Source organism: Ziziphus jujuba, chromosome 1 (assembly GCF_031755915.1).
Source record: "Ziziphus jujuba cultivar Dongzao chromosome 1, ASM3175591v1".
Taxonomy (NCBI): Eukaryota; Viridiplantae; Streptophyta; class Magnoliopsida; order Rosales; family Rhamnaceae; genus Ziziphus; species Ziziphus jujuba.
The window spans coordinates 17,881,161-17,953,249 of record NC_083379.1 but is presented as its reverse complement, the minus strand read 5'-3'; the positions used below and the strand labels follow the sequence as shown (position 1 = coordinate 17,953,249).

At 32.9% G+C, this 72,089-nt stretch overlaps 5 protein-coding genes and 1 long non-coding RNA gene across 7 annotated transcripts; 4 read left to right on the top strand and 2 right to left on the bottom strand.

The window, feature by feature from the left end:
• Positions 1–9,880: 9,880 nt before the first annotated feature.
• Positions 9,881–11,572, bottom strand: LOC107421430 (probable transcription factor At1g61730). The gene has a single exon (XM_016030668.4). The coding sequence runs from the start codon at positions 11,352–11,354 to the stop codon at positions 10,101–10,103; it is 1,254 nt and encodes a 417-aa protein (XP_015886154.1). The 5' UTR covers positions 11,355–11,572; the 3' UTR covers positions 9,881–10,100.
• A 20,447-nt stretch (positions 11,573–32,019) lies between these two features.
• On the top strand, positions 32,020–33,290 carry LOC107421303 (uncharacterized). Its single transcript, XR_001581770.4, has 2 exons — positions 32,020–32,581; positions 32,677–33,290. It is a non-coding gene; the product is annotated as an uncharacterized LOC107421303 (long non-coding RNA).
• Positions 33,099–34,260, bottom strand: LOC107421293 (oxygen-evolving enhancer protein 3-2, chloroplastic). Its single transcript, XM_016030515.4, has 3 exons — positions 33,826–34,260; positions 33,436–33,731; positions 33,099–33,321 (listed from the first exon to the last, which is right to left on the bottom strand). Exons 1-3 carry the CDS (start codon positions 34,133–34,135, stop codon positions 33,223–33,225), a joined length of 705 nt encoding a protein of 234 aa, XP_015886001.1. The 5' UTR covers positions 34,136–34,260; the 3' UTR covers positions 33,099–33,222.
• Positions 34,261–43,581: 9,321 nt separating this feature from the next.
• Positions 43,582–56,158, top strand: LOC107421328 (kinesin-like protein KIN-14C). The gene is made up of 19 exons (XM_016030553.4): positions 43,582–44,007; positions 44,550–44,798; positions 44,948–45,095; positions 45,496–45,605; positions 45,715–45,834; positions 45,938–46,141; positions 46,234–46,443; positions 46,514–46,588; positions 46,704–46,850; positions 46,919–47,057; positions 47,192–47,301; positions 48,050–48,211; positions 48,286–48,506; positions 48,850–48,931; positions 49,040–49,144; positions 49,236–49,340; positions 50,080–51,253; positions 55,335–55,742; positions 55,998–56,158. The coding sequence occupies exons 1-17, from the start codon at positions 43,960–43,962 to the stop codon at positions 50,257–50,259; spliced, it is 2,415 nt and encodes an 804-aa protein (XP_015886039.3). The 5' UTR covers positions 43,582–43,959; the 3' UTR covers positions 50,260–51,253; positions 55,335–55,742; positions 55,998–56,158.
• LOC107421439 (uncharacterized) lies at positions 51,112–54,588 on the top strand. 2 transcript variants are annotated; one of them, XM_016030697.4, is made up of 2 exons: positions 51,112–51,253; positions 51,341–52,757. In XM_016030697.4, the coding sequence occupies exon 2, from the start codon at positions 51,378–51,380 to the stop codon at positions 52,470–52,472; it is 1,095 nt and encodes a 364-aa protein (XP_015886183.3). In that variant the 5' UTR covers positions 51,112–51,253; positions 51,341–51,377; the 3' UTR covers positions 52,473–52,757. The 2 variants fall into 2 exon arrangements, with proteins under 2 accessions (XP_015886183.3, XP_015886166.3); XM_016030680.4 differs by adding an exon at positions 53,203–54,588 and having other exon boundaries at positions 51,253–52,481.
• On the top strand, positions 55,604–58,087 carry LOC107421456 (thioredoxin-like protein CXXS1). Its single transcript, XM_025074985.2, has 3 exons — positions 55,604–55,742; positions 56,035–56,157; positions 57,781–58,087. The coding sequence occupies exons 1-3, from the start codon at positions 55,632–55,634 to the stop codon at positions 57,931–57,933; spliced, it is 387 nt and encodes a 128-aa protein (XP_024930753.1). The 5' UTR covers positions 55,604–55,631; the 3' UTR covers positions 57,934–58,087.
• The last annotated feature ends 14,002 nt before the right edge of the window (positions 58,088–72,089 follow it).

Here is a 72,089-nt window from a genome sequence, read left to right as displayed (position 1 = left end):
ATGTTAATCTTTTAAAAAAATATATTTTTTAATAATAAAAACTTAATATGTGCCAGATAAACATTTAAACTTTTACGAAATCATTAGGTCCCATCTTTAGTATACATGTAGAAGCACAATTATGCACCACTGTGATCCAACATCTTCTTCAATTAACCTCTGACTTCCCACAAAACAGAAGAAATGTGAAGGTCTTTAGGCCACTGGTATATGGTGTTGTCCAAAGACACTTTGATACTCAAGTGAGATAGTGTTTTTTGAATGTCTAATATTGCTAGGGCTTTTGTATGTATGCGTACCTTATGAACAAATTATAGAGCAGTATTTATAGGCTTTGAGTATCCTTGGTCCTGGCTCACCAAACCCAGTGAGCTTGGACCATAGGGTCATGTTTAAGGAAAGTAAGGTTTCTTCTAACATTCCTAACTTGGGCTAATTTCATGGGATTCAATAGCAAAGCTGACGTTGTTACTTAATTCAATCGTCCCCTGAGATTATCCAAAGTATGCGATTAAAATGATGCTACTAACAATCTTAAAAAAAATGCTCCTTCCCATATTGCCTTTGTCACAAATCAAACCATGTAGAACTTCATGGGCCTTACCTTTGTTAATTCTCCTTACCAATTGACTAATTCTGCTCCTATCAATCGATTCCCATTCTAAGCTATACGAGGCTTGGATATACCAAGATAAATAGGTTCCCGAAGGTTTTGACTTCAGTTAACAGCCCTTCCTTGCATTACTTTAACACCTCGGCTTTGCTTAACTCGAAGCTTGACCATGACTAAGACGACTAGCATGGTTGTGGTTAGTTCCAATTATTAATTGGCTTCAAGTATAAACACTAACCAACCTAGGATTCATGGATTAGCCATTAGTCTCAACTAGAGCATGAGATTTTTTTGGGTTAGGATAAATCCTATCTACACAATTTATCCCCCAATCCATCAAGTGAAAAATTCACTTGAACGAGTAATTAATTCCAAGATTAAAGTTATGTTATTCCCAATATTTATCAAGCTGTTGTAATATTAGCACATTTAAGACATTTCCACATACATGATGGACACATGACACATCCTTTCAACAATCGGGCGACTCAACATTCCTTTCACTTCAAGCGTCTCCTAATCTTGGCCATTGATTCAAATCTACAAATATAAATCTTGATTGTCCATTACTCATTATTTAAACCTTCAACTATTGTGTTTCTTCTTCATTTGCTCCCACAATTCAAAAAATACTTAAGTCTTCATAATTTATGCTCCTCCAACTACCAAACACTCAAGATTCCTTCAATAGTCCACTAGAAATATCCTTATGTCTACTACAAACACCTCAAACACTTTAGCATTGTTTTTGTTGACCTCATTTCCTATGAAGTTATCTCACCCTGAGCTATCTTAAAGTCTTCGTCACACATCCTTTGAGTTCTTATGTTCTACATTCTTCATGTTCATCATCTTCTTCAATTTCTTAGGTTAGTCCTATTCTCTTGGATCCAAAATCTCTTTTGAATTTTGTAGTTTCATGTTTTGCTAGATTTCACCTTAAATTAGCCTTTACAAGAAAAACTTGAAATATTCTCTAAAGATTTTTCCCTTTGACATACAGTATTTAACAATATGTCTTTAAAGGCTTCTGTCTAAACAATCATTGTATGAGTTCCTAATTGATCTTATGAGAGTACTCGATGATAGAGATCATTCTTTTGCATGTCTTCATAAGTTGTTTAAAGTGCTACAATTTGCTCTTCTAGAGTTGTTGAAAGGGATGGATTTGTGTTTGGCATTGCCATGTGGCAAAGCCGCTAAAAATTGAAACTAGTTAAGGTTCTTAGGTCTTTTTTATGGTATAATCATGTCAATTGTTGTGAAAGTACCCCTACTTGGCATGCCAAACTATAGAAGCACATTTTCATATCACAACAATCCACCACATTCTTGGTTAAGCCCTATTGAGTACTTATAAAAAAGGAAAAACATGAAGATCCTTGGGTCATCAGTATGATGTCGGCCAAAAACACTTTGATGCTCAAGTCAGTGAGAGTATTTTACATGCCAAAGAGGTGCTAGGGTAGTAATTTGACGTACCCATAAGGATAGATTATAATGGAGTAATTATCCTTTGGTATGAGGTTTCCTTGCAAAAATAAGGAAATCACCAAACCCTAATGGACTAGACCAGAGATCTTATACTAGAAAAGTAGGGTTACCTAGGCACTTTTCACCAAAGACAATGTCGTGTAATGATTTTCTAAAATAAAATGATAAATTACCTAAGCATCATTCTTGAATCATATAGAAAATTATCTCAAACATTAGGAAATAAGGTTAACCTTGAACATCTGTGTGACGATAATCTCCATAAGTAAATCTCTTGGAAACAGGGTAGATATTGATACGAACCTAGGACGACCTGCTCCTAAACCCGTATTATATTAGCCCGGATCTTAATTAAGTTCAAGTTCTAATGGAATTGACCTCAACCCCTAACCAACTTGTGATTAGAAACCTTGGTATAATGTAGACCCCACAATAGGGGATGGAAAACCTATTGATAAGTCAAGCTAAAACAACCAATTCTCTAATGGTGTTTTAGGTGTTCTCAAAGAACAAAGAGATAATTAATCTCACAAGTATTTTCTCAATCAAATCAAAGTTAATTCTTATTGATAACTAAGCCTTTAAATAGGCTTTGAAAAGACAACTTAAAAACCCTAGAACATAAAGGAAACCGGCCACCACACATAAAGAAACCTAGTTGGCTGAAACTATACTTCCTTTCCTAATCTAAGTTTGATTAATTAATTCCTTTATATTAAATTAGGAATTAATTAATTTACATTGGAAAGAATAAAATAAAAACCTTCCTAAAGTTATTTGTCCAGAAAATAAATAAATAAAAACTAAAAAGTAATGGTAATTTCCTAAAACAAAAAGTAGAATCAAATTAGGAAACTATAATACTAGCTTTTTGACTAAGTTGACTTTGACCAATCTTTGACTAAATTGAGCTCCAAATCAGCTTCAATATGCTTTGTAGGATGCCAAATAAGCTGAATATGAAGTCCCACACGTTGCCCATGCTTGGAAAAATAAGAAAAGGCTAATACAGTAAAATACAGTAAAGCCAGCAAACAATACAGCAAATTCGGCCAAATTGTTGATGCTGTCCGTACAAGCCCTTTTTGATTGCATTTGAGGCTGCTTTAACTTGATTCTATGACCTCTTAGGCATATGTATTGAACCCATAAAGCATTGGAACCATTTCATGCTTCTCGGACTCCAAAAATGTACCAAAACTGTCACACGGGTCCGTACCAGTCTCCAGTGCTTGTATCAGCAAAACAGGTCTTGGTTCTTTGGTCAAGATCATTCCTTCTTGATTATGATTTATCCTTTGAATAAGCACAGCAAGGTTATCCTTGAACTTCTTGGCTTGTGCTCTAATGATTGGTCCCACCTTCATCCGTAACGGATGGGCACCCCAGCGGGTTGTCGGTTGTACGGGTTCGGGCGGATTCACATCAGATATGATAGTATCAGACAAAAGGTCAAAGAATAACCCTCAAGCCGATGGATCCAACAAGTTATAAGCTTAGATAACCCAAAAATGGCTTACTTCAGCACTGCACTTGGTATTTATTATCCCTTAAGATACGTATGTATCCATAGTCCAAATTCATGCCTAAGCCCAACAAAATCAAAGCTCCAACTTGCAAAGCCACTATTAGCTCAGCTATAAACTAGTCAAGTCCTCGATATACTTTAAGTCAAAACTTAGCTTGGAATTGTAATTCTGTTGGCGGGTTGCTCATATATAACCATTACATGAATAACACTGATGTAACAAGTTATTCATGATCGAACACTTAACAACAATGCGTAGCTTGACAACCATCAAGCAAGTAGGGATTCCCTTGAAAACCTGACAAGCATTTATAGTGATATCCTCAGAGGTTGATTGTATTGACCCATTCGCTTTACCTTGCCTTGTATGCATATGTGTTGTAAGATTTTGTTTAGCTTTTTCACATGTTATCTGGTTTTCAACACCCAATCAAGCACCAAAGGCATTATGTCCCTAATATGAAAATTCATTAGATCTAAAGAGGAAAAGTAATAAGTACATCACGTGATGAAAGAATAACCACAAGGATTGAATTTGTGTGCAATAGTGTGGTTATTGACTATGCTTCCAAATAGTGGAAACATAATCCAATATACCATCTTGGATACGTATTTGACAAACATCCAGTGCCGTTGTAGGATCTGTTTTTCACTTATCTAATGTCACTAGCCATTGACATACATCCACTGCCATATAGTTAGTATCCATGCCTGAGATAACCCCTGGAGCATCACAGCCAATAGTAACGTATCCCTCATGCTTGACAATGGAAATCTCAAAACGTAAATATGCAGCAGCAATCTCGTTGTGGTTTATTATATTTCCATTCTTATTGTAGCAGTCAGGAGAAATGGTGTTTTTCCACTTGAAGTTCACTATCATTGAGTGATATGTTGATAATGGGAATGCTACTTTGGAGGAAAAAAAGCTTTGGAGGGTTGTTGAAGTTGTTACGGAAGAAAAGAAAGGACTCGTTGAAAAAACACCGGCTGGTGGTATCGAAGCTTTCTAAGCAACCTGTCTTGGCTATATTATATTCACTTGCTTTTGTTGCTGCTAAAACTATTATCCCAATTGTTACTACTACTAGGACCCGAATGATCGGTCGATGCAAATGTGTTTGTTTCAAAACCATTTTGGCAGGGGTAGAGCCAGGAAAATAGACTTAAGGGGACTGTATATATATAGGATCAAATTAAAGGTTCAAATCATAAGTTATAATTTTATTTTATTTTTTATTTAAAAGGTATATTATATAGCATCATTATTGATAATTAAATATTTACTAACAAAAAAATTTTGAAAATTTCTATAATATATCATTTAGATTAGCCTTTTTTTTTATTTTGGGAAATAAGATCAGTTTTTTTTTTTCATAAATTATTCAAATATAAGTCACAAAATTTATTTATTTAGCTAAATTGAATAAGACACCCACAAAAATAAACTATTAAACAAAATAGTATAATCAAATTAAAGAGTACATTAATAAAATAAATAATAATTAAGAACACTATAAATTGAAGAAATCCAATTAGAATACTAAAATTTCTATAAAATATTAACCAAATTAAATATTCATTAAATTATGTTATGGAAATATTAAGTAATAAATATAAAAATATGAAAACTTTTCACTAGTCACTTATTTTGAAAGTTATCACCAATTATTTAATATATAATTACACCAATATCTAATAATTAAATTAATTAAGTCTTAATTTTATTTGTAAAAATAAAGTCTGTAATTTAAATAATGCCTTATTTTAACTAATAGAGTTTATCATTTAGAATAATAAATTGTTACAAAAAGATTTTTTTTTTTTAAAGGATACAAAAGATAATATAGTGTACATATATAAGTTAATTCCTTAATTAGGCGGCCAAATATATATTTAAATGGATTTTTTTCTTTAATTATCTCTAAAAACTATATCTATTTCATAAAATAATAATAATAATTTTTACAAATAAAGAATAAAAAGTTGAAGGCCAATATGTTGCTGTCACTGCATTTTGGGATGAAAATACTGTGGGGATTCCAGGGAACTATTATCTGAAAATTGGTTAAAGTCCGAGTCCTGACAATTGTAGGAGGAATTTTGCTGCGTGCGTGACTATGTACCTAATTCAAAATAGCCAAAATGACAGAATATTAAACAATGATTTCTATTTTATTCATAGATCTCTTTGAAATAATCACTAAATTTTGAATTGAGAGTCGCAAGCCATCCATATAGCATGGGACTATAAGTTAGAGTTAATTTGACGTCAACAACAGCTTTTGCATTGCCGTATGTTGGCATGTCACTTGTCCACGCAAGATGAATTGCGATAGAATAATACATATATATATATATATATATTTTTAAATGACATGGTCAGCTAAATTTTAATATTTTAAAATTATAATCAGACTCGATTTTTTTTTGTATTTTTAAAAAAATAATCATAACTGACTTTTTTAATTTTTCCTTTTTGGTAAAAATAATCAGTCACTTGTCGTAACCATGAGCTGTAATCCAATATAAAGTCAGCAAAAAAATTATTAAAAAAAAAAAAACATATCATAATTAGCCACTTTTGGCCCAACATTGAAGGACAGGCAAACTCATGCACTAGAAGCTAGAAGAAGCTAGGATAAAATAATCTAATCCGTTTAACTTGTTTAATTTATTTAATTTAATTTATTTTTAATAATTTAGATTAGATTTTTATATCAATTAAATTGGATTGATTTTAAAATATTATAAATTATATGGATTTGATTGATTTTGTATTGGAAATATAAATCTAATCCAATCCAAATAATGTATTATATAATTAAAAATTATATATTTTTTATTTTTTTTTTATTTTTATATATTAATTTTTAATATATATATATATATATATATATATTTTTACATCCCCAAATCCCAAATCGATTCTTAAGTGAATGATTGTTCTAACAATTTTAATTTGATTTTATAGGAATAAGATGATGGCATTAATACTTGCTACTTGATAAGTGCAGTATCATTTGTTATATTTTCTTCTTTATTTTTCATTATAGATTATATTGTATTATTCTAATTGTATTTTATATTTGGATAATTATAATTTATTATTTATATTTTATATTTGAAAAATTTTTTATTTGTTTTATATATTTATAAATTAATAAATTTCAAACCGATAATAAATAGTTTAGTTTTGTTTGGATTTAACGTTTTAATAAATTAGTTTGGATTGCATATTAGAAAAATCAATAAATGTAGATTGGATTGTATTTTAATCCAAAATAGAATCAATCAAATCCATCAAATCCATGTACATCCCTACTAAAAGCTTTGCAAATTGTAATAATGCAATTTTCTAAATGCTTTATTTTTTATTTTTATTTTTTATTCAAAGGACATAATGTGCAAGCTTGGCACCACTCATATTATTTACACAAACCCTTTTTCTTCTCCAATAAAAAATAAGGTGGCCCAAACTTGATCTGGAACCACCATCTCTCCTCATCAACAATTTTACGAAAGGGGCTGGACACATAATCTTTCCCTTCCACGAAAAAGTGGAAGCAAGACCCATCCATTCAGCAACACCTGTTTGCCATATGTATGTATATGTTTTCTCCTTCCTTCGAGGATGTTTATGTATTTTATTAAAAAGAAACTCAATTTTCGAATTATTTATTTAACACAAGATCCAATATTAATTAGTTTAGGAGATTTTTAAACTTCAATTATTTTTACATTTTGGGTTGACCATTAAAAAAAAAAAAATTGTTTCATCTTAGACTTCTATTTTGCCTTTTTGCCGTTATTGAAGGAGGTTTGGTCCCTGAGTCAATGGTTTTTTTTTTTTTTTTTTTTGGGTGAAAAGAGAAAAAACGCATTGAAGAAATCTTGGTTGTTTATTTCTGATTTTGAGTATAGAAGGAATAGGCTTGAGAGAGAATACTGATAGTAGGATCTTTATGGCTTTTGGGTGTGGAAGAGAAAGAGGTTGTGTGAGTATTCTGATTTTTTTGGTTGTAGGAGAGTGCACCGTATTTGGAAGAGAAAGAGGCATATGATAGTGTTATCTGATGTAGAACTGTATCCAGCCGTACAGTACTCCGGAAGTGCTAGAAATTTTTCTTTCCTCCACCCCAACTTACCAAAAACAAAAACTAAATTGGAAAGAGTCAGAAGGCTCAGCCCATTAGTTTAAGTATAATAAAGAAAACCACACTGACTTTAGTTTTACTCTATACAATTTGAGAAGCTGCCTAAATGGTTCAAATAATTACCTACTTGGTCGTCAGCCAATTGCCAAACAAGATTCACACACACGAATAAACAAAACAAAAAAAAATAAAAAAATAAAAAATAGGGCCGGACCAAGAGTAGCTCCCCGATCGATAGAATTGCTACTCTCACTTTTTTTTCTTTTTTTGTTTTTGGGTCAATAATTGCAACTCTCGCTTCCTCCAAACTACCGTTCAAATTCCAGCGTCCCTTCTGCTCTCTTTTGATTTGAATAATTGCTTCTCTCACTTCCTTCAAACCACCGTACATTTTGAACTTTGTTCTCTGGATTATTATATAATTTTTATATCTATTTTAATCAAAACAATGACTAATTTTACATAGATTTTAATTTTGTTCCATTTATAATCGCTTCTTACGTTTAACGTATAGATTTTAATTTTGTTCCATTTATACTCGCTTCTTACGTTTAACGTATGCGCTTCTACTCTAACATAAGAAGCATTTTCTTTCAAAATAGCTTTCGTAAACTTCTCACAGCCAAACAGAAGAAACACACAACGCTTTGGTAAAAATGTTACCCTCTAACAACCACCAACTGTATTATACACTAGATTATATGGTAAATCAATCGAACAGTACTTGTAATGAATACAAAAACGCCAATGGCGAAACATGCTCCATAGCCTGCTGTGGTACTCATATACTTCTTAGACATCTTAAGCAAAAAAGAAATAATAAAAAAATACATATGTGTATATATATTAGCCATTAATAAATGAAGATATATAGTTGATTCTGGAGTTTATCTTTGCCAAACAAATATAATAAAATAAGTACCAAAAGAGAGCATTTTCAACCAGGCATGCATTTTAACTACGTAGTTTCAATTTTTCATAATCTAATATAGCAAAATTTGAGATTATCCATGGATCCTAATCATCCAACCATATACTTCTGAAAAACTAGAAAACATTATATGGATCCACACCAATTACTTGATTAATGTATAGTTAACAAAAAAATAACATACCACAACCGCAAGCAACACAGCATATTTAAATTTCAATAATTTGTAAGACAGCATATGAATCTACAATTGAAGCCCAAAAAAATAAATGTACAGAACACCATACAGAAATAACTGTTGAACCTCAATGACAATATGCTTAATCAAACAAGGCTATTCCCACTAAAAGAAACCAGCATTTGTAGAGATTACTATTTGGAATCAACGAATATTAAGAAAATGTTCAATAACCAACTATTCTCCATGAGACGTCCAAATCAATTATAAAACCAGAAAGGAATTATATAATCAAATAACATAAGTCTAACAGATACCAGAAGATGAAAAGTCTAACAGAACTCTACAAGGCAGGGAACCAACCCCAACCCCAGAATACCAGCCCATGTTAAGACATCCACATATCCCTTAAAACCATACCACCAAGAATCATAAGACTGTACAACAACCTTGCTCAATAAAGCCATCTATTCTAAAAGGCTTACTCAATTAAACTACTAGTCCAATACACTAGTAGCCCTGCCTCTTCCACCCAAAAAAACAATATAAGAACTTCGAACCCAGAGCACTAAAAATTTCCCCTTAATAACATGACAATTCAAAACTATTTTACTGGACAAATATACGATCTTTTTAGTCAACATATAAATAACAAAAACATCAAAGGCACCTAAGAAGAAACTACCAAAAGAACCGGGTAACAGGGAATGCTGATAAAAGTGGAACAGATCTCACAAATCAGAGAGATAAGAGCCAAACTAGGAATGAAACCTCATAATTTTCAAAACTTAGTATTCGGATGACTTACAAAGATAAGCACGTGAAAGCCTATACTGCAATAAAATTGCAGAATAATTTGAGATAGGAAGACCAACATAAAATTCACAGAAACCTCCTTTTAACATAACATCCCCTACATTCATTCAATACTAATCCAGCTATCGATAAAAGCAAGTAAACTCATACCAACATTCAGAAGTAAGATTGAAAATAATACTAATTAACAACATAAACAAAGAGAAGGACGATAGAGGTTTAAGCAACAAAGGCAAATTACTCTGTGCATGAAAAAAGAAAAAAAAAAAACTAAATAGTAAATAAAGCAGGTAAATACTACAAACTGCATAATAAGTAAACCCTACCATGAAAGAAACCAAAAAAAACCCTCTTAAACCCAAAATCCATAATAACTTTTGTACTTAATGGTCTGATGACCTCTTATATGCATCCAGAATCAACTTGGCTTGCTCACTGATCAACTGAGTCCGCTTAGCATAAAGCTCCAACTCGGCAACATGCAGCTTCTTCCACTTCTCCTCCAACTCTGCTTTCTTTGATCCAGAAATTAAATCGAGGCCCTTCTTCACAACATGCTCTGGCAAACCCACTACTGCCAAACTCTTACCAAACTCAACTACCTCATTCAAGCTTTCTGACACGCCGGGATTCCCATCGATCTCCATCTTCTCAGCCTCTTTGGGAGGTTCGGGTGTAGAAAGCAATTCTGCTTTCAGCAGAGCCAAGGACCTATTACTTTTCTGGTTACTCCTGACCTTGCCATTAGACTTGGGCTCATCCCCTCCTCCCCCACTAGGTCCTTCACCACCCCATATCTTTTTCGACAATTCGAATGCCTTCAGCTCGTGAGGCTTGGTGGGGTTATACTTCTTACCCTTACCAGCATTGTTCTCATACTTCTTCTTCAATCTTCGAACTTTATCCGCCAACTGAGCCTTGGTGACATTAATCTGAAGCGATTTCTTGATAAAATCGTGAAAGGCATTCATGTCCGCAGATGGGTCTGCCCCTTTCTTAGCAGTGTAGTCAATCATACCCCTCAATATCACAATCTCATCGTCCTCGCTCCATAGCCTCTGGAACAGCTTCTTCTCATCTCCAGGTTTTTTCTGTTCTTCCTCAGCCACTGAGGCTGTGCCAGGCTCGTCCTCGTCCTCGGGTTCCTGACCCTTCTTCTTAGCGCGCTTCGACTCTTTGGCCTCACTCTCGCCGCTTGGCCGCTTCGCCGGTAACCTCGCCGCCGGCGTTGCGTTGGACTTCGATCTAGGCTTCTTAGCAGTGGATGTCTCTTCCATGGGTTTCGAAGCGATGGGTTTGACATTAGGATCGGCTGCCCCGGTGGGCCGTCGGGTATTTTCCGGTTCAGTGTCCGAACCGGACTCTGTTTCGGATTCGGATCCGGTGGACGAGGAGTGTGGCTTTGAATTGGCAGCAGCAGGGTCAGCCTTTTTGGAAGGGGCTTTCTTATCAGCGGCATGATTAGAGGGTAAAACTGAGGTTTTTGGGTCTTCGGTTTCTTCTTCTTCTTCTTCGGATCCGGACTCAGATCCGGAAGCTTCTTCTTCTTCCTCCTCCTCTCCTGATGAAGCATCCTCCTCTTCTGATGAAGAAGCAGCCGGGGGCTCATCAAGAGGAGACGGTCGCTTAGGTGCCATGGAGAGAGAGAAAGAGAGAGAAATCTAGGGTTCTGAGAAATCAGAGGCTGGCTTTGTTGGGTAACCACAAGCGCAGAACGATAACGGGGGTTAGGTTAAGTTTGGCTTTGCGTTTTCTGTGTTAAAAAACTAATTTCTTGGGAATATATACGAAGTCAAATTTATGCATGCTCATTAGTTGTTGTCGTTGGATAGCTTGCTGCGACGCTTCGGCCTTCGGCCTTCGATTAAAGGGACTAGGAAAAGTCCGTCTCCCTATTTCAATAGGTAACCTATTGCATGTCTTCCATTTGGCTCTAACAAGGTCAAACGACGAAACTTGTATCGTCGCTGTGGTTTTATAATTCAATATGATTTCGCTTGCTCTCCGAAGAAGGGCATCTATAACATTTTCTTTATCCATTATAAATTTTTTATTTTAAAAAATCAATTTCTAAAAACAAGCTTTAATCTATTTTATATTTTGATTTTTTAAAATATAAACTGGATTTTGGAGAGTCAGAAACATTTTTTATATAGTATTATATTAATATTATTTAACAATTATCAAATTTCAAAACTATTATATTATATTAATATATTTTAATTACTATTTATTATTAAAAAACAAAAAAAAAGAAGACAATACAAATAACAATAAATATTTATTGAAAAAATAAAAATAAAGAATGTAATACAAAAAGTATTGTTGGAGAAATTTTAAAAGTTTTATTCTTTATGTTTAAAGATGCTTTTTATTATATGAAAGATGTTCTTTATTCTTAACGATTCCCTTGAGGATGCTCTAATTGTACTATTCATACCTTTAATAGTCAAAGTTTCACAGTTTAGGTTATAACCTTTAATTTTTTAATGTATCATAATTTGGATATTGTTGCGCTTTTAATTATAAATTATAAAGTTTAATTATCACATCATTAATATTAAAGTGTATGTAACATTCGAGAAAAAAATTAAAATTTAAATTTTTAATCAATTTTGATCGGAGTTGACTTAGCGAATCTCACAGTTGACTTTTTGGTATAGCTAAAGCCACGATTTGTCTAGGACACCATGCGAAGGACACGTCACAATGAGTCCATAAATAATGGCACACCTAATTCTAAAATAAGACTGAGAAGTTATAGTCAGAATAAAATTTGATCCAAATTGATAAATGAGGTTCAAAGTTGACTTTTTATTAGGTCAAGATTCGATGTTGACCAACATACCATTGCATAGTGCTTATTAATACAAGTGTATAAACTGATAGCACGCTTAATTAAAAGATACGATTAGAAAGTTATAACTCTATAAAATTTTATAATTGTTTTACTAGTATAGGTCTCCCGGATAATTTTATCGAAAAACATACAAGGCAATGTTTGAAAGTGTCTTTGATCGGTGCCACATGTCACCAATCGATAGGTGCCATGTGTCCACTTCTTTTTTCTTTTACTTTTTTTTCTTCTCTTTATCTCTCCTCTTCCCCGACGGCCTCACCTTCTCTTTCTCTCTCTCTCTGTTCGGGTCGAATTGACTATTTTCAGGCCATCCATAAGTCACACACACCACATCTAGACAAAGCCCATTGAATTTCTGACCATTGTTGAAAAATCACAGCGAGCCGTCACAAGATGCGCCCAGATTAGGCATTCAATGCTGGCGATGGCACAAATTAATTTTTTAGCAATTCAGTCATTTTCCGACCAACTTAGCCCTACTCATTCCTTTATCCCTTCTATTTTAAACCTCTTTGTTCCAAATATAACCTTCATTTTCCCTAATTCTAAGCCGCTTAAGAGTTACAATAAATTTGAAATTTGGACGAATTTTTTTGGCTATTTTTCCACCACTGGATGTGAGTTATGTTAAAATGAGTTAAGTATCCTTAATGTTTATCTTACAATCTTTTATTTAGTATATAGTTTGTCAATTATGGATGAATATTTAGAATTTTATCATTTTTGGGGTAATTTCTATTATACTGTAAAATTTGTAATTCGAAGTTTACTAAAGCAATTCCTAGTGCATTTAGGTTTTTAGAAATTAAGGGAAACTAAAAGAATGTTTAATTTCATTAATTGAGTATAGATAAAAAATGAAACAATAAATAAATAAATATATAACCCAACAACAACAACTAATTTAAAGGCAATAGGTCATTAGGCTTTGCTGCGTAGTTAGATTGGCGACTAATTTTAAAAGCTTGGTATGATAAGTTGAAAGGAGCTCTGTCACTAAAAGGTTTTCAAAACACTATCAGATTCATCTCTTTTCATTTTAAACATCAATTCTACATATACATTGGTTTTGGTATATGTTAATGATATTATTGTTATTGGTTCTAACAATAATGTTATTAAAAAGTTGATTGTTGATATTAATTATCAATTCTCCTTAAAGGACTTGCATGATTTAAAACTTTTTCTTGGCATTGAAATACGTAGAAGTTCCAAAGGCATGTTGTTGACTCAAACAAAGTACATTTGTGATATGTTGAATAAGACCAAAATGGATGGAGCTCAAGTCTCACCATCACCAATGGCGTTGAGTAAGTCACTATATCTTCAAGAAGGAGATATTATGCATAATCTTGAATTATATAGAAGTATTGTTAATGCCCTTCAGTACCTTACCATCAACGCCTGATATTTGTTTTGCTATACATAAATTCAGTCAATATGTTCAATCACCTACTTCTTTACATTGGAATGCTTGTAAGATATTACTTCGATATTTGAAAGGTATATTGGATCATGGTTTACAAATCAGATCATCTATGAAATTGGTTATCCATGGTTTATCAAATTTTGATTAGGCCAGCGATCGTGATGACAGGCATTCCACCAATGGATATAGAATTTTTGTTAGTTGTAATATGATTTCGTGCAGCTTAAAAAATAGAGTGTGGTAGCTAGTTCAAGACCAAGGCTAAGTATAGAGCTTTAGCTCATGTTACATTAGAGTTGTGTTGGTTACAAAATTTGCTCAAAGAGTTACAACTCAACTTACCAAAACAGATAGTCTTAGTGCTACAGCTTTAGTAGTGAATCCTATTCTTCATGAAAGGACAAGGCATATTGAGATCGATAAACGCTTTGTAAGATACAAGGCTTTGGAAAAAGCTATTGAAATTTGATATGTACTTATCAAGGAGAAAATAGCAGTTTTGTTCACAAAGATTTTGATACTTCTAGATTTTTATACTTAAAATCCAAGTTAAAAGTTGTTAATTTTGTTTGAAGTCTATACTGGTTATCTTTTATCAGGCTGGTTTACTTTCAAACTCTTATTTTTACTGATTAACATAATCACTCAAAAATGAGTTCGATGGGCACCACATCAACTTATTTTTATTTGCCTATTAACTAAGTTGGTGTAACTAAGTGTTTGATGTGGCATTATATAGTTAGCAGCTCTAACTAATTTTATTAGAAGTTAAAAAGAAATGAGGTGTGCAAACTTTTTAATATAAAAGCCTTTCCTTGTTTGTAATTGCTCTATACGAAAAAGCATTAATAATATATCATATTTTCTCTCTCCTTTTCTCATTGTTATCTCTCTAGATTTAAGTTTCATTCTTATTCTCTTGCTTTCCAAACACAATTTACAAACAAGAAAAGGAATAAAAGAATTTATTAATTGATGAATGAGAAAATTAGTCAAATTTCTTAAGTTTTACACTTTTTAGTAATCAATTTATGAATCAATTTAGGAATTTAACTAATGTGAAACAAATTGTAAATGGAAGGTTCAACATAAATCATATTAAATTTGCAAATTTTATGTGCAATCTGGCTAAAATACATATAGGAAAGTGCAATTTGCAATTAACCTCATCTTTTATGAATAATAATGTTGTACAAACTAGTATGAGGTATCATCTAGTAATGAGTCTCATTATATTATTAGCTTATATTTAGTAACATTTATTTTTCAAAGGAATCACTTATCAATGTTTAAGATATATTTAAACTTCAACTAATAAAAAAGAAACATGCCACATGTCGCGATAGACTAGTTGGTATATATCTTTAGCATTACTTTTGTTTTCAATTAGCAAAATATGATTTGCACTTTCATCACTTTCTCTACATTATTAGCTTATTTTAGTTACATTTATCTATTAAAGGATTCAATTATCTATATTTAGGGTATATTTAAACTTCAACTAATAAAAGAAAAGCATGTCACATATCTTGGTAGACTAGTTGGTATATATTGTGATGATCAATGTAGGCAGATACGGGGCACTAGCAGGCTACCTGGTGTCCAATCTCACATTATTTGGGTGTAGATCAGGCGATAATTCAAAATGTAATGATAGTTACTCTTATAACGCCGAGGCCTTTTTGGAGCAATTGGCTTCAGGATTCGAAAGAACTTTGAAGTTAAGCGTGTTTAGGCGAAAGTAGTCCAAAGATGAGTGACCTCCTATAAAGCTCCGAACAAAAAACTCCATATCGAGTGCAGTGGCTAAATTGAGGACAATATAGGTAGAAAGTGATAGATTCGCCTATGGAGGCGAGGTGTTACAAATAGTATCAAAGTCTATACTTGGCCGAAAGTGTGACGATAGCGTGGGCGGGTCGGGGCACTGGCAGGCTATTTGATGTCCAATCCCACATTGCCCTGAAGGTAGGGTATTACATATATTTTTAGAATTACTTTTCTTTTATTAGCAAAAATATGAATTGTGCTTTCTTCACTAAACTTGTATATTATGAGTGAAAATTTGATTTGATGAATTGGTATGACAAAAATAGATTTTATTTTATTTTTTTATTTTTTTTCCTTTTAAGAGAAGAAATATGAAATGTACTTTTGGTTATAATTTACATTTAAAATTTTATTCAAATAAATAAACAAAATATACACTGACATATATAATATGAAAATTGAGATTTTGACAAATTGCTATAAATAAGAAAAATAAGTTTGATATATTGTTAATTTTTTAAAACTTAAATTCATTTAATCATTTGTATGTTCTAAAATTTTCATTACTAACACTAAAAAAACAAATTTCCACAAAACAAATTATTAAAAAATTAATTTCAATTTTAACACTCCTCAAATAGGACCTTATTAAACATGTGTTTGATGTGTGAGTAAAGAGGTTAGTGTTAAAATAGGGAGTGGGGCTTTCCTTTATCAAAGGGCTAGATTTTAAGCTTATCAAGACATATCAAAATCTTAGGATGCATATATGAAGCCCACTTGGCATTTTTTTTTTTGGTGGTAAAATCATTCAAAAGTGATCCAGAAGTGACTAGAAAAAAATTGTAGCTAAAAAATTGTAGCTAGAGATCATGGGTATTAAAGCATGAGAAGACCAAAGCAAATTGTTCCCATTTTTTTGTTTAGCCAACTAGAAGCCCACTAAAATTGTCTCAATTTCAACACCAAAAGAAAATAACTTAAGTAACTAGTGATGGAGCATAAGCTTAATTTTAGATTGTATTTATTGCAGTTGGCTATATGCAGGCAAAATTATATGCAATTGGCTATATTTGATTTGATGAGTTCACATGGTAAATGGTGAATTTCTTTTTGTGCAAATAAAATATATATATATATATATATAACATACAAAATATGTGTTTCTATGCACAAATAGTCTAGTAACCATGTCCACATTCTTTCATTCATAAGATCTTTGGTTTAAATAATTGTAATGATAAAAATATTAAAAATAAAAACAAAAAAGAACAAAAAGAAAAATGTAGTAGATGCATTTTTTGTTCTTCCAATAAGTTCTGCCATGAATCTTGGCATATCAGAATATTTATTGCATATATCTTTCTAGATTAGGCTTGTAGATCAGCTTTTGTGATCACTTGATCTTTAATTTGGCTATAATTTTGATAAATCTGGCAACATATCGTATTGAATTGTGTTTGTGTCATGTCATATTAGTGTTAAATTTACTAAACTCAAATACGACCCATTAAACTTTCGTATGGAAATAGGTAAACTCAAATCTATTCTTTAAATTAGCATGTAACCTATTACCCAATCCACTAACCATTAAAAATATATACAAATTTGAAAATTCAAACTTAACTTAGGTTTCAAATAATAAAATGATTTTTATTTTTTAAATCTTTTAAAAATACTTGTTTGTTTTTTTATGTTTGAAAAATTAAATTAAAAAATAATAGATCAAAATATGTTTAAACAATAAATTAAGTATCTTTAATATAAAAAAAAATTGCATAATTATAAAAATACCCATTTTTAATAGGTCTAATGGGTTTATCATGTTTCACTAGTTAACTTACTAAATGTGACACTAATACAAACCCGACACAATATCGTCAATCTAAAACTACAAATTATCGTGCAGATTTATGTCGTATTATCATGTTGTATAAAATTTTAACAATTATATTTTTGGCCTTCGGCCTTAAATTCTTGCCTCCTAATCTGAATATCTTAGATTACATCTCGTACCAGTGAAACCAAAACATCTTTGGCTAGTGGAGCTAATGCAACAGGTTAGTCCATGACCTAAACCTCATGAGATTGTAAATCCTAAGCTTCATGATCATCTTCATGTTCAGTCTTGATATCATCACATTGATCACATCTATTTGGAAGTTCACGATGTTGTTCATGCTTAATAAGCAATTCACGTACATACCACCATTCTCGTTCATCATACCAGTGCTTATCATTACCTCAGCAATGTCCATCACTTTCATCAAGGCCATACATCAATCATGATCATCACACCAGCCATCATAACACTCATGACTATCACACCCATAGTTGTCAAACTTGCAATCACATCCATCATGTTCATGGCTATAACACTCGCAGGCATAACACGTTGTGTCATTCAAACCCGTAACAATAACACTCAGTGCCCATCAAACTAGTAGCAATAACACAAATGGCCAACACACTTGTGGTCCTCACACTAATTAGGTCCATAACACCTACAATCATAACATTCACACCCATAAGTTCGTTTATGTTCACGTCGATAAGTTCGTTTGTGTTCATCCTATTGATAAGATAATTGCCTCCAAACCTAAACATTCCATAATAGAGTAGAAACTTCCAAAAAATTTCTTAGCACCTTTCAAACCCCTAAATAAATTAAACCAATTGTTCTACTCTCTAATAAAAATTATTCATGGTTTATTTTATCAATGTCCCACTAGACATGCCAAAAAACATGTTGCTCAAAGAATTAACCAAGTAGGGTATAGACTCTACAGATGTGAGCATTGTCACCCTCAATTTGGAAGGAAGAAAATAAAACAAAATAAAAAGGTACCAAAAATCTAACTTCAATATCAAGCAATTGTACAATAATTGTACTTAAGAATAGAAAACAGAGATTCTTAATATGTGACTTATGAATAAAAGGCAATAAATTAAATAATTAGAACAATGAAAGTTAAAAAACTGAATAGAATCTGAAAGAAAAGAGTTATGTTATGTTGAAGTTGTGTGTGTTATCTTACCTTTTATATAGATCTCCATGGTAGTCCTTATTGAAATAAATTGTTCTATTAAACAAACTAGATAAATAATAAAACTCTAGATAATAACAAACCTTTTAATCAAGTAAATAAAAATAAAAATAAAACAAATAAATAATCTTAGATAAAACTAAAATATATTTCCATCTTAAAATAAATTAATCTTCACTTAAACTCTCTATTTCGACAAAAAATATGGTTTAAATATAATTATGTTATAGATTATATTAAATTTTGGTTAAAATGGAATAAAATACATATAGTGGTACAATATTGTCATGATCTGTATACCTTAGTGTCTAAAAAATTAGTTCTCCAATTGAAGTAAAAGACAGAGCTAGAGTAATTTTACAATTAGATAACATGGATTAAAATAAATGTGATATAAAAAAGCATGAATGAAAACACACAAATTCCTTATCAGGGAAGCTTTGCAAGAACATCATTCAAGGTAGTTACTTCTTTACTTCACGGGTTCTCGTGATCTTAGCTACATAGTCCAACTGTCCAAAAATACCATCGACAAAATTAACTGAAAAAAAATATAAATATCGAAGCTGCATTCCTTCAAATTTACCTAGTCAATCCTATTGTGATCCTTTGATCACCAAAAACACACAAAACTAATACAAAAAAAATACAGAGAGACAAAAGCATGATATTGAGAAGAAAAAGATGTATTATAACTATAAAATTTATACATAAAAAACTTCTCTCAGCCTCTCTCAAAAACCCTATATTGTCTATACTATGTGTTGTGTAATACAAGAATGAAAAAAAAAGCATCTATTTATAATGCTCTCTCTAGGGTTTCTAGGATTAAAACCCTAATGGGCTTGGGCTTTAGGAGATAAAAGGCTGGACCCCCACAATTCTCCCTCTCTAGCTGCATTTCAAAACCCTAATGGTCACCCACCATCTACACCAGCTATGTCTTTACACAACTTCAACTTCTCTTGTGTGACAATCTTTGTAAACATATCTGCTGGATTCTCCTTTGTGTAAATCTTCACCAACTTGAACAATTTATGTTCAGTCACATCGCATATCTAATGATAGGGAATATCAATATGCTTTGTCAGAGAATGATATATTGAGTTCTTGCTTAAATCCATAGAACTCTAGCTATCACAATATATCTTATAGTCGTTCTGCTTGATGCCGAGTTCATGGAGTAAATGTTTTAACCACATCATCTCCTTACCGGCTTCCACTGCGGCAATGTATTCTGCTTCTGTCATGGATAAAATTACACACTTTTGCAATCTTGACTACCATGACACAACTCCTCCAGTAAAAGCGTAAATATAACCTGAAGTAAATTTCCTACCATCAAGATCTCCAGTTGTATCTGCATCTATATAGCCATGTAAAACTGGAGCACCTCCCCCGTAACATAATCATACTTTGGATGTACCCTTAAGATACCTGAGAATCCACTTGACTGCGTCCCAGTGTTCTTTTCCAGGATTTGAAAGAAATCTACTCATAGTACCAACTACATGAGCAATGTCCGGTCTAGTACACACCATTGCATGCATTAGACTTCCCACCGCTGAAGAACAAGGCTCTGAAGCCATCTCCTCCATCTCTACTTTGGATAAAGGACACGATCTCTTGCTCAACTTGAAATGGTTTACTAATGGAATGCTGACTGGTTTGGCCTTCTCCATGCCAAATCTCTTTATCACTCGTTCGACTTCTCTTGAGATAGCCATAACGTGTGATTCTTCCTATCTCGAGCTATTTGTATTCCTAAAATCTATTGAGCAAGTTTTAAGTCCTTCATATCAAATGACTTGAAAAGTTCCTTCTTCAGCTGACCAATTTTCATTGCACCTTGTCGAACGATCAACATGTCATTGACATATAGCAAAAGTGCAATGAATTTTCCATCTGGAAATCTCTAAATATAAACACATTGGTCGGCATCGGTCTTTTTGTGTCTTTGACTCACCATAAAAGAGTCAAACTTCTTGTACCACTACCTAAGTGCTTGCCTGAGGCCATACAAGCTCTTCTTTAGCTTGCAAACGAGGTTCTCTTTTCTTGAAATCTCAAAACCTTCTGGCTGCTCCATATAAATCTCTTCATGCAAATCACCATGAAGGAATGCTATGTTCTCATCCATCTGTTCAAGCTCTAGGTCTAGACAGGCTACTTGACCAAGAATAACTCATATCGAAGTCATCTTCACTACTGGTGAGAAAATCTCATCAAAGTCAATTCCTTTCTTTTGAAGGAAACCTTTGACGACTAATCAAGCTTTATGCTTTATTACCTATCCATTGCATCTTTCTTGAGCTTAAATACCCATTTGTTCTTCAATGCCTTCTTTCCCTTTGGAAGCTCAACCAACTCATAAGTATGGTTCTTCTACAAAGACTTCATCTCATCTTGCATTACATGCAGCCAATTTGCTTTGTCTTGATGAGAATTAGCTTCCTAAAAATTCTGTGGCTCCCTTTCTTCAGTAAGCAGAATATATTGAGATTTTGGATATCTCTTTGAGGGAACACGGCCTCATTCAGATCTTTAGAGAGGTGTACCATCATTCAACTATTTTGATGGTCCTGCAGCTTCTGGTGTTCGAGCATCTCCCTGCTCAATATCCTCTTCTCTCTCCTGTTATACTTCTGGTAGTTTTCTATGCACCTTATCATCATCTGTGGCGGATTGTGCAAATGCTGGATCAGGAACAAAATCATGGGCACTGGTACTAGAAAACTCCATTGGCTTCTTAATGTCTTTTATAGTTTGGTTTTCATGGAATACTACATCCCTACTTTTAATAACCTTCTTTGCCTTTGGATCCCATAATCTGTATCTGAATTCTCCATCTTCATATCCAATAAAGATGTATGGAGTAGTCATTGTATCAAGCTTCTGTCTAAGCTCTTTAGATACATATGCAAAGGCTAAAAATCCAAATACTCTTAAATAAGAGTATGAGGGATTCTTACCAGACCACAATTTCTCCAGAATTTCAAAATTCAGTGGTACTGATGGCGATCTATTAATTAAATAGCAGGTGGCACGAATAGCTTCTCCTCAGAATGACTTTGTCAGCTTAGCCATACTGATCATACTTCTGACCTTCTCCATAATCGATCAGCTTAGCCATACTGATCATACTCTGACTTTCTCCATAATCATTTGATTCATTCTCTCGGCTACACCATTATGTTGTGGGGTATGAGAGACCGTCTTTTCATGTCGAATGCCTTGTCCTCTATAATAGGCATCAAACTTTCAGAAAGTATATTCACCTCTATTGTCTGAGTGAAGACACTTCAACTTCTTTACTGTCTCACGCTCTACCATGGCATGGAACTCTTTGAAATGATCTAAACCTTGATACTTCATCTTCAGAAAATAAACCCACACCTTCCGAGAAGCATCATCTATAAAGGTCAGGAAATATCTATTGCCACCTAGAGATTCCTATTCCAAAGGTCCACAAACATCAGAATGCACAAGACTAAGCAATTCTGATCTTCTCATTGAAGAAGATTTAAATGAGACTCTATGTTATTTACCATTCAAACAATGATTACAAGGATCTAACATACTATCCTTGGAAATAATGAAAGCTTCTTATTCATCAAGGTAGACAATCCTTTCTTACTCATATGACCGACTCTCTGGTGCCACAGATTTTAAGATATCCCTCCTTCTGTAATATCGAGGTTATCTACACAAATCTTCACATGAGTCTTATAAAGTGTTCCACAAATATGTCCTCGAGCGATAACCATAGCACCTTTTGTCATTTTCCATGCACTGTGGTAAAAGTGGTTGCCGAAGTCTTCCTTGTCAAAGGCTATTCCTGATAGCAGATTGAGCCGAAGGTCTGGAACATGTCAGACATCCTTTAAACTAATTATATGTCCAATGTTGGTTTTATCTGAATATCACTAGTTTTGATGATCTTAGCGAAGCTGTTATTTCCCATCTTCACTATGCCAAAGTCTCCTGCGTTATATGTTTTGAAAAACTATACATGTGGAGTAACGTGGTAGGATGCTGCAGTATCAACTACCCACTTGACTTCTTAGCTTGAAGTGTGAAGGTATGATTCTTTATGTGTGGAACAATATGTCATTTCTCCTCTGATAGTGATTAAAGTTTCAACATCCTTCTTTGGCTAATTGCTTTTCTGCCCCTGCTCTCGCAACATCTTCCTACAGTACTTCTTCAAGTGTCCTTCTGGGCCACAATAATGACACTTATATGTTGGTCTCTTTCCATCTGTGGATCTGCCTCTGGTCTGGTTCCTACCTCTCCCCCCGTCATGAGTACGTTCTTGCTGTCCCCCCCATTTCTCTGTGACAAGGGCATGTGTTTGATCATTGCCAATGTCCTTTCTCCAAGCCCCCTCATTAAATATGGCATCCATTACCATAGCCATGGTAAGTTTTCCATTCGGGGTCGAATTGCTGAGAGAGACGACTAGTGTCTCCCAGTTGTCTGGATGAGAGCGAAGAAGTAAAAGTGCATGTTCCTCATCCCCAAGTTGTAACTCCACTACAGACAATTGATTTACCAAGTTCTGAAATACGCTGGTGTGCTTAGCTACAGAAGTTCCATTCTTCAACTTCAAATTCACTAAATGCCTCATCAATAAGCTTTATTCCGAGTAGTCTTGGATTGGTACACGTCCTCCAGCTTCTTCTAGAGGGTGTATGCATCTGTCTCCTGTGCAACATGATGGAAGACACTGTGGTCGATCTATTGCAGATTTGATCGATCATTTTCCTGTTCATCTTCTTCCATTCTACTTCTTTGGTGGGATCGGGATTCCTTCCTTTGGCATCTAAGGTACAAACAAGTCCTTGCAATTTAGAAGATCTTCCATCCGAGGCCTCCAAAGTGCATAGTTGGTGACAGTAAGCTTAATCATAGATCTCGAATATTACTCATCTATTGACATCTAGTCTCGTAAAAAATTGGGGCTGAATTTGGCAAAATAGAGTTCACCAATGCATCCGAAACGGTTAAAAATATTAGGTTTGACTCTTCTCGGGTCAAAATTTGAATCTCCAAAATTTTAAGTCAAAGTGCAATTTTCAAAAGTTATAGGTCAAACTGCAAATATGAAAACTTCAGGAAAAAGTTGCAAATACAAAAAATATAGGGGTATTTTTGTAATTTTAGAAAGTCTGGACCATTACTAATGTGGCAGATCGGATGATGTGTTGATGACTTGTCATGGTGATGTGGCATGGTTGGGCTCCGAACTCGGGATGCAGCTCAGCTCAACTCCGGTCTCTAAAGGCGGCTCAGCTTGGTTGAAGACTCGGCTCGTGTGGCACGTGGCGCATGAAGACCTGCAAAAAGGGTTTGACTAGAGCTTGGAGCCCTTGTACGTTGACCGAAGCATGAGAAAACCTGCAGAAAAACTTGATCGGTGCATGGGGGCGCGTGTGGCAGCTGATGGAGGTCCAGTTGGGCTCGTTCTCTTTGTCTCGGTGAGATCTATCTCCTGGATCTTGACTTTGATACCACTTATTATGATCTTTTGATCACCAAAAACACACAAAACTAATACAGAAAAATAAAGAAAGATAGAAGCACTAAAATTGAGAAAAGAAAATATATTATAACTATAAAATTTATACACAAAAAACTTCTCTTAGCCTTTCTCAAAAAACATGTATTTTCTATACTATTATTGTGTAATACAAGAATGAAAAATAAACATCTATTTATAATGCTCTCTTTAGGGTTTCTAGAGTTGAAACCCTAATGGGCTTGGGCTTTAGGAAATAAAAGGCTTGACCCCCACAAATCCAGCATTAATATTCAAAATGGTGAAAATGCAACTTTGCTCTATAATCAATGGAAAGGGAAATAAAACTTTATTATTTATTTATTTATTTATTATTTTTATCATTGTTATTGTTGTTGTAAAGATCACATATGGTACCACATAGCAAAGAGTATTGATACAACTTGTTTTCTAATATTTTTTAATATTTGTCTAGCACCTAAATATTTGATAAACTTATAAAATTAAATAAACTATAGGCATTAGTATATAGTACGGCTAGGTTAAAAGGAGCCAAAAAAAAAAGTTGGAAATCGACGTCACCTCTTTCCCACAAATGGATGCCCAAAACATGCCAAAGACGAAGTAATACGAACCTAGGACGACCTACGCCTAAACCCATAATTATATTAGTCCGGATATAATTATGTTCAAGTTTTAATGGTCACTTTAACCCCTAACCAACCTGTGATCAGAAACCTTAGTATATAATAAAGACACCACAATAGGTATTGGAAGGTCTATTAATAAGTCAAACTAAAACACTCATTCACTAATGGTGTTTTAGGTGTTCAAAAGAACAAAGAAAATTCAATCTCACAAATAATTTTCTATATAAAATTCAAGCTTGATTTCTCATTCAAAATAAGCCTTTAAATAGGCTTTGAATGAACAAAATAAAACCCTAAAAGGGTTAGAAAATTTTGGCCAACATAGAATCCAATTAGGAAATTGTCTAATTTCACACCCTTTCCTAATCTAAGTTGGATTAATTAATTTTCTTATTTTGAATTAGGAATTATATAATTTACAGTGAAAATAATAAAATAATAACTTTCCTAAACTTATTATGATTTCCCAAAACAGAAAATAGAAATCAAATTAGGAAACTAAAATACTAGCTTTTTTACTAAGTTAACTTTGACCAATTTTTGACCAATTTGAGCTCCAAATCAGCTTCTATATGCTTTGAAGGATGCCATATAAGATTATTATGGAGTCCCACACGTTTCCCTTGCTGGAGGAAAGAGAAAGAGCCAACTCAACAAATTACAATAAAACCAGCGGAAAATACAGCAAAACCCGGCCAATTTCTCTCTCTCATGCGAACACCACTTAAATGACCACCTTAGCTTCGGCCTTGACCGGTTCCATGACTTCTTAGTGATATCAAGTGAATTCAAGAAGATTTGACCCCATTTCCTGCTGCCCAAAATCCATAAATGCACTAAAACTGCTACCCGGGTCCATATCAGGTTCCACCACTTGTATGCTCAAAATAAGCCTTGTATCTTCGGGTATGGACAAGCCCTTTTAAGAATGAGTTACTCCCTCGATAAAGGCAGCAATTTTTTCCTTAAATCTCTTACTTTGAGCCCTAGTGATTGGGCTGGTTTTCATCCATATCGGGTCGCATCATTCCCCTCCTCTTGAAAAGGATTTGCCCTCAAATTAAAGTCATCACCTACAGTAAAAGGAGATAAATCAGCAACATTAAATGTGGCACTAACATTATTCTCACCTGTTAAATCAAGTTTGTAGGCATTCTCGTTAATCCGTACCAAAACTTGAAAAGGTCCATCCACACATGGCATAACTTTGACTTTCTTTGTTTTGGCAACCTCTCCTTTCGTAAGTGCAACCAAACCAAATCTCCTGGGTCAAATACTATCACAACAAAATCTAGAAATACATACTCATTATGGTAAAAATTACACTTTTTAAAGTTAGCAAATAATTTCTTCCTAATTTTCAAATTTCCACATAGTAAAGCTCTCAATAAGGCAAATAAAGTTCTATACAACAAAAATATTTTTAAATAAGCATCCTTATAATTCATGATCAGCAATGGTTTCTTACTCAAGATGGCTTTATTAACATCCCCAAAACTCAAATAAATTTTTTTATTTTTCATTTATTTTCTTTCTTTTCCTTTCTCAATCACGGTTTCATTGAATTTTACATCACTCTCGGCTTTTTCTCCAAGTTCTCACTCTTGGGTTTATTAAAATTTTTCCACTCACCCTGAGTTTTAGAGGACTTACCTTAGACAGCAAACTCACCTTTCCCTTCTTGAATGGATGGTGGAACCATTGGTGCCATACTAGCCTTCTCTTTGAGCCTCTTGGCTTTCCTCATTTGTTGCATTTGTAGTTAGTCTCTAAAAATCTCCTTCGGGGTCAATGGCTCCATCTTGACCTTCTTACCTTTAAATATAGAAACAATACAATTCTCTCGACCATAATGAGTAGCATCTTTATCAAATTGCTATGGTCTACCTAATAGAATATGTCCGGCATGTATAGGCACAACATCGCACAAAACAACATCCACATATTTATCTATTAAGCCATTGTAATCTATAAGGTTTTGGATTTTTAATGGTTGCTAGCCCCAATTTATCCACTACCAAATTACTAATTACATTTGCACAACTCTCACTATCAACTATCATACTACAAATGTTACCTTAAATTTCACATCGGGTGTGGAAGATATTCTCTCTTTGAATTTGGTCCTCATCTTTGTATATGGTTAGAATCCTCCTTGCTTCTAAACTCAAATCAGCCCTAGATGCCTTAAGAGTTTCAAATTCATCATGCCCATCATCTCCAACTTCTCCATCTTCAATTTCAGTTTCAGCATCACTTTCTTCACTTTTAGATTCTAGTTTGTCATTACCTTTCAGCACCATAATCCTCCTATTCAGGCATTGGCTAGCAATATGTCCTCATCCCTGGAACTTAAAACACACAATTTCATGAGTTCTAGATGGTTTAGGATCAGATTTACCTTCATGTTTATGTGCCTGGACAGATTCGGTTCTAGTCTCTCTCCTTGGCCGATTTGAACTTTTTTCTTCAACTTTTGGCTTTGGGTTGTTTTGAAAGGTAGGATTGTTTCTCGAGCCACTTGGATTTGATCTCCTGCTATTTGTAACTCCTCCAAACTATGAGCTTTCCCTCCTCTTGAATTGGTTTTCAATTTTGATGGCCACATGAAGCATCTCCTCCAATTCTACATATTGTTGAAGCTCCACTTAGTTGGCTATATCACGATTCAAACCACCTAAAAACCTTGCTGTGGTTGCTTCTCTATCTTCATTCATACTTAACCTCATCATAAGCATCTCCATCTGCTTGTAATAATCCTCCACGAACCTAGTTCCTTGAGATAAAGATTAAAGTCTTTAATGCAACAACCTATGATAGTGTAATGGTACGAACCGCTTCCTCATGGCTCCTTTCATTTGTTGTCATGTAGTGATCAAGTCATCACCAACTCTCCTTCGGGTGTTTTGCTCATTGGTCCACCATTGAAGTGCATAATGACCAAATTCCATTGCTATCAATTTCACCTTCTTAGCCTCCAAATAGTTGTGGCAATCGAAGACTATCTCCATATGCTCCTCCCATTCCAAATAAGCCTCCGGATCACTTTTCCCCATGAAAGGTGGTATGTTTACCTTGATGTTGCCAAGATCATTATCTACCTCCTCTCTCATATGCCTCCCATGGGCTAGCCTCTCTTGGTTCATCCATTCCTTACTCGAAATCATCTCCAAAATTTTCTTCTTCGAACTCTTCTCTAGGCTGTTCCACGACCTCCTCGACCTCGACCTCCATGGAACTCTTGCCTCAAATTCGGCCCACCATGTGATGTTTCTATTTTCTCCATCCTTTAACTTGTGTGGTCAAATTGAGCATTCATCTGCTATAATTGTTCCAAGATAGCCCTCATGTCCGTTTGCTCACCATTTCCCATAGCACGGGAATCACCATGGAATCCTATAGATTCTTCTTCATTAATTTTTAGTGGTGGATCTCCTCTTCTCAACCTTGAATCTGCCATGTTAGTATAAATAATGCAAGATAAAATAAATTCTCACCAAAAATCACTCCCTCACGTGTTTCACCCAATCAAGGTTTTGCACTCGTTTTCACACTAGTTTCGGCTTTTACCCTCTTTTAAGCTTACACTCTCTTGTATTTTTCTACTTAATGAATTATCTCAAAGTTCCAATTAAAATACCCACAAAACAGAAATTAGATCACAAGTATGTTTTAATTTAACTTATCAACAAAACAGTAGCAAAAGCAATACCGAATGAATTGGCGAAATCTAGTTTTTGACTTTTCTAGGCAAAATAAGGCAAATTAACAAGGAAAATTTCAGAATCAATAAGAACTAGACCATATGGTAAGAAAGTAAAGACCCAAGAATAAAAATTTAGAAAAAGAATTCCAAACACGAACAAGAATCAATTCGAACAAAAATAAAGAATAATGTTGGTTGTTATTCTTGTAATTCAAGTTTTTGTATCAAATCCTTTAACTAAATTTAATCCAAATAATTTAAGCATCCAAAATTCAAATATCCAGCAACAAAAATAATTCTCCAACAACTCCAAATATTGAATAAATAATCAACAAATCAACAGCTCCAAGAAATTTCCAGCAACAAATTTCAGCACCAAATTCAATAAAGCTGAAAAAAAAAATTATTATTCGGCTTTTCTTCTTTTTTTTTTTTTCATTGAATATCAAACACAACTCCATAACAAAAATTAGCAACCAACTTACAATTCCAATAGCAAAAACTCACCAAACCCGTGGCCTCCAACAACAAGAATAAAAATGTGCAGTTTTTTTTTTTTTTCTAATATCTGTTCTTTTCTTTTTTTCCTTTTTTTTTTTTTTTTAACTCACAGATCATAAAACAACTGCAGTAGAAAGGATCAACACCAAAAATTACAATTCTAAAGCCACAAATTCACCAAACCCAAGACCACTCTTTAAACAAAAAAACAAATTGCACAATTTTAGGTTTTTTATGCAATATGCATTCAAAACTCTCTCTTTTTTTTTTTTTTCTTTTGGGGTATATGAATGCAAATAATTTAAGACTAAAATAGAAAATAAAAATCAACAATAAAATAAATTAACAAGAACAATGATGAAAGAAAACCAAAAAAACTACGAAATCAAAAATACGGTAAAACTAGGAATGAATTTTTTTTTTTTTTTTTTAAAGATGCAGAACATGTATGATGAGAGAAGCAACCTTAACCTAATGCTAAAATTGTGGATTAATACAAAAATAAATAAAGTAAAAAAAGATAGATCAAACCCTAACAAAATTTAGCTCTGATACCAAATGATACGAACCTAGGACGACCTGTGCCTAAACCTGTATTATATTAGCTCCGATCTAATTATGTTCAAGTTCTAATGGTCACCTTGACCTCTAACCAACCTGTGATTAGAAACCTTGGTATATAATGAAGATGCCACAATAGGTGATGGAAGGCCTATTGATAAGTCAAACTAAAATACTTATTCAGTAATGGTGTTTTAGGTGTTCAAAAGAATAAAGAGAATTCAATCTCACAAATAATTTTCTATATAAAATTCAAGCTTAATTTCTCATTGAAAATAATCCTTTAAATAGGCTTTGAATAAACAAAATAAAATCCTAAAAGGATTAGAAAATTTCAGCCAACGTAGAATCCAATTAGAAAATTACCTAATTTCACATATTTTTCCAATCTAATTTGGATTAATTAATTTCCTTATTTTGAATTAGGAATTAAGTAATTTACAATGAAAATAATAAAATAATAACTTCCTAAACTTATTTGTCCAGAAAATAAATAAATAAAAACCAAAAGTAAAGGTAATTTCCTAAAAAAAAAAGTAGAAATCAAATTAGGAAACTAGAATACTAGCTTTTTGACTAAGTTGACTTTGACCAATCTTTGACCAATTTGAGCTCCAAATCAGCTTCTATATGCTTTTTAGGATGCCAAATAAGATTATTATGGAGTCCCACATGTTGCCCTTGCTTGGAGGAAAGAGAAAGAGCCAATTCAGCAAATTACAGTAAAGCCAGCAGAAAATACAGCAAAACCCGACCAATTTCTCTCTCATGCGAGCACCACTTAAATGACCAGCTCAGCTTCAGCCTTGACCAGTTCCCATGACTTCTTAGTTATATCATGTGAATTGAAGAATATTTGACCCCATTTCCCACTGCCCGGAATTCATAAATGCACCAAAACCGCTACCCGGGTCCGTATCGGCTTCCACTACTTGTATGCGCAAAACAAGCCTTGTATCTTTGGGTATGGACAAGCCCTCTTGAAAATGAGTTACTCCCTCGATAAAGGCAACAAGTTTGGCCTTAAATCTCTTAGTTTGAGCTTTAGTGTTCGGCCTGATCTTCATCCGCATCGGATGAGCACCCCAGCGGGTTGTCGGTTGTGCGAGCACGGGCGGATTCGAATCATGGAGCAAGTCCTGTAAAAAAAAGAAATGGAAGGTAATTATATTAATTCAAACAGAAAGAGGGCTTATCTATATCCCATAATTCCCACGGATATTATCATGGAGATATTCCGTTGGTTGCCTACCAAGTGTTTGATGAGATTTAAAACCTTGAGCAAATAGTTTTGTTCTTTTATTAAACTAGACCTCAAATTCATCGAAAAGCATTTCAACAGATCTTGCCCAATAGTTATAGATGGAGTTAGATTTAAAGACTTCGGTTGAGTAATTGATGAAAGTATAAGTTATGGGATTACGTTAATGGATTACTAGTAGTAAGAGACCTAAAATCTTAGGTATATCATACCAGGAACCCATCCACACGCCAAACATTTTGTCTGCCACATCCACACGAACAGGCCTTTAACTTGGTTCTTTTTTATAAATCACTTACGGGGTGTAAATTGCTATGAGTAAATTGCTATCAATGTATAAAATTATGGATCCGGAAGCTTACATTGACATAGGTTTCGAAATTCTCACTCTCAATGAAGACAATCATTGGAGACCCCTGAAAATGGTCCCTGATTTACTACTTCATCAAGATAGCAAAAAAAACACTGTGAGGAAAATTAATAATACTATTATTTCCATTAATATATTCAATAAGCGTTTCATGATCGATACCAGTTGCCATGAGGTTTGTTCTCGGATTTATAAAAGGTTCATTTTTTTCATGGAATGATTGTCTTGCTGTTGGTGAGATAACAAACCAAGCTCTTAACGTGTTGGTTTTAGAAGATGAAAATAAATGGAGTAAAAGCAAGATCGTTGTTCCATTGAGATTTATACCAGGAAATAATAATATGAGAATGTCTGATAACTTGAGCCTCTATCCACACATTCTAATATGTTGGTGTTTGAGAGAAATAAGAAGTATTTTACATATGATATGAAATTGGAGAGGCTTTCCATAAAGTCTACAAAGAAATTTGCGATGAAACAAAGCCTTGCTACTTTGGAGGGAATGATACCAGAAGAATGAAGGTTAATTCATGTTGGATCAAATATTATTCACCTTTCTTCTTATTATAGCAATAGTCTTTTAGGAATGATGCTTACTTTTTTATGTAAAGAAGTTTAGACATAACTTTTAGATTGTATTTATTGCAATTGGCTATATATATATATATATATATAGAATAATTCTACTATCAGGATGGACCTGACCTTATTTCGTCCGGATCAACAACGTGAAATTAAAACTGACCGCTCGATCAAAATCAATGGCTCAGATTAGAATTATACTTTCCCTTTCAAAAACGTACTCCCATATAGTATTGCTTAACTACAGAGATAGCAGAAACTATAGGATCTTAGCTGTTGCTTAAAGTATTTTGAGGGAGGGATTTTGGTGGTTAACACAGAGCAGAAGAGAGGAGGAGTAAAAGTTGTCTAATTTTGGATGTCTTCTTTAGACTTGTAATATTTTTGTATATACAGGTAAAGAAGAAGAAAGCTAAGAAGTTTGGTGTTTTTTTTTTTTTTTTTTTTTTTTTGGTTGGTTTTGGGTGAGTTTTAGCTTTGGTTTTGTACTTTAATCTCTAAAGAAGATTGAGATTTGTGTATAGTAATTAAGTTGATGAGAGAGATTCCATTTTGAGAAATAAAACAGAGAGAGAGAGAGAGAGAGAGAAGTGAGAGAGTAAGCAGGTAAAGTTCTTGTCTCTCTCAGGTAGAGTTGGTTTTTATTTTTTTATTATTATGTATAATTTAAAATCATTGAGTATGTTTTCTTCTCCATCCAGAACTCTGCGCTTAAAACGCGAAATCCGGATTGGACACCGGCAATGAAGGCGATGACAGTTACAATGGCAAAGGGCAGAGGCGATCTTTCCGAAAAATGACTCCATTTGGTTTTGGTGATGTTGGCGAAAAATATATGCAATTGTCTATATTTTATTTGAGGAATTCATTCATTGAAAACTGAATCACTTTTTAATTTCCAGTGAATAAAAGAAATATAGAATGTACTTCTATATATGTTTTTAAGTTATAAATTACACTTAAACTTTCGTTTAATACGAAAAAGTCCAGTGATATATATATATACCCGTTTTTCAATTCTCACCATGAAAATTAACGATTGTCCTACTCTGTTTAAGCAGTAGGCAGAGACTACTCCTTTATCTTTATATTCTGTATCTCTGAAAAAAATTAGCCGGGCAAGTAAAGGAAAACGCAGAGCAAGAGTTATTTTGCAATTAGCTAGATTCCCTTTTAGACAACAAGGATCCAAACAAATGTCATATAAAAAAAAAGCTTGCACATCAAAATACACAAATTCCTCTTCATTAGCCAAGCTTGGCAAGAACATCGTTCAGGGTAGATACAGTCTCAGCGTAGTACTTCTCTGCTTCAGGGGTGCTCTTGATCTTTGCCGCATGGTCCAACTGTCCAAATAAAACCATCAACAAAATTAATCAAAACAAATGCAAAAAATTAAAAAATAGGAACCAATATTTCAAAATGGTAGAAGAAAATAGCTACATATGGAAGTTACTCACATCGCTGATAACCTTGAAGAGCTTGCCAGAGAGTTCCTTCAGGGACTTTTTCTCATCTTTGGGCTTGGAAGAGATAACAGTGTTAAGATCGTAACGAAGATACTCAGCCTTGAGACGTAGATCATTCTGGACATAAGGCCAAGCCTTCTTGTCAATCAGATCCTTAACACCAACAATATCTTTGGCTGAATCCTTTGCCCTCTTAGCCGCCTGAGCTGGGGTCAGAGGTTGGAGGTAGAACCTGTCCTTGAGAGGAAGATCCAGGTCTCTTGGCTCATCTGAGTTTAGAGTTCCAGCTGCCAATAAACAAAAACAATATCAAATTAAATTGCATTCAATATGCTTTTCAAATTGAGCACCAAATGCGTATATCATTACAAAATGACTTACGCAATCCACCGGACGGTGGGGGAGGTGGACCCACTTTGATGGGTTTGGCCGGTTCAGCGGCGAGCACCGCTTGAACAAAAGACCCAGAGGCCAAACCAGCTGCCACCAGACCAAGCACTGCCCGACGGCTTGTTTCGGGCTCCGCAGGGACTTGCTGTGCTGCTCTAACAGTGAACCCAGATCTGTTAATGGCTAGTCGGGTGTTTCCGACGACGTTCAAGCGGGTCGACCCACTTAGTTGTAGGCTACCTTCCAAGACGGCCTGAGAGGATCCGTGTAAACCCGCCATTGAAGCCATACCTTGTGCCATTCTTCTTCGTCCTCAACCTGTTTGTTGGTTTTGCTGAGTGGCCTCTTTTTTTAATTTTTTTCTTTCTTGCTTTCTTTACAATGGACAGGTTTTTGAGGGAGAAATATGGAAATATAATTTTTGTGGTAACGTGGAATTAGTGGTGGATGATGTTGCTTTATGTGATGTAGAGTGATTTTGAGCAAACACCTTATCTGCCATTTTTCTACTTGGATAAGTTAGATATGTCTTCCACCAATATTTCGCCTACACGTGGGCTTCAGCGTTTTTTTTATTTGACAAGTTGGATAGTGTTCCGCTGTGGGCTTGTAGCTGTTCGGCACGTGGACGATCTGAGATGATGATTCTAAACTTGATAATCTCTTGCATACTCCATAATTCTAGATTCTCATGCTTGCCAATAGATTTCATTTCTTTTTTGATAACTAATTTCATTTCTTTAGTGATGTACTCTAGTTTGTATTTTCTTACATAAATGTCTTATTATATGTAATTGTAAAATTTATAATTTATCTTTTCATATTTTAATTTTATTGGTAATTAACCTTTTATATTCCAATGTGTTTCAGCTTAATATTATTTGTTAGCCAAATATTTTTTAATTAAAGGTGATATAAATATATATATATATATATATATATTTTTTTTTTTCAAAATAAAATTTTTAACCCTTATGGGAAACAATCATTTAAGATAAAAATAAATTTGTCAATATTTTTATTGAATATGAGTAAATTTTAATTAAAATTTTCTAATTCACTCTTATTTAAAATTTTACTTGAAAAAAATGTTGTTTATTTAAATAATGATAAATATATATTATTTATTGCTTTATCAAAATGTCAATCAGTACTAATAGAGCAATTATTTAAGAGTATGAGATTTTTTATTTTTAATTGTTTGTATCCAAAAATATATATTTTTATTAGAACAAAAATATGAAAATGTATAATTATGACAAAATATATAATATTATATTTGTAAAATAGTAAATGTATCTCCATATATAACATATTTTAAATATTTGTACATATACAAATGTGATTACATAGAAAAATAATAAAAATATTTCTTTATTATAATATTACATAAATAATATAATTTTATTTTATTAATAGAAAAAATTAAGATATCTTTTTTAGAAAATAATTGTTAAATATGACAAAGTAAAAAATATATTCAAAGCAAAATTTTTTATTTGAGATATCCTTTTATTGGTTGTATCAAAAAAAATATTTTTTTATTATTATAATATTATATATCATATTTGATCAAGAAACCTTAATCAAATGCAAAATTAAAGTGTATCTCCACATATAATTTATTTTAAATATTTTTACATACACAAATATGATTATATGAAAAATAATAAAGATATTTTTTTATTTAGACACAAAAAATTACATAAATAATTTTATTAATAAAAAAAATTTGAGATATCATTTTCAAAATATAATTATTAAATACGACAAAGTAGAAAATATATTCAAAACAAAGTTTTTTATTTTATTTTATTTGAGATATTCTTTTATTGATTGTACATAAAAAATATATATTTTTATTATTATAATATTATATATCATGTTTGATTAAGAAAACCTTAATCAAATGTAAAATTAAAGTGTATCACTATATATAATATATTTTAAATATTTTTACATATACAAAGGTGATTATATAGAAAATAATAAAAGATATCTTCTTATTTGGATAAAAAAATTACATAAATAATATAATTTTATTTTATTACTGAAAAAATTTACGATATTCTTTTCATAATATATTGTTAAATATGGTAAAGTAGGATTTATATTTTAATTTTATTTTATTTACTAAATAAGTTAAATATATTTGATTTTTTATTAATGCAGAGAAATTAATTACTTATAAGGAATAAAAAAAGAAAAAAAAATTCATAATAAAAACATTAAAAAAATATTTATAATCTATATATTAAACTTTTTTGTTGATTTGTTATATTTATATTATTATAAAATAAAAAGATGTTATATACGGTAATTAATAATTAGGTTCCATATACTAATACATATATATATATATATATATTGATATGTAATAAATGAAATTTCAATATCAAAATATATAGATTTCAATAATAAAATTGATTTTCTTATTTAATCTTTTTTAAAATATATGTAACCATAAATAAATTATCTTATAAGGTAAAAAAATTGCTTGTTGGCCAAATAATAATAATAATAAAAATAATAAATATAATTAAATTATATTAAGAGTATTTAATATAGAAAAATTAATCATTTCAATGAATGAAAAAATATATTTGAATTTGAACTCTATAAGTAGAAAAAAATTAGATAGATAAATACTTTTGAATTTAAATTCCATAATTTAATAATGTTATATATAAAGATCAAACTTCGATGACAAATTAGAAATTAGTGGTATTGAAATGGTTTAAATAAATGAACATATTTTTTTTTAAAAAAATTATTACATATTATGATTATTATTATTAGTTATTTCACTATATTTACTTTTTATTTATTTTTAATTTGCTATTTAAGATTATTTTAAATTATTTTTTAAAATAGATAATACCTATAACATAAATTAAAATTGTGTACGTAAACATGCATATAATATATAATAACATTAAAACTTAAAATATTATTATTTAATTATTATTTATGATATTATATATATATTATCTATATTATATATAAAAATAAAATATTTAGTAAAATTTTTTTCATATATCATTATTAAATTTGAATATAATTAATTATTATACACTATTTTTGAAATCATCTATTATGATTATATATGCATACGAGAATTTGTACAAAAATTGATGCTAGTTTATTAATAAATAAAAATCATTACAAAAGAATCCGTGAGAAAAAAAGGAAAAAGCAAACCAGGAACAAACCCAAAAAGCAAAACTAATAAGCGGAAATGATAAGAAAAACCACCAAGCAAATCTTCATTATGCGCTGAAATGCATGAATACGGAAGCTCAAATTGCTAAAACTCTTTACAAAAAATCATTTCAGACAATATATCCGCTACTTCGTGGGCTTCATGTTATATGTGAGAATCATAGAATCAAAGAAAAGATATAAAAGATAAACAAGTAGACCATCTGAGCCACAACTTCCAAGGAACTTGAGAAGATAAACTCTAGAAAAGACCCACAACATACGAAGAATCACATTTCAATCAAATGTGATCCTAGTTATGCTGCTTAGCGATTTCCAAAGCATGCAAAGCATTTAGAAGTCCTACCTCAAAAGACCAAAAGGTACCAAAAGAAATGGCGAAATAGCCTTGGACAAACCCTTATCAGTTATGGAAAACACCACCACCTTTACAAATATCAAGCGAACCCAAAGCAATCATATTAGTATTTACCTTAATCTAACCTAGCTATGGAAGTTTCCTATTTACCGGAATAATCCGAGGAGACTTTCAGGGAATAGCTGAACCCTTAAATGTTGGAGAAGCATAAAATCTGACACTGAATTATGCATAACACCTGGTTGCATAGAATTAGCTTAGCAAATGGCTTAAGTAACAAATAAAAAAACCTTGACAGATAGGAGCCAAAATATCATCATGCAAACTATGGTTATGAACGTATCGAAGAAAGTAGAAACAAGTTAAAATCGCAGTATGTAACAAGTAGTGCATTTGTAAACTCAAATCCAACCTCATGGATGAAATAAGAAGATGTATTAGGATCAAAGAGATATCCAAACAGAAACCAAATCTTTATCCAATAAAATTTCAAAGAGCATGAGCATAGGGACAAGTAAGAAAAACATGGGAAATAGAATCCCCATGCTTCTTACGAATAGGACAACGAGATGCCAAATTAAAACCTCTAGCCTGAAAAACATCATCAACAGGAAGACTATTCCACAACAAATGCCAACAGAAATAGACCTAGCAGGAGGAATGTATTTGGCCTAAATAAAATTTAACCACTCCCATGAAGGGAAATCACCAAGCAAAAAAGAATAAATGTCTCAAACAGTAACATCCTCGGAAATAGCAAACGGCCTAATCAATCAGTCTAAAGAAGATCAATCTACTAGGATCATCTTAATACAATCTGAAAGCAAAGGAAGTAAGATTCTAAAAAAATTTGGAAGACATTAAACTCAACATCTGAAATAATAGTGAAAATCAGAATATCAGGATCCTAAGTGTGAGACTAGAAATTCAAAATCATTCAAAGGCCGACCTAACCAATTATCAGACCAAAACTTAACTTTAGAATCTTTGCCAATCAACCAACGACACTGATAGACAATAGAAAAATGTAGATCGCATACTACTAGCCAAATAGAAGAGGCAACATAAACATCGTTCTTACTAACATACAGAGTATGAAGAAACTAAAAAATGGGAGTCACAGAAGTCGTAAATCTTCCAAGCAAGTTTACTTAGTAAGGCTCTATTAAATAAAGATAGATCCTTTATGCCCAAACCACCAAATTTTAAGGCCGACAACAGATAGTCCAGGCCCGGTCTATCCTTATAAAGTTTCTAATGGTTTTAGTGAGAGATATTAACAATCCACTTAACCATTTATAAACCAAAACAGAATGCACAAACAGAGAAGTGATTACAGAATTTACTAAACAAACTCTGTCAGCAAAAGGAAGCAACCTCCCCTTCCAAGCCTCTAATTAATGTAATATCCAAACAAAAATAGGACGAAAATGCTCTTTAAGTGGTTTTCCTTTAAACAAAAAAACTCCTAAATACATCAAAGGTAGAAAACCATGACGCATACCAAAAATTTTCACCAAATGTTGCTATTGAGTATGAGAGATGTACAGAAAAATTTATCCTAATTTACTATCTCACCCAAAAGCTCTCTATAAACTTTAAAAGAATCTATAGCTTTTTAAATATTCTAAACATCTCCTTTACCAAATAAAAGAATATCATTAATTAGAATACAAAAAGTGAAAATGAGTAAAAACATACCAAGTCAAAGCCATTGGAGCCAACTCTTTAGAAAGAACTAAAGAAAACAACAACATACTAATAAACTCCTCAGCAAGAATAAATAAAAAAAAGAGAGAGAGGGTCTCCTTGCAGAACCCTACAAGAGCATGAGAACTAACTAAACGGGGAGTCATTAATTAAAAATAGATGAACTCACCCATGGGATTTAGAATAGAAACCAAAACACTCCAACATCGTCAACAAAAAGTTTCAATCCATCGTATCAAAAGTTTTTCGAATGTCAATTTTCATTGCCATTTTGCCACCAAAACATCTTCAATCTAAAAGACTAGCACAATCAGAGGCAGCAGCAATACAATCCTGCATATTCCTTCCACGAACAAAACCAAACTAATTGGGACAAACAATATGGGATGCAATCTCAGATCACCAATCAGCAGTAATCTTAGTAATTATTTTCAAAAGAAAATTCCCCAAAACAAATAGGACAAAATTTATCAATGGTCAAAGCCTTTTCTACTTTAGAATAAGAACTAAAAAAATTAAAATTAAGTCTACGCTCCATAATACCCAAAGAGAAGAAGAATTCAACTGCAAGAATAATCTCAAGACCAATGGCATGCCATAATTACTGAAAAAAGATTTTAGTAAATCTGTAAGGCCCAGAAGCATTGTTGGAATCTAAAGCAAATCAGCCTTCTTAATCTCATCATGTGAATGAAGAGCTACTAACTTATTAATTTCCAAATGACATACTAAGTTCAGGATGACCTCAGAAATAAGAGCCTCATCCCTAAACCTGGCAATTCGTGTTCATGGATTGTGTTTGTGTCAACCCATTTAATAATCGGGTTTAAAATATCTAACATGAACACAACCCATTTATTAATCGTGTCAGGTATCCAAAACACTAACCCTATCTGTTTATAAATACGTCAACATGACACGATCCGTTTAACACGATTATTTTAATGGATCATGTTGACCTATTAACCCGTTAATCTAAAATTGACCTATTAACCCGAAAATTAACCTATTAACCCGTTAACCCGAAAATTAACCTATCAACCCAAAAAAATATTTTATTTTTTTTATTTTTATGTTTTTGTTTTATTAAAGATGTATTTTTTGTTTTTAAAAAATTAGTAATAGAAAATTATTTTTATAAAATTTTTAATTTATAATATTTTTTAGTTATTAAATATTATATTAGTGATAAAATATTAATTTAAAATTAAATTTAAATGGGTTGTAATAGGTGTATAATCGTGTCGGGTTGAAACTGATACGTTTAATAAATGGATCATAACGGGTCAATTTCGAGTTAAACAAGTCAACCCGAAAATGACACGATTAATAATCGTGTTAAACGGGGTTGACCCGATTATGACCTAAACCCATTTATAATAAACCCAAACCCATTTATTTCGTGTCGTTTTCGAGTCGTGTCGCCGTATATGACCCACATTGCCAGGTCTACTCATCCCTATGAAGATGCGGACTAACAGTATTGAACGAGTATGAATGAAACCACTCCACATGCTCCAGAATTACTTGCAAAATTGTCGTTAAAATCCCATTCACAAAAAGAGAAGCAAAGGGTTTAGAAGCCTTTAGAACTTGAAGCATGGGAATGAAAAAAAGAATGATTTAGGTCTCCACCCTAAGGCCATCTGACCTAACATTTCTCTTTCAAAAGAGAGTTCTGCCTATTCAACTCCTTATCTAACTGATCATGGGGATCCAATTCTTCTTGGAAAAGGGCTTTCGAAAAACCATGCAAAGCCATGTCATCCTGAGCTTGTTGCAATCGAATTCTAGCAACCTCAATACGAGAATTCATCTCTCCAAAAGAACCCTTATTCCAACCCTTAATAGCTAGATTGACTAACCTAAGTTTCAAAATCACTTGACGCATTGGATTTTCGTGTATAGAAGAATTCTAAGGATCCAACACAATTTGGGAAAAAAGAAGAATCTGAGAGCCACATCGAAAGAAAATGAAAATGCCTTGGCCCTAATAGGAAAAACTTTTCATAACTCAAAAGCAATGGATTATCATTAGAACTATGTTGAGACAAAGCCAAACAATTTATGAAATCCCAATACTTAAAACAAACCTGGAAGCATAAGGAATGTTTAAGATTGCTTCCTACATAACTTCTGACTCCCCTCCTGTCCAAGTGAAATATGAACCTTTTGTATCAATCAGAGTTAAGTGAGAATCCTCAATGGCTGAACGAAAGTCCTCACAACCAGAACGTAAAGGAGTTGACCCCATCTTTTCATGAAGCTTAGACATCGTGGTACTAAAATCACAAACAAAATTCCAAAGAGATGCTAAAAAATTGAAGTATAAATGCTAAAAATTATTATTTTTAAAATAAATATGAAAATAGAAGTATATATGCTAAAAGTTGTAAAACAAAAATTTTAAAATAAATTTGACCTATAGATAATTAAAATTATGTTTTCAATGCGGAATCCATTAGAGAAAAAGTGGAACTCTAATTATAAATAAACATATACGAATATTTTATAATATTTTTGTCGATTCTGGACTAACGAAAATTACATAGCATAAAAATTAAGGTTAACAATAGCTTGTTTCCTTGAATTATCACACACTTTACGTTTTAGCCTCAAACAACAAAAACCTTCACATGGCCTTTGAAACATTTTTTTTCTTGTTATATTTAGTTCAATCATGTATTTTGATAAATGAAAATCTTATTAGAATCTATTTTGTTATAATCTCTTCTACTTTTGTGAAATGTATATGATTCTTTTTCCAAATTTATTAGAACAAAATTGTATATTTAGAATAAAGTGACAAAATTTTTTTAAAAAAATGATGGAAGGCCAATATGAAAGATTTTGTAGTTTATGATGATAAAAATGTTATTAACTTTGAAAACTATAACTAAATATGTATTATTGCAAACATTATTTTTTCATGAAATAATTTTACTTATCTTCCTTTTATGTAGAAATTACGCTGCGAATATTAAGATTAAAGTAAAAAGAGGAAGTATATGGCAATATTAATAATATAAAAAGTTTATATGCAATTCTAAAACAATAAATAAAACGTGGTCACCAAATATTTTCACCAAATATAGTATATATGAAATGATGTTATTGGATCCATTTTCTATAAATTTAGGTGTTAATTTTTTGTCATCTACTAATTTGCTACCACATCATTTTTTTTCAAACAAAAATTTGTGAAAAGATTTGGTGGATCTAGCATTTTTACTCTTTTAAAATTGCCAAAATAATATCTTTGAATATTGCTTTTTGTACTTAATATAAAGAAAGGTTTACGTACTTAATTTTTAATTGACGCCTACATTTGCGCTTTGGTCCTTTTATATATATATTACAATTTAGTCGCTAAATTTCAATCTTTTGTACATTTTGGTATTTAAAACTATTATCAATCTAATTTTAGTAGTTTTAAAGTATGCAATGCATCTATTGCAACAAGAAAATAATAAAACTACAAACTTAGATAATTCCACAAGACTCCTATATGTTGTATAAAGTGCCTTGCATTTTTGAAATTTGCTAAAAAGTAAACAATAAAAAATTTAAGGACCAAAATGCACAAAAAATTAAAATTTATGGATTAAAGTGCCAAAAAAGTTCAGGATTAAAAGTGTAACTATAAATACAATTTAGGGACTAGTAGGGAAAAGAATCCCCAAAAAAAAAAAAAAAAAAAACCAATAGTGTTTAAGTTATCAAAATAATCACTAAATTTGTTTACTAAATGATACGCAAATAATTATTCAAGTAATATTAGAGTTACCAAATAAATCCACTAAACATGTATAACAAATATCATGTATCAATAATTAATTGGTTATCATATTAATATAACTAGTTATGGATAAGGGAGTCCTTGAAGGAATAGGTGTAACTAATATATAAATCAATCAAATATTAATACATAATACTTAATGTACATACTAACATTTATTTGACATCTCTAGTATTATTCATGATAAATTTAATTGGTTTAGTTTAATTTAGTTTTTTTATTTATTTTTTAATTCACTTATCTATTTAAAGATTTACTTAAAGTTATATTAATATTTAACTATTTATATGCATTATTTGATACATATTTCTGATAAACAATTTAGTACTTGTAAGCATTATTAGTGAAAAAAAAATGGACTTGATACTAGGGGGCTTTATCTACTTCCTCATTTATTTATTTATTTTTCTAATTTTCGTAAAATTTAAGCATAAAATCACAAATAAAGTGTTTAATTGCAATGTTTATCAAAGTATAAGGGTAATATTGATTAAAAAAAAAGAGTTTAAAAACTCGATCGATTAACGAAAAGCATATGAGGTGGATTTTGTAATTATTGCTTTTATTTTATTAAGTAATAATATAAAAATGACCCAAAGTATTTATTACGATAATAGAAGGGATGGTTATTGTAAGGGAAGGTTTGAATTTTCGCAGTTCCTGAGCGAGCCTTTTGGGCTGAGCTCGGTTCGGCCCAAAGAAAAGACAACGTCTTTTTCGTGGAGCGTGTTTGTGATACCGCCAGATCCAAATTCAAATTTCACTCTCCCTCACTCTTCCTTCGTCTCTCTCTCTCTCGCTCATCCTCTCTCAAAGTCTCAAGCCCTAACTTTCTGATCATCTATCTCCTCCAAATTCCTCTTCAATTGTACTCAAATCTGTATCTCCCTCCATTTATCTTCCTTCATTGCTGACTGTCCCTTCACGAGATCGACGTCCCAGATCGAGCTCTGATTATGCGATACAGTGGTGTAAGCCAGGAAGCTTCTTGAAGAAAACTTTCAGTTTTGGCCCGACTGGTTTTCCTCGGCTCCGAATGATGTTTTCACGTAACCAGAATAGACCTCCTCGTAGTCCCTCTACTGTAAGCCACAAATTTTATTTTTTTTTGAATTTTTTTTTTTTAATCTTCTGGGCTAATTTGGTGAGAAACCGTGGGAAAAAGAAAATAAATTAAGAAGATTAAGAAAGATGTTGTAGGTCCAAAGTATTTTGTTCCTTTGTCGTTGAGTGTGTTATTTGATTGAGTTCCAATTAATGGTAGATATAGAGAGTAAGAAATGAATTTGTATTTTTGGTTGGTTATCCACCTGTTGTAAATTTGTAATATGTTAATCACCAAACGAGGAGTTACCCTCAATTTTAATGGAGATTAAATCAAGGAAAGTCAAAAGGGAAGGATCCAAATGAACAATTTGTTCATTGAATCTACCAGTAAAGTTGCAAATTTCACACTAGTACATAATGGAAAATTAGGGGTGTAGATCTATAACTATATTCATATGAAAATGAATGTTGGGATGTGCGTGTGCGGTATGTGTGTGAATATGTATATTTCTGGTGTGGTGTTTCATTTTAATGTATATTTTACAATTTTTATTTTTTATTTTTTAAATACTTGTGTAGAAAAAGGATGTAAATGATGATGCTCCCTTGGACAAGCGGAGAAGGATTGGAATGTCCAGAACGGCAGGACAGATGGGGAATGGCCCTAGGAGGCAGCCATTTTCTGCGGTCAATAGTCGGCAAGATGTTCCAGCTGCTGCCGATTCTAGCAGTACTGAAGTTACAGAGAGTGCCAGTGTTGACTTCACGAAGGAAGAAGTTGAGGCATTGCTGAATGAGAAGTTGAAACTAAGCAAGCTCGATCTCAAGGTTTTATCTTTGGGTCTTTTTTATTTATTTTTAATAAAACCTTTAATTGGTTGACTTTATTATTTTAACAGTTTGATGGTTTTTGTTTCCATAACTCCAATTTTGCTCCGTTATAATTTCTAGCTTCCTTTTTTGTTGTTTTGATACAGCAAAAGAAAATGGAACAAATGGTTGATATTAATAAGAGGCTCAAACTCTGTGTCAAATGGTTTCAACGAGTTGAGGACAGCCTTCACCTTGAGCAGGAAAAACTTCGCAATGCATTGGAACTCTCTGAAAAAAAGTGCAATGATACTGGTAATTTGGTTAATTCATATATTGGAAATGGCTGTTGGATTACTGACTCTGTTTACATTGTGTATAAAGATAATGTAAATAACGCTTTTGTTTCTAGGTGGTAGGTGCTACAAATGGTTGCATGCAGACATACACATGAATTATTGTATAAAAGAACATACATATAAATAAATCATGTATGGCATTTAACTAATGCATAACCAACACTTGTATTGGAGTTTCTAGAGTCTTAGCTATCGAGTGGGATCTCCACTCTTAAAAACAACACTTTTGTTCTTGTTATTAACAAATGTCCAAACGTGTAAAACTCTAATTTTGATGGTTGTTTTCTCGATCATGTGACCAGTACATTATAATTTTAGGAACTTTGCATAATATGAATTCATTTGTGTTATTTTAGAGGTGGAGATGAAGTCCAAGGTTGAGGAGCTCGATGCAATAAATCTGGATTTGAGGAGAAGTGTTGCTACTTTAGAAGAAAAAGTTGCAAAGGAAGAATCGGATAAGTTGGTAAGACTGCCAAGTTTAGGAATTTATAAGAATTATGTGATATCACACCTGTTTCTGATTGTTTCTCCATCTCTACTTTATACTTCCCTCTGCCTTGTTTGACAACTAGGATGCAATTGACTGTTATAAAAGAGAAAAAGAGGCAAGGTCTGCTGCTGAGAAGTTGCAAGCTTCTCTCTCAGTTGAGCTTGAGAAATCTCGTCAAGAGAAATTAGCTGCTGATCAAAGGGTAATATGAAGTCTTCAACCTTTGGTTTTTCTAACTAATTTTCCTTCTGAATTTCTGTTAACTCTTCCTTTTGCTTTCAAACAAATTTGTTTAATTTCTGCAGGTTTCGACAAGCGAGGATTTGTACAATCGAGCGCAAGAGTACAACAAGAGTCTACAACAATACAACAGCAAACTCCAAACAGATCTTGAAATGACAAGTGAGTCTCTTAAGCGAGTTGAAATGGAGAAACTGACTATTGTGGAGAACCTTAGCAATCTAAGGGGTCACAATAAGGCATTGCAGGACCAATTGACTTCTTTTAAGGTAGACATCATTGAAAAGACCAAATATATCAAAAGGCATTTCACCTATTGATTTTTAAAAGTTTCTTTACTTTGTTTTTGCTTTTGTTTTAGGCTTCACAGGATGAGGCTATAAAGCAAAAAGAGTCATTAGTGAATGAACTCAGATGCCTTCGAGGGGAACTGCAGCAAGTGAGAGAGGACCGTGATCGCCAAATTGCACAGATGCAGGCTTTGGTTGCTGAGATAGAGAAGTACAAAGAATATACTGGGAAGTCATGTGCAGAGTTGGACACTTTGACAATAAAATCAAATGCCTTGGAGGTTGGTTGTTTGTCCTCTTAAGTGTTAAAGTTTCCTATTATTGCAAGATTCATGTATTATTTTTTTGCAGGAGACATGCTCATCACAAAGGGAGAGGATACGTATGCTTGAGCATCAATTAGCTGCTGCAAATGAGAAATTAAAGGTAAAAGGCAGTGTTATATAGGTTTTTGGAAACCCTGTAATGTGTTGCACTAGAAAACTGAAGTTGAATGGATTTATTTGCAAACTCATAATGCTAATTGTTTGCTTTCTCGTAGATGGCTGATTTATCTGCTTCAGAAACAAGGACAGAATATGAAGAGCAGAAGAGGATTGTGTGTGAGCTACAAGATCGCCTGGCCGATACAGAGCTCCAAGTTATAGAAGGAGAAAAATTACGGAAGAAGCTGCACAACACTATTCTGGTAATGGTTTGTTCACTCTCTCTTGACCTCCATAATGTTTTGGGTTACTAAATTGTGTTTTGTTGCAGGAGCTAAAAGGGAACATTCGAGTATTCTGTAGAGTGCGGCCATTGCTGCCTGATGATAATGCTGGGACAGAAACTACTGTCATTTCTTATCCTACATCAACTGAAGCTCTAGGTCGGGGTATTGACTTGTTACAAAGTGGTAAGAAAATATTCTTATTCTTTCATCCTATCCCATTATATTTGAAATCTTATAGGTTTTGTCATTCAATTCTTTCTAATAAACAGAAATATGAATTCTATTCTTCAATTTAAATCAAATTACACTCTCTGCAGGGCAGAAATATCCTTTTACATTTGACAAAGTGTTTAATCATGAGGCATCGCAGCAAGATGTTTTTGTCGAAATATCACAGCTGGTGCAGAGTGCACTTGATGGCTATAAGGTGAAACTTCGTTTCAGCATCTTAATTTTCTGATTTTGAACCAGTTAAAGGTACACTAGAATATGGTGCTGCATGGGCAAGATTGCTTCATATTTTAGATTGAGCCAGTTGATTTTCTCAGCTGATTGATTTTCAAGTGTAAGATCAAGAGTTTGTTCTAATAGTTCAATTTAAGGTGACAATTCATAAAATGGGATGGATCATGTGCTTGAGTTGTCTTCAGCTGGAGTTCAACCGCATGGTATCTCTGTGACAGTTTTTGTTCATGTGGTTAAATTTAGCAGTTGTAAACTTATTGTGGAACTTACAAATTACGAATTTCAGGTTCTGACTATAACCGTAGACTCTTACTGGTTTGTGATCCAAAAACAGTTTGATAGTTCTTTTGAATGATTGCATTAAATTGATCTTTAAAATCTGGAAATGCATTTGTTATTGAATGAACGTTGTTTACAAGCTTAAAACTTGTTTGGTATAGTATCTAAAAACAGTGTAGTCTGTGTAGATAAGGTTATTAAGCCCATGTGTTCTTGTTCCATCCCACATCAATAACGGCCCATTTTAGGTTAGTATTTAAAAACTTCAACCAAATGATATTATGCAGGATCTTAAAACAAAAAAAATTGATGTTGCTCTCTATATGAAGATTTGTGAATAATAAATATTTAGATTTTAAAATCTTCATGGAATCCAATTTGCCTATGGTATTAGCATCAATATGCAGTAATGCTTGTGTGTTGACCTGTAGGTTTGCATATTTGCTTATGGTCAGACGGGGTCTGGTAAAACCTATACCATGATGGGCAGGCCAGAGGCCTCGGAGCAGAGAGGGTTAATACCCCGTTCTCTTGAACAAATATTCCAAATTAGTCAGTCTCTTCAATCCCAGGGATGGAAATACAAGATGCAGGTACTAAATGTTGTTGTCATTGACTTACATTTTCTATTTATACTTATAACAATTACTTTCCAAAATATTTGTAGGCCTCAATGCTAGAAATATACAATGAGACAATCCGTGATTTGTTATCTACAAATCGATCAAGTACCGCTGACATGATGCGAACTGAAAGTGGTGTTGGTGGAAAGCAGTATACAATTAAACATGATGCAAATGGAAACACACATGTTTCTGACCTCACGATTATTGATGTTTGTAGCATAAAAGAGGTCTCCTCTCTTCTACATCAGGCTGCTCAGAGCAGGTGTGTTCATTTTGTGATAGCCATATAGATGCTGCTGCTGTTTAAACTATTAATGAATTGAAGGCCTGTACAATTTCTATGATTTTCAACAATGCTTGTTCGCATCCCCCCTCTGATCTGGTGCTATGTGCATAGTTATTGTTCTATACTTTTTGTACAGATACTGTGATACATATAACTTTCAGACTTTAATGATTTTTTTCCCCCATGTAATTTGATTCTATCAAAAGCTGTGTTGTAATATGTTCTCTTTATCAATTGAATTTTAAATGCCTTTAAATCCCTGAAATATTTAAATAACCAATATAAAGCCAATAATTTTGTTGCCATTACGACATTTTAGGTCAGTTGGCAAGACACAAATGAATGAGCAGTCATCAAGGAGCCATTTTGTGTTTACTTTGCGTATATCTGGTGTAAATGAGGTTTGTATCGTCGTTTCTACAATCACATATGTGCTCTTATTTCACATTATGCTTCAAGTGCTCTGTTTTGCATGTGTAATTGCTGAAATTTTTTTTAAGCTTTGGTAGGGCACCGAGCAACAAGTTCAGGGGGTCTTAAACCTTATTGATCTTGCTGGAAGTGAGCGGCTGTCAAAAAGTGGCTCAGTTGGAGATCGTTTGAGGGAAACTCAGGTTCTTTCTTCTTGAAATCCCCTCTCTAATTTACATACCTACATTTTTAATTTTCATAAGATGATTACTTTATTTTTTCTACAATAATCAGGCTATAAACAAAAGCTTGTCGTCTTTAAGCGATGTTATATTTGCTCTGGCCAAAAAGGAGGACCACGTTCCTTTTAGGAACTCAAAACTTACATATCTTCTCCAGGTATTGTAATGTCTTTGAACTTTGTTTACCTACCACTTTTCTGCTTTGTTGCAATTTTGGTCTATGGAGTAGTACAATCCTGATGCCTTTGTCTTCCATAATATATGAAGTTCACCGTGTGAGAGATGAGTTGAATTATCAGACTATTGTTGAAGTTATAAACAAAGTTGTATGACTCCAATAAATCTTGAAAACAAATTTACTTATGTGGAAAGCTTTATTTCATATAGGTTTATTAGATTTATATAATAACCTCCTTAGCCCAACACATGCGTATATCCATGCCTTTACGAAAATTAAAAAATGGTATTTAATTGTTGCTGAACACCTTTTTGAGACCTAATATTTTGTTCTGTTATAGGGTATATATTGTAGCATATTTCTTCTAAATTGTGGTTTGGTTGTATTAGTCGAATTATCAAGTTGGAGTAACCTCAAACCTATAAATAGAGTATATTTTTTGCTAACCCTATAAATTCAGTAAATTACAAGGGGGTTTAAAGTCTTTATTTGTCCAGGTCAGGCAAGCAGGGTTGAATTGGGTTGTCTAACTTCCTATTTCCATTGTCTTGCAGAAATTTTATTTATTTTTTTTGTTTCTTCCTCGTCGATCTTGATAAGTATATTATATATATATATATATATTATCCAGAAGGATACAATATCCATAATTTTGAAATGTAAAGTGTTTGAACTGGATTTATACGATTTTATAACCTTCATCTGAATGTGCAAACAGCCTTGTCTAGGAGGGGATTCAAAGACCTTAATGTTTGTGAATATCTCCCCGGATCCTACCTCAATTGGCGAGTCGCTTTGTTCTCTTCGATTTGCAGCCAGGGTGAATGCCTGTGAAATTGGGATTCCTCGTCGTCAGACAACTATGCGCCTTACAGATTCTCGCTTGAGTTATGGCTGAAGAAGTGGTGTTTTCGGTTGTCTTTGCATGCTACATGTATATTTGTAGCAGAGTAACAGTTATATGTACGAGTCATGATTGTAGTATGTAAAATGGAGTGATTTTCGGTTTTGTATCCATTGTTTGTAGATGTTTTGCTTGAAGTTGAAGCTACTACTAATTTGTACTTGTACATTTATACTGACATTAGGGATCTTTTTCTTGGGATTCCTAGGACAGTATAAATTTATTATCATAGTAACAGTCACTGATTTTTTTATGAACGTTCATCATTTGATGAATACATGAAAAAGGAATTGTGATTAACACCAGTCTATAAGTTTAAATTTCATTTTTGGATCCACTTATAATACTCCTTGAGGTGTTCCAGATTTTGCTGTTATAGCTATCCATCCCAAGCAAAGTATCGAGACCTTTGAATTCAGATATTTTAACCATGTATATATACTATGACATAGTATTGAAGAAAACTTTTTCTTTTCCCCCTGAAGAAAATGTAGATTTAAGGGCTTTAATTTATGGATCAAACAAATTTATTAAAAGTTTTGATCAGTGTGATGTGATAAAATTCTAGTTAAAAAATTTAATAAGATCAAATATAAATTTAGTAAAACAGTTTAAATTAATTAATATTTAGAAAAATTGATAAATAAATTCCACAGTTCAGTTCAGTCATTATGATACCCGTTGTCATAAGCCTCCTACCATCTCTTTCTCTCATGGTACATTAAGCTATAGGAAATTTCTACAATACCCAAAAAAAAAAAAAAAAAAAAAAAAAAATGAAGGTGGTTTTGCTATCGCCGCCATGAATTCTCGCTTAGTGAATCTTTGGACAAAAATCCATAACCTTGCCGTTGGTGCTTTCTTCAGGCATTTGGTGGGATTGCATATGAACAATTCGAAGCTTCAGAGTTAAGAATTTCAGCGGGAAAATGAGGCAGTCAAAGTCCTTTCTTCTTCCAATACTTGCCATCTCCTTTAGCCATTGAAGGTAGCGGATTGTCCATCCGTATGACACTCTTCTTTCTCTAATTATTTCTTGTTGTGTAGTTCGTTCTCTAATTATTTCTTGTTGTAGTTACGTTAATACTCATAATCAAGCTCTGGCTCTGGCTATGGTTGTATTTCTCAAACTTGGCAATTTTTTCTTTACAATCCAATCCAGAAGATTAGAAAAGCTTAGCCCATTTTCTGTATTGAATAGATTTTGTCATTTTGCCCCAAAACCTCAAGAAAATGTTGCAATTTTCTGGGATTTAGATAACAAACCACCAGATCCATTCCCGCCATATGCAGCAGCGATTAAGCTCAAGGCGACTGCTTCTTCTTTTGGGTTTGTTCAGCACATGATAGCCTATGCAAATCGCCATTCGTTTAGCTATGTCCCTCCTGTTGTTAGGGAGAGAAGAAAAGAGAGGAAATTGTTGAACCAGTTAGAGAATAAGGGAGTGATTAAACCTGTTGAACCATATCTTTGTCGGGTTTGTGGGAGGAAGTTCTATAACAATGAGAAGCTTGTGAATCACTTTAAGCAGCTTCATGAGCGGGAGCACATGAAGAGGTTGAATCAAATTGAATCGGCTAGAGGTAGTAGGAGGGTGAAACTGGTGGGTAAATATTCAATGAAGATGGAGAAGTATAAGAATGCTGCAAGGGATGTTTTGACACCAAAGGTGGGGTATGGTCTAGCTGATGAGTTAAAGCGAGCGGGGTTTTGGGTTCAGACTGTGTCTGATAAGCCTCAAGCTGCTGATGTTGCGTTGAAAAAACACATGGTGGATATGATGGATCAAAGGGGAGCTCAGTGTTTTGTGCTTGTTTCGGATGATTCCGATTTTGTTGATGTTCTGAATGAAGCAAAATTAAGGTGTCTCAAGACAGTAGTTGTTGGGAATGTCAATGATGGGACTTTGAAAAGGATAGCAGATGCTGGGTTTTCTTGGAAGGAAATTATGATGAAGAAGGCAAAGAAGGAGGCAGTATCAGTTGTAGGGAAATGGAAAGATCGTGATGTTTTGAAGAGATTGGAATGGACATATGACCCTCAGATTGAAAGAAATGTGTATCGCTCTGATGATGAGGATGAAGATCTACTTACTGAGGGTTCAGTTGAGGGGGTGCATGATGGTTGTATGCAGGAAGATAACAGTAGCTCTTGGTGGGAGATTGACTCTGATAGTGATATCATTATGTCACAACGGTGTAAATGAATATTGATGGTTAGTAGTTTTATAGAGTTCTGAGTACATGATTTTGGTAGAGTTTGCTTACTTTGTCTAGGCTAGTTCATGTAAAATTTCCTATGATGTTATTTGGTTTGGTCCTTGGGTTGTCATTTTTGTAAGCAAGCAATAACGTGGGTCATTTTTGCATTTTGTTCCTTGCAATAACATTAGGCCATTGAAAGAAAGACAAAATGCTCGGTATGCTGCAGTGTTAGACCAAACATTGTAATGGAATGGTGAATTGTTATTGTATCTTAGCTTCCTTTTTTTTTTTTTTTTTTTTTTTTTTTGTTTCTTTAATTAATATAAAATGTTCATTCATTGTTGAGTACTTTGGAGTATCTTGTCTGGGAAATCAGGTAACTTGAGTTCACTTGGTCATGATGAGGAAATTAAAGAAGCATTTTGTTTCTTCAATTATTTTCTGAGCATTAACTTCATTCTTGCTGATTTTGCATAGTATATGTGCAGATTGATCTCATGTTCAATATTTAACTTAAAATTTTCTGTTCTGCTCTATGTTTTTGGATGTCTAGTTAGGTGCTTCCTAAAATATAAATTAAATTTATCTGCTTTTCTTGTGATTTTACTTCCCAAAACTCTTACTTGGGCCACTTCTAGGAAAAAAAAAGAACTTCTAGATTAAGGTTTCATTGTATTCATGGTATTGATTTGTTGCTTGGTAAATGATGTATAGTTAATTTCTTGCTGCAAGGTAATGCTTTTCTTCCTAGGCGCTGCAATTTCGCATTTAATGAAAGCTTCTAAATTGCCAAGTAGCACAGAGCCGAAGTGTCAATTTTCACCCTTTTATCAAGAAGAGAAACATTTGGTCACTTGAAACTTTTTCTCTCTTTTTAGCCTCATTTTTGAATCTCATGGTGTGTCCTTCCTTTTCTATATGCAATCTGATGTTGGATGTTAAAGTAAACTGCTCAATATTTGATAATTGTCAGTCTATGATGACTAAAGTAATGACACATTTAAATCTGAATAAAGTTTTGTATTTATTTTGTAGCTTAATATATGTTGGTGTCATCTTGCTTGAGGTAATAGAACTCAAAAATTTGGATGTGCTGTTTATTGATTTGTGGCCAATGTCTTCTTACCATAGGTTCAATCCTTTTTCTTTCCAGCACATATTCTTAAAAGGGCTAAACTGGCACACATATGTACTCCTGTATTCCTGTTTTCCTTGAATTTTTTTATTTTTATTTTTATTTTTAACCTTGACCTTGATATTATTATTACTTTAGTAGCAGAGACAATGTATATGGAACTCTCCATGTTCTGTGATTTTTCCAGAAACTGGTTCATTCAACGGATGACTGTCTATGGTTAATATTTGAGTGCTGGGATTTGGTTGTTCTATCTATTGCTAATGACCTTTAACGCGTTAGTTCCTCACGTGGAGCAAAGTTAAACTAATGGTCCTCAGCTTCTTGTTTGAGCTGTGGCTGAAACTATGTTTTGCACTTTCTAGCAGAGTATAATAGTTATTTTTATCAGTAATGGTTGCCTTCTGTGAACAGGAGAGAAATTGGGTATGGTCCTCAGCTTCTCGTTTGAGCTGTGGCTGAAACTATGTTTAGCACTTTGTAGCAGAGTAGAATAGTTATTTTTATCAGTAATGGTTGCCTTCTGTGAACAGGAGAGAAATTGTGTTCTGCATCCAATTGTTGTTGATGTTTTGGAATTCTTCAACTGTATGAATGCGTTGCCTTGATAACATAATCACGGACTTTTTTCGCGAAAGCTATTACTAATACAGGGAACAGATATTTTGGTTAGCATTATTCTGTTATTTCAAAATGTGCTGTTATGGTTTAATCCTAGTAAAGACAGGTGCAAAAGAAAATCCTAACAAAGAAGTGAGTCTGCAAAAATATATATTATGCCACCTAGTTTCATCGGATTTGAAAAATTACTGTGTCCTGGTTTTGTGGAACGCCTGAAGTGAAAAAAGGTTCTCTCTGCCACTCCAAACATGTTTCTAGCGTTCTAACCTGGTTCATAACGGGACTGTTTTACTTTCTAGCTGCTTCAACTCCATAAACACTAATTTTATGTGCAATTCGATGATTATTAATGTTGGTTAATCTGATTTCTCCAGGTCATCAATATCTCTTTTTAGAATTAAGGTTGCTATTGTCTAGTTCGACAATTGGTTGAATTCATTTCAGAGCACGAGTACCATTGCTGTACCAAGAAAAGGGCTGAACGACAAAACAAGACCACATACTGTTTAAACATTACTATTTCCAATAAATTGAATATTCGTTTTTTTGTGTCTGAAGGACAATTGCAATGTCAAAATTAGGTTAAATGATTTGATCACGTCCATAAATGGAAATACTTCGTCAAAAGCATGTGGTTTTTTTAGTTGGATCAGATGATTGAGATATAGTTTTTGATAATATTTTTTAAGTGTCTGTGACGTCAAAGATGTGGAAAAAGTTCAATCGAAACCTAACTCTGCATTTTTTTAAGCCAAGTTATGAACAAAAAATTGATATATGGTCTACCTAACTGATTTATGTCCTTATTGTTAAGTATGTGTTCTTGGTTAGATGAAGCATTTAAGAGCTTCATTGAAATAAACAAGAAAAAAGAAGAAGGCAAATAAAAAATTGTGACCGAAACTATGACAAATGTTCAGAATTCGTATCTTCCATATCCAACGTCAAAAAATAAAAAAACAAAAAACAAAAAATAGAATTACAGAATAATGAAAATCAGTGGGTTCCCGAAAAAAATTCAATGGGCATAGTCTAGTGACTCTGGTCCACTAACATCTTGTCATTCCACTTTTCACCGGTTGTTTTTCCTTTTGTTTGGTGTGGATAGGTACATGATGATTTTGCTCTAGTTTAGATAAGTTTCATTTCCCCCAAAAGGATAAAAAAGGGAAATACCTACTTTGTCCATAGCGAGAAAGAGACAGTGGGTCCAACTTCAAGCCAATCATATTCTTCTAATCTGATCGAGCATATGAGTCACGTACGCTTGACTGCTGGGAAACAACAATAAAAGTCCCCTGTTCCTGTCTTGTACTGGGACCAGCATCGATATACTAGATATAGTTTTGAAGAAGAAGAGACTAGAGAGAAGGAGAAGAGAGAGAAAGAGAACGAGAAGAAGAAGATGGAAGGCCAACAACAAGTGGAGCAGCAGATTAAATCTAAAGCGGTGAAGGTTGATTCTGTGGAGTCATGGGACTCATTTGTTGGCCAAGCCACCAATCAAGGCTGCCCTGTGAGTCTTCTCAACCTCCTCAATTTCTTATAGTTTGTTGGGCTTTATCTCTACTGGGTTTTTGTTTCTTTTCTATTTTCTATATATATATATATATATATATATTTTTTTTTTTTTCCATGGCTTCGATTTTATAAAGGAATATCTTTATTTGAACTTTAGGCTCATGATCTGTGAAAATGATCCTAGAATTTTTGAACTCTGTTGGTGAATTGGTGGGAAACAAAATATCTATTGGTATTATCACTTGTACAGGGGTTTTATATCACTCTCTCTTGAGATATTGTTGTAGATTGTTGTACACTTCACTGCTTCATGGTGCATGCCTTCTGTGGCTATGAACCCATTTTTCGAAGAGTTGGCCTCAAGCTTCCCAGATGTTCTGTTTCTCACTGTTGATGTTGATGAAGTCAAGGTAATTTCCCCTAATTTCTCAAAGAAATCGATGGTATACTATAGGATTTGAAGAAGACAAGCGAGCTTAGAATATTGGTATTTCCTTCTACAAGACTAGTATGTTAAGCGGTGATATTTGAAAACCTTGTTGTACATAGATTTTACTTAGTTTATATTGTTCCCGTTTGTTGTTTTATTCTTTACAGTGATATGATTTGCATGTGATGTAAATACGTGATGCTTGTATAATTAATTATATGAGTATGGGAACTTATATAATCTTATACAAAAGTATTCTTTTGTTCCTAGAATGCTTGGGATGATGATAATCTGACTGTGAAAAGAAAATAGTTTTCGACTAGATTTCTTGTAATGGAACACGTCTCTTTGCATCTAATATGATGTTTGGGGAGTACGACTTGGGAAGAATAGTGCATATCTCTACAATTGACCCACTACAAGTACTTTCCATGACTTATTGAGATATTCAAAAGGCACCAAACGAAGTTTTATGCACTTGAGGTTAACTTTAATATATCATATGCTCTTTGTCCATGTTGCTTAGATGCTGGATTCTTATTGCTGTCAAATCTTGGTGTTTGTTCAAACTATTATCTTTGTAGCTTTTCGACTATCTTTCGTGCTTATATCGATTGTCTCCTATCAAGACTAGTAGAGTAGGATAAAATGAAGGGCTCATCTGACCAAGGTTATGTAGTTTGTGGTCTGTTTTGTATGAAAGTAAAATATTTTGCTCAGCACTTGATTTGCACAAACTTTAAAGGTTTTCAAGCTTGGTGTAATCATTTTACTTAGTAACTTGGAAATTGTTGAATGATCTGAGTGACTATGCATAATTAGAATCCGATGGTTTATAACGTTCTGCATCTAAAAATTGTTGCATCATTTTCTTGAACTTGAAGGATGAAGGAATTAATACATCATATTGTGTTACATAAACTTAGGAATATTCCTGCTTCCTACTCAGACATGGGGGTATTCCTATATGTCGAAAATGTTTTTCTGATAGTATATATTGTGGTTTGGGGTGCTTTCAATGTCCAAATAATTGTACAACATTTAGTGTAGTTGATCAGTGTCTCAATTTATGACCTAAATGTTGACGCATTAGATGTTTGTATTTTGTTTCAAATGTGCCACCAAACTTAGAGTTTCTTTGCCAAGATAAGTGGATAAGCAGTTGATAAATTAGTGACTTCTTTTAATACCTTGAAAATTATGTAAATGAGAGCCATAGCTTGTGTACATGGTCAAATGCACTTCTAGTTAATTATTCTCCTATTAAGTGCGGCAGGTGAGTCCTTTACACCATGATAGGTTTTGGATCACAGTGTTTGAACATTTTGGCATATTCTTGACCAACAGGAAGAAAAAAATTCATCAACAACATAAAAGTCGAGATAGTTATATGATCCATGTTAGCCATTTTATTGAAGTTCTTAAGCATAAAGGAGGACATAGCTCTATCCAGTCGTTCTGTAATCTGAAGAAAAGGGTGTCTCGGATTCACAATCTCCTCAAATTGATGTTTAATGATTCTCACTTTTAAGGTTTTGTGATATTTTTGATGATGGTTGTTTATATATGTATATATGAATGTATAAATTGTTGGTCATATTAGGAGGTAGCAAGTAGATTGGAGATAAAGGCCATGCCTACTTTTTTGCTGATGAGGGATGGAGCTCAAGTGGACAAACTTGTGGGTGCCAATCCAGAGGAGATAAGGAAAAGGGTAGAAGCTTTTGTTCACTCTTTCCGTGTATATGTTTCCTAGTTCATTTCAGTGTTTGTGTGTATGCTTGCGCTGCATCATGTAAAAATAACTACTTTGGAATGATTGTATAAGATTTGGATGTCTATGTTAAAATTGGGAACTTTGGAACATGTATATATGTGTGCCTTTAAGATTTCAATTATTGGTTTATGTATTTTAACGTGTCAACTTCCTTTTGCTTTACTATTTAATATGTATGTATTTAGAATTTAAACTTATCAGGTTTCAAATCTCAAATTTCAAGTTTCAAATTATACTTTTTCTATGTGCATTTCATCATGTGTTTATTCAGAATGATGTACCTGGGCTTATCTTTCATTTTGTTAATTTATTTTCTTATTAAATATGTACCTGGTGAACGTGTCTCTTTTTTATTTCAAATGTAAATTTTGCTAAAAGGCTTTCGTTGGAACTTGGAAGTGGATTTAAATCGTTTGGGGAAAACGAGTTGCACCATGGGCCATGTGTTAAGCCAGTCCGCTTATTTGTCGGTGGTGGGTCACTCTTTAGTGGTCCACCCCTCAAGCATTAGTTGGGGGTTTTGGGTCCATTGCTCATTAATATGGGGGCTTGGGCTTGTACATTTGTTTATTTATTTATTTATTTAAGTCTTGTTAATAATATTACATTTTTTATTTTAGAAATATTCATTAATAGAAGGTTATAAATATTCTAAAATACATTTTCCACGTTATGTATACAATATTTTCAATGATATATGAAAATATTAATCCAGTTTGTATATATTGGAGAAATATATTCCCTCTCGTCTATTATGTATACTGCGTTTTTAACCATGTATGGAAATATATTCTTAGATTGTATAAATTGAAGGAATGCACGCATTCCGGTATCAATGTGCTGAATGAATCTATATTGACCAGTTTACCATACCGCACTCGCAATGGTAAACTTGGCATATTTTATTGGCGTACAAAGTAAAAATAAAATTTAGTGTGGGTGTGAGTAAAATGCAATGTGCCTATGAGTTTTTACATTTTTCAGTTACAACATGCATGGTAATAAACAAAATCACAGAGCCCCAGTTTTAATTTTAGTATAATAAACAAGATCCAGTATAATAGATCATACACAAAGATATAAACTTGGAGAATATCATAGCAATAAAAGCATCATAACTGCATACAAATCCATAACACAGTCTAAAGGATATAACCCACGATGAAAAAAGTTAATAAAAACCTCTAATGGGCATTGCTCATACTGAAAGTGCCAGCCATCAGGCATAAGCGAATCTGAGGTCGTTGAAGCCTATTCACATTTTTCACCACTCCATCCACGTGAGATCTATTCTTAGCCACAATTTGACAACCTTTAGCGACAAGCTAAAGTCGACGGGAGAAGTATGAGCAGACTGGATCTCATGAGAAGGTGATTATGGTAGTAGTGGTGGAAGCACTGTAATTGTTGAAGACTTGGAGATCTCTTGAAATCCATGAGTACTAAAGGTTGCTTGGACTTCATGAGTGGACCTTGCTTGGGCTCCATGACAAAGTTTGCGTTCGACAAACAGAGAATGACAGAGATGTAGATCTGATTTGGCATTTTAAGGTTATAAAGTGATTGTAAAAAACAATAGTTAGTTGTCATTTTTACAAAATTTATATGTAATGCTGTTTTTATATTTGTAAAAAATAAACAAAATATATATTAATAAATAAAATTGTTCAAAAATTGTTAAATATGTACATATAAAGATTATTAAAACTACATACATGACGGTTATAAATAAAAACCATTGTCCATCTTAAAAGGACGATAAATAGCTAGTGGTCATCCATTAGCTAAAGGATGACAGTTAGCTGTCATTCTATTAAGGTTATAGATAACTCTTTTTGCTTATAACCATATCATATATTATAAGGTCATATTTTTACAAAATCAATAAATATTATTATTCTAATTTTGCAAAAAATAATAGAAAATAGAAAAAAATCATTTTTAAAAGTTCTAATTTAAAAAAATAATAAAATCAAAATATTTGAAATTAAAATATTAAAATACAAGACAACTAGCTGTCATGTATTGTGTCTAAATTACCACAACAGCTAACTATCGTATATTAATCCACAGTCCACAACAACTAGATGGTATGTAAACATCAAATGACTTCTAATTGTCATTTTAAATCATTTTTATTCTCGACAACTCCATGAGTTGTCTTAGATTATTATTAAACATAGTTTTGATGTTAACTGTCGTCCATTTAGCATCCATTATTAACATTTTTGTTCTCGTGGAAATTAATGTAAGGGTTTTGTTGAGGGTGTAAATCTAAGGAAAATGTTGTTGAAATCACCATAAAAGAAGATGAGATGAGTGAGTTCCATTCGGGTTGGAAATCAAGTTGACCCATGACTAGCCTAGGTGGAAAAGATAGGTCATATGATTTGTCTTTTGGTGCATAAGGCTTTGTTACAAATAGAGCTTAGAAGATTTGGTGTGAGATTTACAATCGCAAATATATAAAATATAAAATAGTTATGGTGAGACCATGGAGGAGAGTTTATTTTTAGTTAACTTATTTTATGAAATCCAATTGTTATATTAATAAGATCGTTGTTGTCAAAACCAAATGATTTTATAACTTTTAATTTAGGAACATATTTAAAATTAAATAAATCAAATATCATTAAAAATAAAATCAAATATAATGGAAAAAAGATAGCAAATGAATAGTGTAAAAGAAAGCTATGCTTGTGAAAATTGACTCATAATACTAGGCAGTTTCTATAATACAAATATTTAATAATTGAAGAGATTAATCAGATACTCAAACAGTATCCAATAACTCACTGTCACCTGGCCCTAATCTTACTTCAATGCTTTTCTTTTTATTCTAAATCTCCCAAGCTTGGACTAAACTACTTCAACAGTGGAAAAATGATATAGGTGGCGTGTAGGATTGATGGATGATGAATCCATGATTTTCTCTCATACATGAAACACAAACCTATTTTCATAATTTTCTAAATTACAACAACAATAATAATATCAATGAAAATAATCAACTCCTAGAAATCAAAAAAGCAACCTAACATCCACTAATAAAAATAAATACAAAAATGGATAATGATTATCAATTACTTAGCTACAAAATAATTGGACTTTTGGGTTTAAGATCCCATAAACTGCTAAATTGGGTCTTTATCTTGACCTATCTTCTAAATTAAACTCTTGGGTTGTTCCTCAGCTTATTTGCTATCATGGTTGAATATGGTAGTGATATAGGGCTTGCAAGATTCTTCAGTCCAAGACTTCAATACAATTTAGCATTGAATCTATAATGTTTGGAAAATATAATGTAGATATGATGACTTCAAATAAATGCGGGTGTTGATCCTTTGATTGAATTGCAATGAAATTTCACATAAACATTCCCTTTTCGAACCTTAAATTCAATTGTTTGAAAATGTCTCCACGTTATAAAAGTAAAAATCGTTATATTTGAACCATCCCCTGATGGATACTCGGGCAATATGAGATTGGATACCAGATAGCCTGCCAATGCCTCCTCCCACCCACAATGGTCATCACAATCCATCCCCCCTGAGGCATGGGTACAGGCTTTGATATAATTTGTAACACCTTGTCTTCACTAATAGACGTGTCATTCTCTACCAATATTATCCTTAATTTAGCTACCACACACAATATGGAGTTTTTTGTTCAAAGCTTCTCAAAATGTCACCCATCCTATGATTGATCTCGCTAAATACACTTAACTTCAAAGTTCTTTCGAACCCTGAAGCTAATCACTCTGAAAAGGTTTTGACATTATGAGAGTGACTATCATTACATTTGAACTATTCCCCGATGAACACCTGGACAATATGGGATTGGTCATTAAATAGTTTGCTAGTGCCCTGCACCTGCCCATATAGTCGTCACAGCCAATAGGTTAAGTTGAATGCTTATCTTTCTTGATAGTGTTGTTCACTTGCTTTTGGGTATAGGGAGGTTGTGCTTTCTAATTCTATGGGCAATAAAACTTAGGTTTCACCAACTGGTGATCGTTTGAAAATTAATGTTGATGTAGCATTTTGAATAAATGAAGGTCAAGTAGGGATTTGGGTTGTTGTGCGGAATGTTACAAGTGATCTTTGGGATGTGTTTGCAAAACTAGTTATGGTTGACTGCGAAGTTTCAATTGAAGAACTTTTTACTATAAAAGAAGCAATCCTTCAGTGTTTGCAAGTTGGTTTTTATAGTAGAAAGATCGCTACTAACTCTCAAATTGTGGTTCGATTATTGATAAATTCTGCTCAAAATTTGGATGTGAATTGTTTCTTGATAAAAATAAAATAAAATGCTATTGTTCTTAGTTTTTTTATTTTTATTTTTATTTTTTTACAAGTAGGGAGGAAAATATGGTTGCCTAGACTTCCTAAACATGCTAGCTTTCTTCTTGTGAAGCTTGGAATGAGATTGTAATGATTTGTTTTGAACACCATAAATTTGAATTTTTAAGCACTTCGACCAAGATTGACCAAGTTTGACCACATTTAACTTTTAAGTAGGGATCAAGTTTGACTGTTTTAGAGATGGAATTTGACTTTAACTTTTATACAATTACGTTGAGTTCGTCGGCATGAGTTCATGTGCATGTGGAAGGCAGAAATCAGAGCTATAATTTGAAAGTTATGGTCAAAACAATTCAATGGCATTTTTGTAATTATGGATCATAAAAACTATGTTAAATTTTGTCATCTTCTTACTCTTCCCACCCTAAAAATGACAGCCATCATTTTTCTTTCTCTCTAAAGTAGGCTTGGCAAAATGCCACACGATTCATTAACATGACGCGAACCCGTACTATAATTTATGGGTTTGGATCCACGATATATGATTGGGTCCTTGTCAGTATCATCCGTTAAGAAAATGGATGATAATGGGTGGAATCTATTGGAACCCATTAGACCCATTAAACCAATTTATTTATATGGGATATTTTTGTAATTTTATATGATCGAATAAATTTATCCTAAAACTAAGGTAGTAAAATGTTTGCTGTTAGGTTTTACCCTAAATTGCAATGTTACTATATCCTCATCTCTCAATTTCATAATCAAAGAATACTACATCTTTATTTTCTTTTACTCAACAAGATTCATTGGATGTGGGAAGCTATTTTAGCATCATTGGAACTTGAAGCTTGTAGATCTAAAAACATAGTTGATTAAAGGTAACAAAGTAAGATTTTGTTCTTATTTTCCAATCTTTCCATTTTGATTTAGTGTTGAAATTTATCACATTACATCATAATTTAGTAGGAACTCTCTTATTCGGTGCACAATATTGACTTATCGATTTAAATATATTGACTATTCACCCAAAAAATATTTAAATGTATACAGATTTACACATTAGATTTCAACAATAAAATTAACTTTTTTCCACTTTCCAATATTAGATTGGACTAGAAAAAATGGTCCTTAAGGCTAAAAGTAATAGTATTCCATGACTCGCAAATAATACAGTAAAATAGTAGAGATTAATTAACATAAGGGTGGTTGGGAATCTGGGCCTTGAAAAATGTAGCTCACATGCATGCAATGATGGATGGTGGTGGTGGGGTGAAGTTAGTGTGCAAAGGAAGACTCTGGAGGCTAATAGGTTGGCAAAGCCAAAAAGAGGATTTCAAAAAACTTAAAAAGAAAAGAAAAATAGAACGTCCAAAGACAATGTCCTATATTGTAGATTATATACTATTATATATATATATATATATATTATGAATATGTGTATGGTATAAAAGTGGCTAAAAGCTAAACTATATATAATAAATGGGATGAGAGGGCCAAATGTCATTCCTTCATTCATATAAGCTTTTAATTGAATGCTTATTTTGATTACTTTTTTTGTTAACTATTTATTGGCTCGCATAGAGATTGATTTTTTATAGCTACCATTTAATCATATTTTCGTTTACATATTCTAATGATAGGAAAATGATTCTAGGAGTGGTATTACTCTCTTTTTTATTTTTAAAAATTTCATAACTCATAGCGAGTTTTTGTAAAAGTTGAAATTTGAAATCATTTATTATTTTATGCATTGATTTGTCAAATATTGTACCCTCTATTTTTTTGTGCTCTTTTGTTATTGTGATAGTTATATCTTGAATATATCTAAATTGATGTTCCCAACCTTATGATGGACTTACCAATTACCATTACTTGGTTTATACCATTTAGTGGATAAGGCTTTAAATGACTTTTATATGTTGTCGAAAGAAATGATGACTCGTTTATTGTAAATTCAATATTGCTATCAGGTGCTAATATTAATTTATATTAAATTAATAATATATTTAGATTTTAAAATGTATGTAGATAGATCCAATCAATATTGATGAAGACTCTGTTGAGGCTCTAATTAAAGTAGGTGTTACCATAGACAACAAAAAGAGAATTGAGGAAACTGATACAAAAAAGAAGGCTAAGGGCTTACATGTAGGTAAGGGTGCAAAACAAATATTGAGATCATCTGCTTGGAATTTATTTAATTTAAAACCATTCGGTGACGATAAAAATAAACATGCTAAGTGTAAGCAATGTTGGACATATTTTGCATTATATTCCAATTTGTCATAAAAACCAAGATGGCAATATTAAAGAAATGCTTTTATATAATTCTCAAGGATATGTTTTGATGAAATCTCCAAATTTTGATTATGAAACTTTTGCAATTTGGTCATAGAGGCAATTATCAAGCATGATTTGCCTTGTAACTTTCTCAAATATGAAGGCATAAAAGCTATCTTTTCATATATATCTGTTGATCTAAACTTGCCGTGTAAGAACAAGTTAAGGCATGCATGTTAAGGATGTTTAAAACTAAAAAAACAAAAACTTCATAATTTGTTAGATTCAGTTCAAGGTAAGATAAGTTTGACATCAGATTTATGGACCTTTGTTTCAATTGATGGTATCTAACTCTTACAGCCCACTTTATTGATCAAGAATGGAAATTGCAAAACAAGATTTTAAATTTTTGTTATATGCCCTCACCACACAATAGTGTTTCACTGTCTGATGAAATTAGTTCATTGTTAACTGATTGGGGAATTGAGAAGAAAATATTTTCTATCATATTTGACAATGCTTTTGTTAGTGATTGCTTTGTTGAGATTTTAAAGAATGAGTTGAACTTTAGATGTGTACTTTTGATGAATGATCAATTCTTTCATGTTTGTTGTTGTGCTCACATTTTAAATTTGATAGTCCAAGATGGACTAAAGGAGATTGATGATTCATTTTCAAAAATTAAAGAATGCATCAACTATATTGGAGGTTCTTCCAGTATGAAGTGTAACATCCCGTCCCAAATCGCACCGAAATCCGTGCACGTTGACCGAGGTTGACCGTTGATCGAGCGGGTCAAAAGTTGACTTTTTGTCCCAGTTGGAATTTCTAGTTGACCAGGGTACTGTGGCGAAGTGCATGATGCCCCGAGTTCGTAGACTAGTAGCACGTCGAAAACGGAGCTACGGTTTGAAAGTTATGGGCAAAACAAGTCGAAGTGCAAACTGTTCAAAAGGTGTCGGGAGTTGACTTTTTACCATTGTATAATTTTATTTTGACTCTTGTATGGTTGTAAAGTACTCGTCAATACGAGTTCATAGACTAGCGGCATGCTTAAATCGGACATTTGGTTGAAAAGTTATGGACGTTTGAAGTTCGCCGGATATCGCAATATTTTATTATATCTGGCTTAAGTGCACAGTGATGCCACGTGTCAGCACCTGATTGGTCCACGTGGAGTGAACAGTGTCACACGGTGGCTTTTATTTGACAAAAATCTCTGGGAAGAGAGAGAAAGAGAGAGAGGAGAGAGAAAGAGAGAGAGAGACCGACCGGCCGCCGGAATTTTTCAAATTTTCCGGCCGATTCACCTTACACGCGCCGGCCAGGCGAACGCCCCTCCCCATTTCCGGAAAAACCCCAAAATTTCACGGGCATTGGCCGCCAGACGCGCCCAGATCGAGGCAACGAAGTTCGGCGGCGATTTTTCCCTCCACCGCCGATTGACCCCTTTTCGACCATTTTCCGGCCACACGCGCCAGCCACCCCTCACCACCTTCTCAAGTCCGGCCTATCCACCAAATTTCACTGCCACCGGACCTCCGACGCGCCGGGATCGGAGCTTTTTCCGACGAGGGGCCGAAATTCTTCAAACCTCGATTTCTCCGCCGTCCGGTCTCCGTTTGCCTCACTGCCGGTCCCGTTGGATTCCTCTCCCCTCGATCTACAAATCTGCAAAAAATCTCAGCCAACGGCCACCACACGCGCCGTCGCCGGCGACGGTTGCCGGTGACCGTGGCGGCTCGCCGGAAGTTACTGTTCCGGCGAGTATCCAGTCTCACCGCCGGCCCCTGTCCACTGTGTTCGACCTCCTGAACCCAAATCCGGCATCCGTTTCCGCCAATTCGCGATGGTTTGGGAGAAGTGCGGAGTCGAAACCCGAAAAGCTTTCCGGCGATATTCCGACCACCTCGGGTCCGATCACCGGAAAGTGAGACTGAATCCGTGATCCTCATCACTCGAGCTTCGATTCGGTATATAACTTGCAACTTTTAGATATCGTTTGGTGTTCACTCCTCAGGTACCCATTTGGGGATTATCCGAATAAAATATTAATATATTCGGTTGGTGTACTGTGGATGTTTTAGGTGCGCGTACGAGTAGTGGAGTTGATCCTGCGGAGGATCTTAGCTGATTTACGCGCTTAAGGTGAGTGACCCACCTTCAAAAAATATTGTGGGTAATTAATTATGTTTAATTGGTATTTAAATTATGCTCATGTGGTACGATTTAATTATTATTTTATTGTGGTTTAATTTATTTATTATGCATGAGCAAGGTATATTTCGGTAATAATCATACGTGGTTTTAAGTATTATTTTCGGGCATAATTGGGTTAAATATTTTATGAAAATATTTGTTTGAATTTTATAAATTATGTCCGCGGTATTTTAATTGTTGAACCTCGTGTTACGAGAAAATTTTGGTTATGGTTATCGATGTTTCGTATCGATTTGTTGAGTAAAAATATGTGGGATGGTAAGTGTGAAAATTTAATATATTTCCCACGGTAATTTTAGAAAACGTTACGGTTGATTAATAACGATTACTTTAGACGCACTCATACAGTATTGGTGTTCTGGTGTATGGACACGTGGTAGCGCGCAAGTATTATGTGGTTTAGCGCGCAAGTATTATTTCTCCTGTAGTTGCCATTGGATCGTGGGCAGGCAAGTTTGTTATTGGCCACAGCCGCCCCCCTTCTTGGCCGGGATGATGGTTTCAGCAGCGGTACTGTCGGGACGCCGAAGTGCCGTTTGCAAGTTTTTCTCTTTAATCTCCCCGCCAGTTGGTGCTCGGGACGCTGGGTATTGGAGGGCATCACCGGTATATGGTGTGGTGCGTCAAGTGTAATTTTCAAATAAAGTTCAAACCCCAAAGGTTTTCAAAAATTATTTATTATAATTTATTACATTTTGATTATATATTGGGGTGTGTATTTATTTATTTATTGTTTATCAAATGGTTTAATCCCTTGGTTTTCGAGAAGTATGTACATCGGGTTTCGTGAAATTGTTTTAAAAAGGGAACATTTCAAACGGAGTGATTGGTGAGAGTTTTGAGGGAAATTATTATTTCCAACAGTTATTATTATTTATTTACTTATTGTTGGTATTTATTCAATTCCCTTAATTGTTGTATTATTATTATTATTATTATCATTAAAAGTGTTCAGTAGTTAGGGTCACTCATTGAGATGATTAGCATCTCACATTTTTAAGTTCCGTTCCCTTAGGTGCAAGTGGTGGTAAACGTTCTTCCGGAGCGAACCAATTTTTCCGCTGCTATCGTGTTTCGAGAAGTACCTCTGTACTCTTTCATTTCAGTGTATTATTTCTTTCATCTTTGTTGTACTTCTGTTGATTAGCACTTCATAAAGCTCTGTATACTATTTGGACACTTATGTTTTATTTATGCACTGGACTGTTGTTATTGCTGTGAAGTGCTGTAGTTTGTGAAACAACTTGTAGTTTTGTGGGAGGAATAAGGGGGTGATTTTAGAAGTGTATTTTCAGTGCAGGTAATTTTTTTTTTTGGTAAGTCCTACCCTTAGGGGAGGTGTTGCCGGATTTTCCGTTGGAAGGTTCGGTGGTATTTCCCTGGGATCGGGGCTTGTCTAGGGTTCCGGGAGGAATTCTGGGCGGGTCCTGACATGAAGTATAAATTTTATGATTGTGTTGCACAAATAGGGATAAAAGGTACTAAAAAAGGCTTGAGGTAAGATGTACCAACTAGATGGAACTTCACCCATATCATGCTTGAGAGTGCTATTTTCTATTGTCATGCATTAATCAATTTAGGATTGTTTGATTCTAATTTCAATTGTTCTCTAACTCCAGAAGAGTGAGATAAAATAGAAAAGATTTCTAAGTCTTTGAGGCATTTTTATGAATTTACTTGCTTATTTTATAGAACAATATCCCACATCAAATCTATTTTTCCCAAAAGTGTTTATAATACAATATAACATCAAATTAGCTATGAAAGAAAGTGATAGCTTTCCAAGGAAGATGGGAACTTATATGAACTTGAAATTAATTTAGTATTATCTTAGATCCTCAATCCAAAATTCATTTTGTTGATTGAGTTTAGACAAAAGCTTCATGGTAAGAATCCTTATGAGTTTTAGCGTGTCCGTAGCACATTAATTTCCCCATTTGAGATGTATATAGACAGTTTATCTCATGTTCTCAATACAAGCATGACAATGAATGAGACTTCTAGGTAGATGGAAAGTGAACACCTTAAAGCGTAGCCTAATGTTTTTAATCATCAATCCAGTGACCTTGAAAAAAAAAAGCATCCCTTAATAACAAGCGTTGCTTATTTTTGTTATAAAGCGACGGTTTATCTTCAATATTTTTTGAAAGAGTCATATATTTTTAGTATTTTAGCTGATGTTTTATTTTCAATGTAGCAACTTTTTTTTGCAGACAGTTTTTTTTTTTTTTTTCCATAGCGTAATTAGTATTGTTAATTTATTATTTTGGCGTAGCGTCTGCAGATCTTAGTTTAGAACCATTAAGAAACTCGACCAAGGCCCCCCTTGCTGCATATAAAACAGATAGACAGCTCAGAGGAAAACCTTCATGCATGTAACGATTTCTTGGTTTCCAAATGCACCAAGCTAAGTAAAAAAGCCACCCACATTAAAAGAATCATAAATCTCGTATGTACATGTATATTTAATTTTTTTAAAATTTCTAAATGCTCTAATTTAATTTGTTTAAGATACTTATCATTTTTTCTTTTGATTTTCTACAAGTTTTAGAGTTTAATGCCTTAAATTTTCTTATATTTCTATGTCGTAAATCTGGGAATCTAATGTTCTAATTTTCATTATAGTTTTTATTGGACAGTAAAATATATGTTTCACATTTTTATTACTATTATTTTTGATAAAATTATAAATTACCACAAAAGTTTTAGCTCTATTTAATTGGATCCTTAAAATTTAAAATTCAAACAATGTTCCTAAATGTCAAATTGATAGTTATTATGATTTACCTTTAAAAGCACATATGTATTAAAAAAGAAGAAGGAAAATTTAAACTACCCCTCCTTCTATTTCTTTGTTCAATCCATATCCATATCCATATCCAAATTTCAATCTCCATCTGGATCTTAATCTCAATCCTTCAATTTTTTTTTTTTTTTGTTTTTTGAATTTTGATATATGATGTTGATGATAGCAGTTTTGTTTTTATATTTCTTGTCCATCCATTTATAATTGAACAATACTATAGGTACGAAATTTTTTTATCAAAATTTTTGTAACTAATTATGTGGCAGTTCCTTAATGGTGTTAAATTGATATTGTTTTACATTCATGGAAAAGTAAACCACTTAAAAAATTCCAAATAATGGATCCCAAAATTTGATCACATTAGATTTAGCTTTTATTAATTTTAATTACTGTAGGGAGGATGAGCTTGAAATTTTATGAAAACTGAAAAATTATCTGCGTTTTAATTTATTTTAAACCTAAGTACACCGTGCCTTCTTCTTCTTCTTCAAATAAAAATGAGAGAAAAAAATAAAAATGGACTACACTGTACACCTTGTTCTTCCAATCATTAAGAACGTTCACTTGTTCTTCAACGTCACCAAAACTTTAGAGGGCAAATTTATAATTTCCTTTTATTTTTTTAACATTTAAATGTATATTAAACTTTTTTTTCCCCATATTCATCTTTTTAATAAATTATGGGAAGATAATAAATCTGAAAAATTTAATTTAGTACGGAAAAATTGCATTTCAGCTTTTAAATTTAAAGTATGTCAATGTAGATCTTTAAATTTTAATTTGTTACATTTGATACAATTTGAGCTTTTTTTTTTTTTTTTTGCTAATAGTTATTAATTATTTCATCATATTTAACTAATACTAAAAATATAATTTACTGCAATTTAGTTCCTCTAATTTTAACTTCTTTCAATATAAATCTTCTTCTTCTTTTAAAAAAAAAAAATGCATTTTAGTATACCAAACAATTAATCATTTCTTGCCAAAAAAATAAATTAGATTAAAATGTAATAAATTAAAAATTGAAAATCAAAATTAAAATATTTTAAATTTGATCCAAAACGTAATTTCTCAAATTAAAAAGTATTAATATATATATATATATTTCAGAAAATATTAAAATGTAATTAACTAAAAAAAGACAAACAAAATTAACATTTGGTTGGACCATTAGGCCTTACATCCCATGCCCATACTAAATAAATATTCACGGAAAATTATAGTGAGTAAAAGTTAGAAGTTAAAAAGGCTGGTCAAAGGCATTTTTTTTTTGGGAAATTTGGCCTAATATCCCTTTTAGGATGAGCTTAATGATATTTGCCCTTTTATTTGCTTTTTTTTTTTTTTTTCTACCATTCAATATCTATTTTAACCTTAAAACAATAAAAAATAACTTGGATATCCTTTTATGTTTTAAACACACAAAGAACAAAAATCTACTTTTTAGAAAAAGAAAACAAAATACATCAAGTCATTGTTTTTACAAGAATACACAAAAATACAAAACAATGATGTATCTTAAAATATCTTCAAGTTCTGCCAACGTACAATTCCTTTTGATACGTATAATCTTCGTTCTTTGACGTTGGTATCTTCAAGTATCTTCAGAACATACACTCCATGTTTCATTATAGAACAGTAGAACTGAAATTTGTGACATTGAGCACAAAAGGGTTTACCAATTCAAAACATAATAAGTATCTCATTGTCACAAGCTTGTGGTAATTCGTGAGGTCGTACGACTAAAAATAATTGCAATCATAGAATCTTTGTTGGAAGGTTTAACTATAATCCTGAAGCAAAAGTAATGAAAAAATACAAATGCATTTTCAATAAATGAGTACAGAAAATAAGCCAAACAATTATGTTTAAATTTTGCATATTAACACCTAGTAGAATAGCTACTCATGACAGACATAGTGGATCAAGTAGATTAAAATGTCAAGTTTATGGCACATGTGCTAAATCATAACATAACGTTAGCTTGAATGGATGCAATGTTGACAATGTGGTGTTCTGTGGATTGTTTTGTTCAACATTATAAATATAATTACATTTAGCATGTCATTCGTATACAATAACATTATCAAAGTGGACAAATTCGATTGTCCAATTGGTTTGCTTTTAGAAAATGGAAAAATTAAATATTCCGATGGAACTGCCGTTAAATTTTCCAACAAGCAAGTGTTTTGTAATTACCGATGGACCATATGTAACAAACAAAGGTTGTAATTTTCAAATGGAATTTTCCGAATCATTTATGGATTGTTTTACATAAAATAGCACCAACATAGAACTTGTACTTATATATCATGTCAAAATGTGACAAACAATGAATCTAATATAAGGGAAAAATATATACATATCTATGCATATATTTTTATATATATACACATACGAAAAAATCTTTAACTCTAATCCGCACAAACGTACATTTTAATTACACCCTTTTGAAGTCTATGGGCTCTACAATGAAGATTTTCAGTCTTGTTGTTATCACAAATAGTTGGAGGTATGCAGGG

Excerpts from the sequence above, each read along its gene's own strand:
- LOC107421430 (XM_016030668.4), bottom strand. The coding sequence starts at position 11,354 with ATGGCACCTAAGCGACCGTCTCCTCTTGATGAGCCCCCGGCTGCTTCT.
- LOC107421293 (XM_016030515.4), bottom strand. The coding sequence starts at position 34,135 with ATGGCACAAGGTATGGCTTCAATGGCGGGTTTACACGGATCCTCTCAG. Across the intron at positions 33,732-33,825 it reads CCCACCGTCCGGTGGATTGC|CTGGAACTCTAAACTCAGAT; the intron begins GTAAGTCATTTT and ends GTTTATTGGCAG. Across the intron at positions 33,322-33,435 it reads TCTTCAAGGTTATCAGCGAT|TTGGACCATGCGGCAAAGAT; the intron begins GTGAGTAACTTC and ends TTATTTGGACAG.
- LOC107421328 (XM_016030553.4), top strand. The coding sequence starts at position 43,960 with ATGATGTTTTCACGTAACCAGAATAGACCTCCTCGTAGTCCCTCTACT. Across the intron at positions 45,835-45,937 it reads AATTAGCTGCTGATCAAAGG|GTTTCGACAAGCGAGGATTT; the intron begins GTAATATGAAGT and ends TAATTTCTGCAG. Across the intron at positions 46,851-46,918 it reads AGCTGCACAACACTATTCTG|GAGCTAAAAGGGAACATTCG; the intron begins GTAATGGTTTGT and ends GTTTTGTTGCAG.
- LOC107421439 (XM_016030680.4), top strand. The coding sequence starts at position 51,378 with ATGGTTGTATTTCTCAAACTTGGCAATTTTTTCTTTACAATCCAATCC.
- LOC107421456 (XM_025074985.2), top strand. The coding sequence starts at position 55,632 with ATGGAAGGCCAACAACAAGTGGAGCAGCAGATTAAATCTAAAGCGGTG. Across the intron at positions 55,743-56,034 it reads CCACCAATCAAGGCTGCCCT|ATTGTTGTACACTTCACTGC; the intron begins GTGAGTCTTCTC and ends ATATTGTTGTAG. Across the intron at positions 56,158-57,780 it reads TTGATGTTGATGAAGTCAAG|GAGGTAGCAAGTAGATTGGA; the intron begins GTAATTTCCCCT and ends TGGTCATATTAG.